The sequence below is a fragment of the Carcharodon carcharias genome, chromosome 13 (genome assembly GCF_017639515.1).
Source record: "Carcharodon carcharias isolate sCarCar2 chromosome 13, sCarCar2.pri, whole genome shotgun sequence".
Classification (NCBI taxonomy): domain Eukaryota; kingdom Metazoa; phylum Chordata; class Chondrichthyes; order Lamniformes; family Lamnidae; genus Carcharodon; species Carcharodon carcharias.
Window position 1 is genome coordinate 67,630,745 of NC_054479.1, and position 72,089 is coordinate 67,702,833.

Below are 72,089 nucleotides of genomic sequence, written 5' to 3' on the forward strand. Positions count from 1 at the left end.
ACACTGGACAACCATCCTGCGATTGGTAACAATGGAGAGCAGTCCTGTGATTGGTAACACTGGTTAACTGTCCTGTGATTGGTAACACTGGAGAAATGTCCTGTGATTGGTAATGCTGGAGAACAGTCCTGTCCTTGGAAACTCTGGAGAACAGTCCTGTCCTTGTTAACACAGGAGAACTGTTCTGAGTTTGGTAACACTGGAGAACATTCCTGTGACTGTTAACACTGGAGAACTGTCCTGTCCTTGGTAACAATGGAGAACAGTCCTGTGATTGTTAACAAAGGAGAACAGTCCTGTTCTTGGTAACAGTGGAGAACCGTCCTGTGATTGGTAACACTGGAGAACCGTCCTGTGATTGGTAACACTGGAGAACAATCCTGTGTTTGGTAACATTGGAGAATAGTCCTGTGATTGGTAACACTGGAGAACAGTCCCGTGATTGGTGACACTGGGGAACCGACCCGTGATTGGTAACAATGGAGAACCGACCTGTGATTCGTAACACTGGAGAACAGTCCTGTGATTCGAAAAAATGGAGAACCCTCCAGTCCTTGGTAACACAGGAGAACAGTCCTGTGATTGGTAATACTGAGAAACTGTCCTGTAATTGGTAACACTGGGAAACCGTTCTGTTGTTGGTAACACTGGGAAACCGTCCTGTGATTGGTAACACTGGGGAACAGTCCTGTGATTGGTAACACTGGAGAACATTCCTGTGACTGGGAACACTGGAGAACAGGCCTGTGATTGGTAACACTGGGTAAAAGTCCTGCCCTTGGTAACACTGGAGAACAGTCCTGTGACTGGTAACACTGGAGAACAGTCCTGCCCTTGGTAACACTGGAGAACAGTCCTGTGATTGGTAACACTGGACAACAGTGCTGTGATTGGTAGCACTGGAGAATAGTTCTGTGATTGGTAACACTTGAGAACCATCCTGTGATTGGTAACACTGGAGAACAATCCTGTGATTGGTAACAAAGGAGTACAGTCCTGTGATTGGTAACACCTGGGAACAGTCCTGAGATTGGTAACACTGGAGAACATTCCTGTGATTGGTAACACTGGAGAACCGTCCTATCATTGGTAACACTAGAGAACCGTTCTGTGATTGGTAACACTGGAAAACCGTCCTGTCCTTGGTAACACTGGAGAACAGTCCTGTGATTGTTAACACTGGAGAACTGTCGTGTGTTGGTAACACTGGAGAACAGACCTCTCCTTGGTAACACTGGGGAACAGTCCTGTCCTTGGTAACAGTGGGGAACAGTCCTGTCCTTGGTAATACTGGAGAACCATCCTGTGATTGGTAAAACTGGAGAACAGTCCTGTGATTGGTAACACTGGGGAACCGTCCTGTCCTTGGTAACACTGGAGAACATTCCTGTGATTGGTAACACTGGAGAACCGACCTGTGATTGGTAAAACTTGGGAACAGTCCTGTGATTGGTAACACTGGAGAACAGTCCTGTGATTGGTAACACTGGAGAACAGTCCTGTCCTTGGTGACACTGGAGAACCGTACTGTGATTGGTAACACTGGAGAACATTCCTGTGGTTGGTAACACTGGAGAATAGTCCTGTCCTTGGTAACACTGGAGACCCGTCCTGTGATTGGTAACACTGGAGAATAGTCCTGTTATTGGTAACACTGGAGAACAGTCCTGTGATTGGTAACACTGGAGAACAGTCCTGTCCTTGTTAACACTGGAGAACATTCCTGTGATTGGTAACACTGGGGAACAGTCCTGATATTGGTAACACTGGAGAACAGTCCTGTGATTGGTAACACTGGGGAAAAGTCCTGCCCTTGGTAACACTGGGAAACAGTCCTGTGACTGTTAACACTGGAGAACAGTCCTGTGATTGGTAACACTGAGGAACAGTACTGCCCTTGGTAACACTGGAGAACAGTCCTGTGATTGGTAACACTCGAGAACAGTCCTGTGATTGGTAACAAAGGGGAACAGTCCTGCCGTTGGTAAAAATGGAGTACAGTCCTGTGATTGCTAACACTGGGAAACCGTCCTGAGATTGGTAACACTGGGGTACAGTGCTGTCCTTGGTAACACTGGAGAACAGTCCTGTGCTTGGTAACACTGGTGAACATTCCAGTCCTTGGTAACAGAGGGAAACAGCCCTGTGATTGGTAACACTGGAGAACAGTCCTGTGATTGGTAATGCAGGAGAACAGTCCTGTCCTTGGTAACAATGGGGAATAGTCCAGTGATTGGTAACACAGGAGAACAGACCAGTGATTGGTAACACTGGAGAATCGTCCTGTGATTGGTAACACTGGAGAACAGTACTGTGATTGGTAACACTGGAGAACCGTGCTGTGATTGGTAACACTGGAGAACCGTTCTGTGACTGGTAACACTTGAGAACCATCCTGTGATTGGTAACACTGGAGAACAGTCCTGTGATTGGTAACACTGGAGAACCGTCCTATCATTGGTAACACTGGAGAACCGTTCTGTGATTGTTAACACTGGAAAACCGTCCTGTCCTTGGTAACACTGGAGAACAGTGTTGTGATTGGTAACACTGGAGAAGAGTCCTCTGATTTTTAACACGGGAGAACAGTCCTGTCATTGGTAACAATGGAGAAAGTCCTGTGATTGGTAACACTGGAGAACAGTCCTCTCCTTGGTAACACTGGGGAACATTCCTGTCCTTGGTAACAGTGGGGAACAGTCCTGTCCTTGGTAATACTGGAGAACCATCCAGTGATTGGTAACACTGGAGAACAGTCCTGTGATTGGTAACACTGGAGAACAGTCCTGTCCTTGGTGACACTGGAGAACCGTCCAGTGATTGTTAACACTGGAGAACAGTCCTGTGATTGGTAACACTGGAGAACAGTCCTGTGATTGGTAACACTGGAGGACAGTCCTGTCCTTGGTGACACTGGAGAACCATCCTGTGATTGGTTACACTGGAGAACAGTCCTGTCCTTGGTGACACTGGAGAACCTTCCTGTGATTGGTAACACTGGAGAACAGTCCTGTGATTGGTAACAAAGGAGAACAGTCCTGTTATTTTTAACACTGGAGAACAGTCCTGTCCTTGTTAAAGCTGGAGAAAATTCCTGTGATTGGTAACACTGGAGAACAGTCCTGTGATTGGTAACACTGGGGAAAATTCCTGCCCTTGGTAACGCTGGAGATCAGTCCTGTGACTGCTAACACTGGAGAACAGTCCTGTGATTGGTAACACTGGGGAACAGTCCTGTCCTTGGTGACACTGGAGAACCGTCCTGTGATAGGTAACACAGGAGAACAGTTCTGTGATTGGTAACAAAGGAGAACATTCCTGTTATTGGTAACACTGGAGAACAGTCCTGTCCTTGTTAAAGCTGGAGAAAATTCCTGTGATTGGTAACACTGGGGAACAGTCCTGAGATTGGTAACACTGGAGAACAGTCCTGTGATTGGTAACACAGGAGAACAGTCCTGTGATTGGTAACACTGGGGAAAATTCCTGCCCTTGGTAACACTGGAGAACAGTCATGTGACTGGTAACACTGGAGAACAGTCCTGTGCTTGGTAACACTGGGGAACAGTCCTGCCCTTGGTAACACTGGAGAACAGTCCTGTGATTGGTAACACTGGAGAACAGTCCTGTGATTGGTAACAAAGGGGAACAGTCCTGCCGTTGGTAAAAATGGAGTACAGTGCTGTGATTGCTAACACTGGGAAACCGTCCTGAGATTGGTAACACTGGGGTACAGTGCTGTCCTTGGTAAGACTGGAGAATAGTCCTGTGATTGGTAACACTGGAGAACATTCCAGTCCTTGGTAACACAGGGAAACCGCCATGTGATTGGTAACACTGGAGAACAGTCCTGTGATTGGTAATGCTGGAGAACAGTCCTGTCCTTGGTAACAATGGGAAACAGTCCTGTGTTTGGTAACACAGTAGAACAGTCCAGTGATTAGTAACATTGGAGAAACGTCCTGTGATTGGTAACACTGGAGAACAGTCCTGTGATTGGTAACGCTGGAGAACAGTCTTGTCCTTGTTAACACTGGAGAACCATCCTGTGATTGGTAACACTGGGGAACAGTCCTGAGATTGGTAACACTGGAGAACAGTCCTGCGATTGGTAACACTGGGGAAAAGTCCTGCCCTTGGTAACACTGGGAAACAGTCCTGTCCTTGGTAACACTGGAGAGCAGTCTTGTGATTGGTAACACTGGAGAAGAGTCCTCTGATTTTTAACGCGGGAGAACAGTCCTGTCATTGGTAACAATGGAGAAAATCCTGTGATTGGTAACACTGGAGAACAGTCCTCTCCTTGGTAACACTGGCTAACAGTCCTGTCCTTGGTAACAGTGGGGAACAGTCCTGTCCTTGGTAATACTGGAGAAACATCCTGTGATTGGTAACACTGGAGAACAGTCCTGTGATTGGTAACACTGGAGAACAGTCCAGTCCTGGGTAACACAGGGAAACCGTACTGTGATTGGTAACACTGGAGAACAGTCCTGTGATTGGTAATGCTGGAGAACAGTCCTGTCCTTGGTAACAATGGGGAACAGTCCTGTGTTTGGTAACACAGTAGAACAGTCCAGTGATTAGTAACACTGGAGAAACGTCCTGTGATTGGTAACACTGGAGAACAGTCCTGTGATTGGTAACACTGGGGAACAGTCCTGCCCTTGGTAACACTGGAGAACAGTCCTGTGATTGGTAACACTGGACAACATCCTGTGATTGGTAACACCGGGGTACAGTCCTGCCCTTGGTAACATTGGAGAACAGTCCTGTGATTGGTAACACTGGGATACCGTCCTGTGATTTGTAACAATGGGAAACAGTCCTATCCTTGGTAATAGGGGAGAACAGTCCTGTGATTGGTAACACTGGAGAACAGTCCAGTCCTGGGTAACACAGGGAAACCGTACTGTGATTGGTAACGCTGGAGAACAGTCCAGTCTTTGGTAACACTGTGGAACAGTCCTGTGATTGGTAACACTGGAGAACAGTCCAGTGATTGGTAACACTGGAGAAACGTCCTGTGATTGGTAGCACTGGAGAACAGTGCTGTGATTGGTAACGCTGGGGAACCGTTCCGTGATTGGTAACACTGGAGAACCGACCTGTGATTTGTAACACTGGAGAACAGTCCTGTGATTCGAAAAATGGAGAACCGTCCAGTCCTTGGTAACACAGGAGAACAGTCCTGTGATTGGTAACGCTGGGAAACCATCCTGTCCTTGGTAACACAGGAGATCAGTCCTGTGATTGGTTACACTGGGAAACTGTCCTGTGATTGGTAACACTGGGAAACCGTTCTGTGATTGGTAACACTGGGAAACCGTCCTGCGATTTGTAACACTGGAGAACAGTGCTGTGATTGGTAACACCGGAGAATAGTCCTGTGTTTGGTAACAATGGAGAACAGTCCTGTGATTGGGAACACTGGAGAACCGTCCTGTGATTGGTAACACTAGGGAACAGTGCTGTGATTGGTAACACTGGAGGACAGTCCTGTGATTGGTAATACTGGAGAACAGTCCTGTGATTGGTAACACTGGGGAAAAGTCCTGCCTTTGGTAAAACTGGAGAACAGTCCTGTGATTGGTAACACTGGGATACCGTCCTGTGATTGGTAACAATGGGAAACAGTCCTGTCCTTGGTAACAGGGGAGAACAGTCTGTGATTGGTAACACTGGAGAACAGTCCAGTCCTAGGTAACAGAGGGAAACCGTACTGTGATTGGTAACACTGGAGAACAGTCCTGTAATTGGTAACGCTGGAGAACAGTCCAGTCCTTGGTAACAGTGGGGAACAGTCCTGTGATTGGTAACACTGGAGAACAGTCCAGTGATTGTTAACACTGGTGAAAAGTCCTGTGATTGGTAACACTGGACAACAGTGCTGTGATTGGTAGCATTGGAGAATAGTTCTGTGATTGGTAACACTTGAGAACCATCCTGTGATTGGTAATACTGGAGAACAATCCTGTGATTGGTAACAAAGGAGTACAGTCCTGTGATTGGTAACACCTGGGAACAGTCCTTAGATTGGTAACACTGGAGAACATTCCTGTGATTGGTAACACTGGAGAACCGTCCTATCATTGGTAACACTGGAGAACCGTTCTGTGATTGGTAACACTGGAAAACCGTCCTGTCCTTGGTAACACTGGAGAACAGTCCTGTGATTGTTAACACTGGAGAACTGTCCTGTGTTGGTAACACTGGAGAACAGTCCTCTCCTTGGTAACACTGGGGAACAGTCCTGTCCTTGGTAACAGTTCGGAACAGTCCTGTCCTTGGTAATACTGGAGAACCATCCTGTGATTGGTAAAACTGGAGAACAGTCCTGTGATTGGTAACACTGGGAACAGTCCTGTCCTTGGTAACACTGGAGAACATTCCTGTGATTGGTAACACTGGAGAACCGACCTGTGATTGGTAAAACTTGGGAACAGTCCTGTGATTGGTAACACTGGAAAACCGTCCTGTCCTTGGTAACACTGGAAAACAGTCCTATGATTGTTAACGCTGGAGAACTGTCCTGTGTTGGTAACACTGGAGAACAGTCCTCTCCTTGGTAACACTGGGGAACAGTCCTGTCCTTGGTAACAGTGGGGAACAGTCCTGTCCTTGGTAATACTGGAGAACCATCCTGTGATTGTTAACACTGGAGAACTGTCCTGTGTTGGTAACACTGGAGAACAGTCCTCTCCTTGGTAACACTGGGGAACAGCCCTGTCCTTGGTAACAGTGGGGAACAGTCCTGTCCTTGGTAATACTGGAGAACCATCCTGTGATTGGTAGAACTGGAGAACAGTCCTGTGATTGGTAACACTGGAGAACAGTCCTGTCCTTGGTAACACTGGAGAACATTCCTGTGATTGGTAACACTGGAGAACCGACCTGTGATTGGTAAAACTTGGGAACAGTCCTGTGATTGGTAACACTGGAGAACAGTCCTGTGATTGGTAACACTGGAGAACAGTCCTGTCCTTGGTGACACTGGAGAACTGTACTGTGATTGGTAACACTGGAGAACATTCCTGTGATTGGTAACACTGGAGAATAGTCCTGTCCTTGGTAACACTGGAGACCCGTCCTGTGATTGGTAACACTGGAGAATAGTCCTGTTATTGGTAACACTGGAGAACAGTCCTGTGATTGGTAACACTGGAGAACAGTCCTGTCCTTGTTAACACTGGAGAACATTCCTGTGATTGGTAACACTGGGGAACAGTCCTGAGATTGGTAACACTGGAGAACAGTCCTGTGATTGGTAACACTGGGGAAAAGTCCTGCCCTTGGTAACACTGGGAAACAGTCCTGTGACTTGTAACACTGGAGAACAGTCCTGTCCTTGGTAACACTGGAGACCCGTCCTGTGATTGGTAACACTGGAGAATAGTCCTGTTATTGGTAACACTGGAGAACAGTCCTGTGATTGGTAACACTGGAGAACAGTCCTGTCCTTGTTAACACTGGAGAACATTCCTGTGATTGGTAACACTGGGGAACAGTCCTGAGATTGGTAACACTGGAGAATCGTCCTGTGATTGGTAACATTGGAGAATAGTACTGTGATTGGTAACACTGGAGAACAGTCCTGTCCTTGGTAACAATGGAGAAAATCCTGTGATTGGTAACACTGGGGAACAGTCCTGCCCTTGGGAACACTGGAGCACTGTCCTGTCCTTGTTAACACTGGAGAACAGTCCTGTGATTGGTAACACTGGAGAACAGTCCTGTGATTGGTGAACCTGGAGAACCGACCAGTGATTGGTAACACTGGGGAATAGTCCTGCCCTTGGAAACAACGGAGAACAGTCCTGTCCTTGGTAACATTGGAGAACAGTCCTGTGATTGGTAACACTGGAGAACATTCCAGTGATTGGTAACACTGGAGAATCGTGCTTTGATTGGTAACACTGGAGAACAGTGCTGTGATTGGTAACACTGGAGAACCGTTCTGTGACTGGTAACAATTGAGAACCATCCTGTGATTGGTAACACTGGAGAACAGTCCTGTGATTGGTAACACTGGAGAACATTCCTGTGATTGGTGAACCTGGAGAACCGACCAGTGATTGGTAACACTGGGGATAGTCCTGCCCTTGGAAACACTATAGAACAATCCTGTCCTTGGTAACACTGGAGAACAGTCCTGTGATTGGTAACACTGGAGAACAGTCCTGTGATTGGTGAACCTGGAGAACCGACCAGTGATTGGTAACACTGGGGAATAGTCCTGCCCTTGGAAACAACGGAGAACAGTCCTGTCCTTGGTAACATTGGAGAACAGTCCTGTGATTGGTAACACTGGAGAACATTCCAGTGATTGGTAACACTGGAGAATCGTCCTTTGATTGGTAACACTGGAGAACAGTGCTGTGATTGGTAACACTGGAGAACCGTTCTGTGACTGGTAACAATTGAGAACCATCCTGTGATTGGTAACACTGGAGAACAGTCTTGTGATTGGTAACTCTGTAGAACCGTCCTATCATTGGTAACACTGGAGAATCTTTCTGTGATTGGTAACACTGGAGAACAGTCCTGTGATTGGTAACAAAGGAGAACAGTCCTGTGATTGGAAACACTGGAGAACCGTCCTGTGATTGGTAACATTGGAGAACAGTCCCGTGATTGGTAACACTGGGGAACAGTCCTGTTCTTGGTAACACTGGGGAACAGTCCTGTCCTTGGTAACCCTGGGGAAGAGTCCTGTCCTTGGTAACACTGGAGAACAGTCCTGTGATTGGTAACACTGGAGAACAGTCCTGTGATTTTTAACACGGGAGAACAGTCCTGTCATTGGTAACAATGGAGAAAATCCTGTGATTGGTAACACTGGAAAACAGTCCTCTCCTTGGTAACACTGGGGAACAGTCCTGTCCTTGGTAACAGTGGGGAACAATCCTGTCCTTGGTAATACTGGAGAACCATCCTGTGATTGGTAAAACTGGGGAACAGTCCTTTGATTGGTAACACTGGAGAACAGTCCTGTCCTTGGCGAAACTGGAGAACCGTCCTGTGATTGTTAACACTGGAGAACAGTCCTGTGATTGGTAACACTGGAGAATAGTCCTGTGATTTTTAACACTGGAGAACAGTCCTGTCCTTGGCGAAACTGGAGAACCGTCCTGTGATTGTTAACACTGGAGAACAGTCCTGTGATTGGTAACACTGGAGAACAGTCCTGTGATTGGTAACACTGGAGGACAGTCCTGTCCTTGGTAACACTGGAGAACCGTCCTGTGATTGGTAACACTGGAGAACAGTCCTGTGATTGGTAACAAAGGAGAACAGTCCTGAGATTGGTAACACTGGAGAACAGTCCAGTGATTGGTAACACAGGAGAACAGTCCTGTGATTGGTAACACTGGGGAAAAGTCCTGCCCTTGGTAACACTGGAGAACAGTCCTGTGATTGGTAACACTGGAGAACAGTCCTGTGATTGGTGAAACTGGAGAACCGACCAGTGATTGGTAACACTGGGGATTAGTCCTGCCCTTGGAAACACTGGAGAACAGTCCTGTCCTTGGTAACACTGGAGAACAGTCCTGTGATTGGTAACACTGGAGAACATTCCAGTGATTGGTAACACTGGAGAATCGTCCTCTGATTGTTAACACTGGAGTACAGTGCTGTGATTGGTAACACTGGAGAACTGTGCTGTGATTGGTAACAATGGAGAACCGTCCTGTGATTGGTAACACTGGAGAACAGTCCTTTGATTGGTAACAAAGGAGAACAGTCCTGTGATTGGTGACACTGGAGAACCGTCCTGCGATTGGTAGCAATGGAGAGCAGTTCTGTGATTGGTAACACTGGAGAACTGTCCTGTGATTGGTAACACTGGTGAACCATCCTGTGATTGGTAACACTGGAGAACAGTCCTGTGATTGGTAACACTTTGGAACAGTCCTATCCTTGGTAACACTGGAGAACAGTCACGTGATTGGTAACACTGGAGCACAATCCTTGACTTGTAATGCCTGAGGACAGTCCTGTGTATGGTTATGCTGGAGAACAGTCCTGTGATTGGTAACACTGGAGAACAGTCCTGTCCTTGGTAACACTAGAGAACATTCGTGTGATTGGTAACACTGAGGTACAGTCCTGAGATTGTTAACTATGGAGTACAGTCCTGTGATTGGTAAAACTGGAGAACATTACTTTGATTGGTAACACTGGAGAACCGAGCTGTGATTGGTAACCCTGGAGAACCATCCTCTGATTGTTAACACTGGAGAACAGTCCTGTGAATGGTAAAACTGGTGAACCGTCCTATGATTGTTAACACTGGGAACCGTTCTGTGATTGGTAACACTGGAGAACCGTCCTGTCCTTGGTAACAATGGAGAAAATCCTGTGATTGGTAACACTGGGGAACAGTCCTGCCCTTGGGAACACTGGAGGACTGTCCTGTCCTTGGTAACACTGGAGAACAGTCCTGTGATTGGTAACACTGGAGAACATTCCTGTGATTGGTGAACCTGGAGAACCGACCATTGATTGGTAACACTGGGGATAGTCCTGCCCTTGGAAACACTATAGAACAATCCTGTCCTTGGTAACACTGGAGAACAGTCCTGTGATTGGTAACACTGGAGAACATTCCAGTGATTGGTAACACTGGAGAATCGTCCTGTGATTGTTAACACTGGAGAACAGTGCTGTGATTGGTAACACTGGAGAACCGTTCTGTGACTGGTAACACTTGAGAACCATCCTGTGATTGGTAACACTGGAGAACAGTCCTGTGATTGGTAACACTGGAGAACCATCCTATCATTGGTAACAATGGAGAACCGTCCTGTGATTGGTAACACTGGAGAACAGTCCTGTGATTGGTAACAAAGGAGATCAGTCCTGTGATTGGTATCACTAGAGAATTGTCCTGTCCTTGTTAACACTGGAGAACATTCCTGTGATTGGTAACACTGGGGAACAGTCCTGAGATTGGTAACACTGGAGAACAGTCCTGTGATTGGTAACACAGGAGAACAGTCCTGTGATTGGTAACACTGGGGAAAAGTCCTGCCCTTGGTAACACTGGAGAACAGTCCTGTGACTGGAAACACTGGGAGACCGTCCTGTGATTGGTTACACTGGAGAATCGTCCAGTCCTTTGTAACACTGGGAAAAGGTCCTGTGATTGGTAACACTGGAGAACAGTCCTGTGACTGGTAACACTGGAGAACAGTCCTGTGATTGATAACACTGAGGAACAGTCCTGCCCTTGGTAACACTGGAGAACAGTCCTGTGATTGGTAACACTTGAGAACAGTCCTGTGATTGGTAACAAAGGGGAACAGACCTGCCGTTGGTAAAAATGGAGTACAGTCCTGTGATTGCTAACACTGGGAAACCGTCCTGAGATTGTTAACACTGGTGTACAGTGCTGTCCTTGGTAAAACTGGAGAACAGTCCTGTGTTTGGTAAAACTGGAGAACATTCCAGCCCTTGGTAACACAGGGAAACCGCCCTGTGTTTGGTAACACTGGAGAACAGTCCTGTGATTGGTAATGCAGGAGAACAGTCCTGTCCTTGGTAACAATGGGGAACAGTCCTATGATTGGAAACACAGGAGAACAGACCAGTGATTGGTAACACTGGAGAATCGTCCTGTGATTGGTAACACTGGAGAACAGTACTGTGATTGGTAACACTGGAGATCCGTGCTGTGATTGGTAACACTGGAGAACCGTTCTGTGATTGGTAACACTGGAGAACAGTCCTGTCCTTGGTAACAATGGAGAAAATCCTGTGATTGGTAACACTGGGTACAGTCCTGCCCTTGGGAACACTGGAGCACTGTCCTGTCCTTGTTAACACTGGAGAACAGTCCTGTGATTGGTAACACTGGAGAACAGTCCTGTGATTGTTGAACCTGGAGAACCGACCAGTGATTGGTAACACTGGGGAATAGTCCTGCCCTTGGAAACAATGGAGAACAGTCCTGTGCTTGGTAACATTGGAGAACAGTCCTGTGATTGGTAACACTGGAGAACATTCCAGTGATTGGTAACACTGGAGAATCGTCCTGTGATTGGTAACACTGGAGAACAGTGCTGTGATTGGTAACACTGGAGAACCGTTCTGTGACTGGTAACAATTGACAACCATCCTGTGATTGGTAACAGTGCAGAACCGTCCTATCATTGGTAACACTGGAGAATCGTTCTGTGATTGGTAACACAGGAAAACCGTCCTGTCCTTGGTAACACTGGAGAACAGTCCTGTGATTGGTAACACTGTAGAACAGTCCTGTGATTTTTAACACGGGAGAACAGTCCTGTCATTGGTAACAATGGAGAAAATGCTGTGATTGGTAACACTGGAGAACAGTCCTCTCCTTGGTAACACTGGGGAACAGTCCTGTCCTTGGTAACAGTGGGGAAAAGTCCTGTCCTTGGTAATACTGGAGAACCATCCTGCGATTGGTAAAACTGGAGAACAGTCCTGTGATTGGTAACACTGGAGAACAGTCCTGTCCTTGGCGAAACTGGAGAACCGTCCTGTGATTGTTAACACTGGAGAACAGTCCTGTGATTGGTAACACTGGAGAACAGTCCTGTGATTGGTAACACTGGAGGACAGTCCTGTCCTTGGTAACACTGGAGAACCGTCCTGTGATTGGTAACACTGGGGTACAGTGCTGTCCTTGGTACCACTGGAGAACAGTTCTGTGATTGGTAACACTGGAGAGCATTCCAGTCCTTGGTAACACAGGGAAACCGCCCTGTGATTGGTAACACTGGAGAACAGTCCTGTGCTAGGTAATGCTGGAGAACAGTCCTGTCCTTGGTAACAATGGGGAACAGTCCTGTGTTTGGTAACACAGTAGAACAGTCCAGTGATTGGTAACACTGGAGAAACGTCCTGTGATTGGTAACACTGGAGAACAGTCCCGTGATTGGTAACACTGGAGAACCATCCTGTGATTGGTAACACTGGAGAACCATCCTGTGATTGTTAACACGGGAGAACAGTCCTGTGATTGGTAACACTGGTGAACCGTCCTATGATTGTTAACACTGGAGAACCATTCTGTGATTGGTAACACTGGAGAACCGTCCTGTCCTTGGTAACAATGGAGAAAATCCTGTGATTGGTAACACTGGGGAACAGTCCTGCCGTTAGGAACACTGGAGGACTGTCCTTTCCTTGGTAACACTGGAGAACAGTCCTGTGATTGGTATCAATGGAGAACAGTCCTGTGATTGGTGAACCTGGAGTACCGTCCTGTGATTGGTAACACTGGAGAACAGTCCTGTGATTGGTAACACTGGAGAACCGTTCTGTGAATGGTAACAATGGAGAATAGTCCTGTGATTGGTCACACTGGAGAACCGACCTGTGATTGGTAACACTGGGGAATAGTCCTGCCCTTGGTAACACTGGAGAACAGTCCTGTCTTTGGTAACACTGGAGAACAGTCCTGTGATTGGTAACACTGGAGAACAGTGCTATGATTGGAAACACTGCAGAGCAGTCCTGTGATTAGTAACACTGGAGAACATTTCTGTGATTGGTAACTCTGGGGAACAGCCCTGTGACTGGAAACACTGGGAGACCGTCCTGTGATTGGTTACACTGGAGAATCGTCCAGTCCTTTGTAACACTGGGAAAAGGTCCTGTGATTGGTAACAGTGGAGAACAGTCCTCCGATTGGTAACACTGGAGAACCGTCCTGCGATTGGTAACAAAGGGAAACCGTCCTTGTTATTGGTAACACTGGAGAACAGTTCTGTGATTGGTAAAACTGGAGAACCATCCTGCGATTGGTAACACTGGAGAGCAGTCCTGCGATTGGTAACACCTGGGAACAGTCCTGTCCTTGGTAACACTGGAGAACAGTCTTGTGATTGGTAACACTGGAGAACAGTCCTGTGATTGGTAACACTGGAGAACCATCCTGTGATTGGTGACACTGGAGAACCGTCCTGCGATTGGTAGCAATAGAGGGCAGTTCTGTGATTGGTAACACTGGAGAACCATCCTGTGACTGGTAACACTGGAGAACAGTCCTGTGATTGGTAACACTTTGGGAACAGTCCTATCCTTGGTAACACTGGAGAACAGTCCTGTGATTGGTAACACTGGAGCACAATCCTGTGACTGGCAACGCTGGAGAACAGTCCTGTGTATGGTAATGCTGGAGAACAGTCCTGTGATTGGTAACACTGGAGAACAGTCCTGTCCTTGGTAACACTGGCGAACATTCCTGTGATTGGTAACACTGGGGAACAGTCCTGAGATTGGTAACTCTGGAGAACATTCCTGTGATTGGTAACACTGGAGAACAGTACTGTGATTGATAACACTGGAGAACAGTCCTGTGATTGGTAACACTGGAGAACCATCCTGTGATTGTTAACACTGGAGAACAGTCCTGTGATTGGCAAAACTGGTGAACCGTCCTATGATTGCTAACACTGGAGAACAGTTCTGTGATTGGTAACACTGGAGAACGGTCCTGTCCTTGGTAACAATGGAGAAAATCCTGTGAGTGGTAACACTGGGGAACAGTCCTGCCCTTGGGAACACTGGAGGACTGTCCTGTCCTTGGTAACACTGGAGAACAGTCCTGTGATTGGTAACACTGGAGAACAGTCCTGTGATTGGTAACAATGGAGAACAGTGCTGTGATTGGAAACACTGCAGAGCAGTACTGTGATTAGGAACACTGGAGATCATTTCTGTGATTGGTAACTCTGGGGAACAGCCCTGTGACTGGAAACACTGGGAGACCGTCCTGTGATTGGTTACACTGGAGAATCGTCCAGTCCTTTGTAACACTGGGAAAAGGTCCTGTGATTGGTAACAGTGGAGAACAGACCTCTGATTGGTAACACTGGAGAACCGTCCTGCGATTGGTAACAAAGGGAAACCGTCCTTGTGATTGGTAACACTGGAGAACAGTCCTGTGATTGGTAAAACTGGAGAACCATCCTGCGATTGGTAACACTGGAGTGCAGACCTGCGATTGGTAACACGTGGGAACAGTCCTGTCCTTGGTAACACTGGAGAACAGTCTTGTGATTGGTAACACTGGAGAACAGTCCTGTGATTGGTAACACTGGAGAACCATCCTGTGATTTGTGACACTGGAGAACCGTCCTGCGATTGGTAGCAATGGAGAGCAGTTCTGTGATTGGTAACACTGGAGAACCATCCTGTGATTGGTAACACTGGAGAACAGTCCTGTGATTGGTAACACTTGGGAACAGTCCTATCCTTGGTAACACTGGAGAACAGTCCTGTGATTGGTAACACTGGAGCACAATCCTGTGACTGGTAACGCTGGAGAACAGTCCTGTGTATGGTAATGCTGGAGAACAGTCCTGTGATTGGTAACACTGGAGAACAGTCCTGTCCTTGGTAACACTGGAGAACATTCCTGTGATTGGTAACACTGGGGAACAGTCCTGAGATTGGTAACTCTGGAGAACATTCCTGTGATTGGTATCACTGGAGAACAGTACTGTGATTGGTAACACTGGAGAACAGTCCTTTGATTGGTAACACTGGAGAACCATCCTGTGATTGTTAACACTGGAGAACAGTCCTGTGATTGGAAAAACTGGTGAACCGTCCTATGATTGTTAACACTGGAGAACCGTTCTGTGATTGGTAACACTGGAGAACCGTCCTGTCCTTGGTAACAATGGAGAAAATCCTGTGAGTGGTAACACTGGGGAACAGTCCTGCCCTTGGGAACACTGGAGGACTGTCCAGTCCTTGGTAACACTGGAGAACAATCCTGTGATTGGTAACACTGGAGAACAGTCCTGTGATTGGTAACAATGGAGAACAGTGCTGTGATTGGAAACACTGCAGAGCAGTCCTGTGATTAGGAACACTGGAGATCATTTCTGTGATTGGTAACTCTGGGGAACAGCCCTGTGACTGGAAACACTGGGAGACCGTCCTGTGATTGGTTACACTGGAGAATCGTCCAGTCCTTTGTAACACTGGGAAAAGGTCCTGTGATTGGTAACAGTGGAGAACAGACCTCTGATTGGTAACACTGGAGAACCGTCCTGCGATTGGTAACAAAGGGAAACCGTCCTTGTGATTGGTAACACTGGAGAACAGTCCTGTGATTGGTAAAACTGGAGAACCATCCTGCGATTGGTAACACTGGAGTGCAGACCTGCGATTGGTAACACGTGGGAACAGTTCTGTCCTTGGTAACACTGGAGAACAGTCTTGTGATTGGTAACACTGGAGAACAGTCCTGTGATTGGTAACACTGGAGAACCATCCTGTGATTTGTGACACTGGAGAACCGTCCTGCGATTGGTAGCAATGGAGAGCAGTTCTGTGATTGGTAACACTGGAGAACCATCCTGTGATTGGTAACACTGGAGAACAGTCCTGTGATTGGTAACACTTGGGAACAGTCCTATCCTTGGTAACACTGGAGAACAGTCCTGTGATTGGTAACACTGGAGCACAATCCTGTGACTGGTAACGCTGGAGAACAGTCCTGTGTATGGTAATGCTGGAGAACAGTCCTGTGATTGGTAACACTGGAGAACAGTCCTGTCCTTGGTAACACTGGAGAACATTCCTGTGATTGGTAACACTGGGGAACAGTCCTGAGATTGGTAACTCTGGAGAACATTCCTGTGATTGGTATCACTGGAGAACAGTACTGTGATTGGTAACACTGGAGAACAGTCCTTTGATTGGTAACACTGGAGAACCATCCTGTGATTGTTAACACTGGAGAACAGTCCTGTGATTGGCAAAACTGGTGAACCGTCCTATGATTGTTAACACTGGAGAACCGTTCTGTGATTGGTAACACTGGAGAACCGTCCTGTCCTTGGTAACAATGGAGAAAATCCTGTGAGTGGTAACACTGGGGAACAGTCCTGCCCTTGGGAACACTGGAGGACTGTCCAGTCCTTGGTAACACTGGAGAACAATCCTGTGATTGGTAACACTGGAGAACAGTCCTGTGATTGGTAACAATGGAGAACAGTGCTGTGATTGGAAACACTGCAGAGCAGTCCTGTGATTAGGAACACTGGAGATCATTTCTGTGATTGGTAACTCTGGGGAACAGCCCTGTGACTGGAAACACTGGGAGACCGTCCTGTGATTGGTTACACTGGAGAATCGTCCAGTCCTTTGTAACACTGGGAAAAGGTCCTGTGATTGGTAACAGTGGAGAACAGACCTCTGATTGGTAACACTGGAGAACCGTCCTGCGATTGGTAACAAAGGGAAACCGTCCTTGTGATTGGTAACACTGGAGAACAGTCCTGTGATTGGTAAAACTGGAGAACCATCCTGCGATTGGTAACACTGGAGTGCAGACCTGCGATTGGTAACACGTGGGAACAGTCCTGTCCTTGGTAACACTGGAGAACAGTCGTGTGATTGGTAACACTGGAGAACAGTCCTGTGATTGGTAACACTGGAGAACCATCCTGTGATTTGTGACACTGGAGAACCGTCCTGCGATTGGTAGCAATGGAGAGCAGTTCTGTGATTGGTAACACTGGAGAACCATCCTGTGATTGGTAACACTGGAGAACAGTCCTGTGATTGGTAACACTTGGGAACAGTCCTATCCTTGGTAACACTGGAGAACAGTCCTGTGATTGGTAACACTGGAGCACAATCCTGTGACTGGTAACGCTGGAGAACAGTCCTGTGTATGGTAATGCTGGAGAACAGTCCTGTGATTGGTAACACTGGAGAACAGTCCTGTCCTTGGTAACACTGGAGAACATTCCTGTGATTGGTAACACTGGGGAACAGTCCTGAGATTGGTAACTCTGGAGAACATTCCTGTGATTGGTATCACTGGAGAACAGTACTGTGATTGGTAACACTGGAGAACAGTCCTTTGATTGGTAACACTGGAGAACCATCCTGTGATTGTTAACACTGGAGAACAGTCCTGTGATTGGCAAAACTGGTGAACCGTCCTATGATTGTTAACACTGGAGAACCGTTCTGTGATTGGTAACACTGGAGAACCGTCCTGTCCTTGGTAACAATGGAGAAAATCCTGTGAGTGGTAACACTGGGGAACAGTCCTGCCCTTGGGAACACTGGAGGACTGTCCAGTCCTTGGTAACACTGGAGAACAATCCTGTGATTGGTAACACTGGAGAACAGTCCTGTGATTGGTAACAATGGAGAACAGTGCTGTGATTGGAAACACTGCAGAGCAGTCCTGTGATTAGGAACACTGGAGATCATTTCTGTGATTGGTAACTCTGGGGAACAGCCCTGTGACTGGAAACACTGGGAGACCGTCCTGTGATTGGTTACACTGGAGAATCGTCCAGTCCTTTGTAACACTGGGAAAAGGTCCTGTGATTGGTAACAGTGGAGAACAGACCTCTGATTGGTAACACTGGAGAACCGTCCTGCGATTGGTAACAAAGGGAAACCGTCCTTGTGATTGGTAACACTGGAGAACAGTCCTGTGATTGGTAAAACTGGAGAACCATCCTGCGATTGGTAACACTGGAGTGCAGACCTGCGATTGGTAACACGTGGGAACAGTCCTGTCCTTGGTAACACTGGAGAACAGTCGTGTGATTGGTAACACTGGAGAACAGTCCTGTGATTGGTAACACTGGAGAACCATCCTGTGATTTGTGACACTGGAGAACCGTCCTGCGATTGGTAGCAATGGAGAGCAGTTCTGTGATTGGTAACACTGGAGAACCATCCTGTGATTGGTAACACTGGAGAACAGTCCTGTGATTGGTAACACTTGGGAACAGTCCTATCCTTGGTAACACTGGAGAACAGTCCTGTGATTGGTAACACTGGAGCACAATCCTGTGACTGGTAACGCTGGAGAACAGTCCTGTGTATGGTAATGCTGGAGAACAGTCCTGTGATTGGTAACACTGGAGAACAGTCCTGTCCTTGGTAACACTGGAGAACATTCCTGTGATTGGTAACACTGGGGAACAGTCCTTTAATTGGTAACTCTGGAGAACATTCCTGTGATTGGTATCACTGGAGAACAGTACTGTGATTGGTAACACTGGAGAACAGTCCTTTGATTGGTAACACTGGAGAACCATCCTGTGATTGTTAACACTGGAGAACAGTCCTGTGATTGGCAAAACTGGTGAACCGTCCTATGATTGTTAACACTGGAGAACCGTTCTGTGATTGGTAACACTGGAGAACCGTCCTGTCCTTGGTAACAATGGAGAAAATCCTGTGAGTGGTAACACTGGGGAACAGTCCTGCCCTTGGGAACACTGGAGGACTGTCCAGTCCTTGGTAACACTGGAGAACAGTCCTGTGATTGGTAACACTGGAGAACCGTCCTGTGATTGGTAACACTGGAGAACAGTGCTGTGATTGGAAACACTGCAGAGCAGTCCTGTGATTAGGAACACTGGAGATCATTTCTGTGATTGGTAACTCTGGGGAACAGCCCTGTGACTGGAAACACTGGGAGACCATCCTGTGATTGGTTACACTGGAGAATCGTCCAGTCCTTTGTAACACTGGGAAAAGGTCCTGTGATTGGTAACAGTGGAGAACAGTCCTCTGATTGGTAACACTGGAGAACCGTCCTGCGATTGGTAACAAAGGGAAACCGTCCTTGTGATTGGTAACACTGGAGAACAGTCCTGTGATTGGTAAAACTGGAGAACCATCCTGCGATTGGTAACACTGGAGTGCAGACCTGCGATTGGTAACACGTGGGAACAGTCCTGTCCTTGGTAACACTGGAGAACAGTCTTGTGATTGGTAACACTGGAGAACAGTCCTGTGATTGGTAACACTGGAGAACCATCCTGTGATTTGTGACACTGGAGAACCGTCCTGCGATTGGTAGCAATGGAGAGCAGATCTGTGATTGGTAACCCTGGAGAACCATCCTGTGATTGGTAACACTGGAGAACAGTCCTGTGATTGGTAACACTTGGGAACAGTCCTATCCTTGGTAACACTGGAGAACAGTCCTGTGATTGGTAACACTGGAGCACAATCCTGTGACTGGTAACGCTGGAGAACAGTCCTGTGTATGGTAATACTGGCGAACAGTCCTGTGATTGGTAACACTGGAGAACAGTCCTGTCCTTGGTAACACTGGAGAACATTCCTGTGATTGGTAACACTGGGGAACAGTCCTGAGATTGGTAACTCTGGAGAACATTCCTGTGATTGGTAACACTGGAGAACAGTACTGTGATTGGTAACACTGGAGAACAGTCCTTTGATTGGTAACACTGGAGAACCATCCTGTGATTGTTAACACTGGAGAACAGTCCTGTGATTGGCAAAGCTGGTGAACCGTCCTATGATTGTTAACACTGGAGAACCGTTCTGTGATTGGTAACACTGGAGAACCGTCCTGTCCTTGGTAATAATGGAGAAAATCCTGTGAGTGGTAACACTGGGGAACAGTCCTGCCCTTGGGTACACTGGAGGACTGTCCAGTCCTTGGTAACACTGGAGAACAGTCCTGTGATTGGTAACACTGGAGAACAGTCCTGTGATTGGTAACACTGGAGAACAGTGCTGTGTTTGGAAACACTGCAGAGCAGTCCTGTGATTAGGAACACTGGAGATCATTTCTGTGATTGGTAACTCTGGGGAACAGCCCTGTGACTGGAAACACTGGGAGACCGTCCTGTGATTGGTTACACTGGAGAATCGTCCAGTCCTTTGTAACACTGGGAAAAGGTCCTGTGATTGGTAACAGTGGAGAACAGTCCTCTGATTGGTAACACTGGAGAACCGTCCTGCGATTGGTAACAAAGGGAAACCGTCCTTGTGATTGGTAACACTGGAGAACAGTCCTGTGATTGGTAAAACTGGAGAACCATCCTGCGATTGGTAACACTGGAGAGCAGACCTGCGATTGGTAACACGTGGGAACAGTCCTGTCCTTGGTAACACTGGAGAACAGTCTTGTGATTGGTAACACTGGAGTACAGTCCTGTGATTGGTAACACTGGAGAACCATCCTGTGATTGGTGACACTGGAGAACCGTCCTGCGATTGGTAGCCATGGAGAGCAGTTCTGTGATTGTTAACACTGGAGAACTGTCCTGTGATTGGTAACACTGGAGAACCATCCTGTGATTGGTAACACTTGGGAACAGTCGTATCCTTGGTAACACTGGAGAACAGTCCTGTGATTGGTAACACTGGAGCACAATCCTGTGACTGGTAACGCTGGAGAACAGTCCTGTGTATGGTAATGCTGGCGAACAGTCCTGTGATTGGTAACACTGGAGAACAGTCCTGTCCTTGGTAACACTGGAGAACATTCCTGTGATTGGTAACACTGGGGAACAGTCCTGAGATTGGTAACTCTGGAGAACATTCCTGTGATTGGTAACACTGGAGAACAGTACTGTGATTGGTAACACTGGAGAACAGTCCTTTGATTGGTAACACTGGAGAACCATCCTGTGATTGTTAACACTGGAGAACAGTCCTGTGATTGGCAAAGCTGGTGAACCGTCCTATGATTGTTAACACTGGAGAACCGTTCTGTGATTGGTAACACTGGAGAACCGTCCTGTCCTTGGTAACAATGGAGAAAATCCTGTGAGTGGTAACACTGGGGAACAGTCCTGCCCTTGGGAACACTGGAGGACTGTCCAGTCCTTGGTAACACTGGAGAACAGTCCTGTGATTGGTAACACTGGAGAACAGTCCTGTGATTGGTAACACTGGAGAACAGTGCTGTGTTTGGAAACACTGCAGAGCAGTCCTGTGATTAGGAACACTGGAGATCATTTCTGTGATTGGTAACTCTGGGGAACAGCCCTGTGACTGGAAACACTGGGAGACCGTCCTGTGATTGGTTACACTGGAGAATCGTCCAGTCCTTTGTAACACTGGGAAAAGGTCCTGTGATTGGTAACAGTGGAGAACAGTCCTCTGATTGGTAACACTGGAGAACCGTCCTGCGATTGGTAACAAAGGGAAACCGTCCTTGTGATTGGTAACACTGGAGAACAGTCCTGTGATTGGTAAAACTGGAGAACCATCCTGCGATTGGTAACACTGGAGTGCAGACCTGCGATTGGTAACACGTGGGAACAGTCCTGTCCTTGGTAACACTGGAGAACAGTCTTGTGATTGGTAACACTGGAGAACAGTCCTGTGATTGGTAACACTGGAGAACCATCCTGTGATTGGTGACACTGGAGAACCGTCCTGCGATTGGTAGCCATGGAGAGCAGTTCTGTGATTGTTAACACTGGAGAACTGTCCTGTGATTGGTAACACTGGAGAACCATCCTGTGATTGGTAACACTGGAGAACAGTCTTGAGATTGGTAACACTTGGGAACAGTCCTATCCTTGGTAACACTGGAGAACATTCCAGTGATTGGTAACACTGGAGAATCGTCCTGTGATTGTTAACACTGGAGAACAGTCGTGTGATTGGTAACACTGGAGAACCGTTCTGTGACTGGTAACACGTGAGAACCATCCTGTGATTGGTAACACTGGAGAACAGTCCTGTGATTGGTAACACTTGAGAACCGTCCTATCATTGGTAACAATGGAGCACCGTCCTGTGATTGGTAACACTGGAGAACAGTCCTGTGATTGGTAACAAAGGAGAACAGTCCTGTGATTGGTAACGCTAGAGAATAGTCCTGTCCTTGTTAACACTGGAGAACATTCCTGTGATTGGTAACACTGGGGAACAGTCCTGAGATTGGTAACACTGGAGAACAGTCCTCTGATTGGTAACAAAGGGGAACAGTCGTGCCATTGGTAAAAATGGAGTACAGTCCTGTGATTGCTAACACTGGGAAACCGTCCTGAGATTGTTAACACTGGGGTACAGTGCTGTCCTTGGTAAAACTGGAGAACAGTCCTGTGATTGGTAAAACTGGAGAACATTCCAGTCCTTGGTAACACAGGGAAACCGCCCTGTGATTGGTAACACTGGAGAACAGTCCTGTGATTGGTTATGCAGGAGAACAGTCCTGTCCTTGGTAACAATGGGGAACAGTCCTGTGATTGGAAACACAGGAGAACAGACCAGTGATTGGTAACACTGGAGAATCGTCCTGTGATTGGTAACACTGGAGAACAGTACTGTGATTGGTAACACTGGAGAACCGTGCTGTGATTGGTAACACTGGAGAACCGTTCTGTGATTGGTAACACTGGGGAACAGTCCTGCCCTTGGGAACACTGGAGCACTGTCCTGTCCTTGTTAACACTGGAGAACAGTCCTGTGATTGGTAACACTGGAGAACAGTCCTGTGATTGGTGTTGATTGGTGAACCTGCAGAACCGACCAGTGATTTGTAACACTGGGGAATAGTCCTGCCCTTGGACACAATGGAGAACAGTCCTGTCCTTGGTAACACTGGAGAACAGTCCTGTGTTTGGTAACACTGGAGAACATTCCAGTGATTGGTAACACTGGAGAATCGTCCTGTGATTGGTAACACTGGAGAACAGTGCTGTGATTGGTAACACTGGAGAACCGTTCTGTGACTGGTAACAATTGACAACCATCCTGTGATTGGTAACACTGGAGAACAGTCCTGTGATTGGTAACACTGGAGAACCGTCCTATCATTGGTAACACTGGAGAATCATTCTGTAATTGGTAACACAGGAAAACCGTCCTGTCCTTGTTAACACTGGAGAACAGTCCTGTGATTGGTAACACTGTAGAACTTCCTGTGATTTTTAAGACGGGAGAACAGTCCTGTCATTGGTAACAATGGAGAAAATCCTGTGATTGGTAACACTGGAAAACAGTCCTCTCCTTGGTAACACTGGGGAACAGTCCTGTCCTTGGTAACAGTGGGGAACAGTCCTGTCCTTGGTAATACTGGAGAACCATCCTGTAATTGGTAAAACTGGAGAACAGTCCTGTGATTGGTAACACTGGAGAACAGTCCTGTCCTTGGCGAAACTGGAGAACCGTCCTGTGATTGTTAACACTGGAGAACAGTCCTGTGATTGGTAACACAGGAGAACAGTCCTGTGATTGGTAACACTGGAGGACAGTCCTGTCCTTGGTAACACTGAAGAACAGTCCTGTGATTGGTAACACTGGAGAACAGTCCTGTGATTGGTAACACTGGAGAACATTCCAGTCCTTGGTAACACAGGGAAACCGCCCTGTGATTGGTAACACTGGAGAACAGTCCTGTGATTGGTAATGCTGGAGAACAATCCTGTGATTGTTAACACTGGAGAACAGTCCTGTGATTGGTAAAACTGGTGAACCGTCCTATGATTGTTAACACTGGAGAACCATTCTGTGATTGGTAACACTGGAGAACCGTCCTGTCCTTGGTAACAATGGAGAAAATCCTGTGATTGGTAACACTGGGGAACAGTCCTGCCCTTGGGAACACTGGAGGACTGTCCTGTCCTTGGTAACACTGGAGAACAGTCCTGTGATTGGTGTCAATGGAGAACAGTCCTGTGATTGGTGAACCTGGAGAACCGTCCTGTGATTGGTAACACTGGAGAACAGTCCTGTGATTGGTAACACTGGAGAACCGTTCTGTGAATGGTAACAATGGAGAATAGTCCTGTGATTGGTCACACTGGAGAACCGACCTGTGATTGGTAACACTGGGGAATAGTCCTGCCCTTGGTAACACTGGAGAACAGTCCTGTCCTTGGTAACACTGGAGAATAGACCTGTGTTTGGTAACACTGGAGAACAGTCCTGAGATTGGTAACATTGGAGAACAGTCCTGTGTTTGGTAACACTGGAGAACATTCCAGTGATTGGTAACACTGGAGAATCGTCCTGTGATTGGTAACACTGGAGAACAGTGCTGTGATTGGTAACACTGGAGAACCGTTCTGTGACTGGTAACAATTGACAACCATCCTGTGATTGGTAACAGTGCAGAACAGTCCTGTGATTGGTAACACTGGAGAACCGTCCTATCATTGGTAACACTGGAGAATCGTTCTGTGATTGGTAACACAGGAAATCCGTCCTGTCCTTGGTAATACTGGAGAACAGTCCTGTGATTGGTAACACTGTAAAACAGTCCTGTGATTTTTAACACGGGAGAACAGTCCTGTCATTGGTAACAATGGAGAAAATCCTGTGATTGGTAACACTGGAGAACAGTCCTCTCCTTGGTAACACTGGGGAACAGTCCTGTCCTTGGTAACAGTGGGGAAAAGTCCTGTCCTTGGTAATACTGGAGAACCATCCTGCGATTGGTAAAACTGGAGAACAGTCCTGTGATTGGTAACACTGGAGAACAGTCCTGTCCTTGGCGAAACTGGAGAACCGTCCTGTGATTGTTAACACTGGAGAACAGTCCTGTGATTGGTAACACTGGAGAACAGTCCTGTGATTGGTAACACTGGAGGACAGTCTTGTCCTTGGTAACACTGGAGAACCGTCCTGTGATTGGTAACACTGGGGTACAGTGCTGTCCTTGGTACCACTGGAGAACAGTCCTGTGATTGGTAACACTGGAGAGCATTCCAGTCCTTGGTAACACAGGGAAACCGCCCTGTGATTGGTAACACTGGAGAACAGTCCTGTGATAGGTAATGCTGGAGAACAGTCCTGTCCTTGGTAACAATGGGGAACAGTCCTGTGTTTGGTAACACAGTAGAACAGTCCAGTGATTGGTAACACTGGAGAAACGTCCTGTGATTGGTAACACTGGAGAACAGTCCCGTGATTGGTAACACTGGAGAACCATCCTGTGATTGGTAACACTGGAGAACCATCCTGTGATTGTTAACACGGGAGAACAGTCCTGTGATTGGTAACACTGGTGAACCGTCCTATGATTGTTAACACTGGAGAACCATTCTGTGATTGGTAACACTGGAGACCCGTCCTGTCCTTGGTAACAATGGAGAAAATCCTGTGATTGGTAACACTGGGGAACAGTCCTGCCCTTAGGAACACTGGAGGACTGTCCTTTCCTTGGTAACACTGGAGAACAGTCCTGTGATTGGTATCAATGGAGAACAGTCCTGTGATTGGTGAACCTGGAGTACCGTCCTGTGATTGGTAACACTGGAGAACAGTCCTGTGATTGGTAATACTGGAGAACCGTTCTGTGAATGGTAACAATGGAGAATAGTCCTGTGATTGGTCACACTGGAGAACCGACCTGTGATTGGTAACACTGGGGAATAGTCCTGCCCTTGGTAACACTGGAGAACAGTCCTGTCTTTGGTAACACTGGAGAACAGTCCTGTGATTGGTAACACTGGAGAACAGTGCTATGATTGGAAACACTGCAGAGCAGTCCTGTGATTAGTAACACTGGAGAACATTTCTGTGATTGGTAACTCTGGGGAACAGCCCTGTGACTGGAAACACTGGGAGACCGTCCTGTGATTGGTTACACTGGAGAATCGTCCAGTCCTTTGTAACACTGGGAAAAGGTCCTGTGATTGGTAACAGTGGAGAACAGTCCTCCGATTGGTAACACTGGAGAACCGTCCTGCGATTGGTAACAAAGGGAAACCGTCCTTGTGATTGGTAACACTGGAGAACAGTTCTGTGATTGGTAAAACTGGAGAACCATCCTGCGATTGGTAACACTGGAGAGCAGTCCTGCGATTGGTAACACCTGGGAACATTCCTGTCCTTGGTAACACTGGAGAACAGTCTTGTGATTGGTAACACTGGAGAACAGTCCTGTGATTGGTAACACTGGAGAACCATCCTGTGATTGGTGACACTGGAGAACCGTCCTGCGATTGGTAGCAATAGAGGGCTGTTATGTGATTGGTAACACTGGAGAACCATCCTGTGACTGGTAACACTGGAGAACAGTCCTGTGATTGGTAACACTTTGGGAACAGTCCTATCCTTGGTAACACTGGAGAACAGTCCTGTGATTGGTAACACTGGAGCACAATCCTGTGACTGGCAAGGCTGGAGAACAGTCCTGTGTATGGTAATGCTGGAGAACAGTCCTGTGATTGGTAACACTGGAGAACAGTCCTGTCCTTGGTAACACTGCAGAACATTCCTGTGATTGGTAACACTGGGGAACAGTCCTGAGATTGGTAACTCTGGAGAACATTCCTGTGATTGGTAACACTGGAGAACAGTACTGTGATTGATAACACTGGAGAACAGTCCTGTGATTGGTAACACTGGAGAACCATCCTGTGATTGTTAACACTGGAGAACAGTCCTGTGATTGGCAAAACTGGTGAACCGTCCTATGATTGCTAACACTGGAGAACCGTTCTGTGATTGGTAACACTGGAGAACGGTCCTGTCCTTGGTAACAATGGAGAAAATCCTGTGAGTGGTAACACTGGGGAACAGTCCTGCCCTTGGGAACACTGGAGGACTGTCCTGTCCTTGGTAACACTGGAGAACAGTCCTGTGATTGGTAACACTGGAGAACAGTCCTGTGATTGGTAACAATGGAGAACAGTGCTGTGATTGGAAACACTGCAGAGCAGTCCTGTGATTAGGAACACTGGAGATCATTTCTGTGATTGGTAACTCTGGGGAACAGCCCTGTGACTGGAAACACTGGGAGACCGTCCTGTGATTGGTTACACTGGAGAATCGTCCAGTCCTTTGTAACACTGGGAAAAGGTCCTGTGATTGGTAACAGAGGAGAACAGACCTCTGATTGGTAACACTGGAGAACCGTCCTGCGATTGGTAACAAAGGGAAACCGTCCTTGTGATTGGTAACACTGGAGAACAGTCCTGTGATTGGTAAAACTGGAGAACCATCCTGCGATTGGTAACACTGGAGTGCAGACCTGCGATTGGTAACACGTGGGAACAGTCCTGTCCTTGGTAACACTGGAGAACAGTCTTGTGATTGGTAACACTGGAGAACAGTCCTGTGATTGGTAACACTGGAGAACCATCCTGTGATTTGTGACACTGGAGAACCGTCCTGCGATTGGTAGCAATGGAGAGCAGTTCTGTGATTGGTAACACTGGAGAACCATCCTGTGATTGGTAACACTGGAGAACAGTCCTGTGATTGGTAACACTTGGGAACAGTCCTATCCTTGGTAACACTGGAGAACAGTCCTGTGATTGGTAACACTGGAGCACAATCCTGTGACTGGTAACGCTGGAGAACAGTCCTGTGTATGGTAATGCTGGAGAACAGTCCTGTGATTGGTAACACTGGAGAACAGTCCTGTCCTTGGTAACACTGGCGAACATTCCTGTGATTGGTAACACTGGGGAACAGTCCTGAGATTGGTAACTCTGGAGAACATTCCTGTGATTGGTATCACTGGAGAACAGTACTGTGATTGGTAACACTGGAGAACAGTCCTTTGATTGGTAACACTGGAGAACCATCCTGTGATTGTTAACACTGGAGAACAGTACTGTGATTTGTAACACGGGTGAACCGTCCTATGATTGTTAACACTGGAGAACCGTTCTGTGATTGGTAACACTGGAGAACCGTCCTGTCCTTGGTAACAATGGAGAAAATCCTGTGAGTGGTAACACTGGGGAACAGTCCTGCCCTTGGGAGCACTGGAGGACTGTCCAGTCCTTGGTAACACTGGAGAACAATCCTGTGATTGGTAACACTGGAGAACAGTCCTGTGATTGGTAACAATGGAGAACAGTGCTGTGATTGGAAACACTGCAGAGCAGTCCTGTGATTAGGAACACTGGAGATCATTTCTGTGATTGGTAACTCTGGGGAACAGCCCTGTGACTGGAAACACTGGGAGACCGTCCTGTGATTGGTTACACTGGAGAATCGTCCAGTCCTTTGTAACACTGGGAAAAGGTCCTGTGATTGGTAACAGTGGAGCACAGACCTCTGATTGGTAACACTGGAGAACTGTCCTGCGATTGGTAACAAAGGGAAACCGTCCTTGTGATTGGTAACACTGGAGAACAGTCCTGTGATTGGTAAAACTGGAGAACCATCCTGCGATTGGTAACACTGGAGTGCAGACCTGCGATTTGTAACACGTGGGAACAGTCCTGTCCTTGGTAACACTGGAGAACAGTCTTGTGATTGGTAACACTGGAGAACAGTCCTGTGATTGGTAACACTGGAGAACCATCCTGTGATTTGTGACACTGGAGAACCGTCCTGCGATTGGTAGCAATGGAGAGCAGATCTGTGATTGGTAACCCTGGAGAACCATCCTGTGATTGGTAACACTGGAGAACAGTCCTGTGATTGGTAACACTTGGGAACAGTCCTATCCTTGGTAACACTGGAGAACAGTCCTGTGATTGGTAACACTGGAGCACAATCCTGTGACTGGTAACGCTGGAGAACAGTCCTGTGTATGGTAATGCTGGCGAACAGTCCTGTGATTGGTAACACTGGAGAACAGTCCTGTCCTTGGTAACACTGGAGAACATTCCTGTGATTGGTAACACTGGGGAACAGTACTGTGATTGTTAACCCTGGAGAACAGTCATGTGATTGGCAAAACTGGTGAACCGTCCTATGATTGTTAACACTGGAGAACCTTTCTGTGATTGGTAACACTGGAGAACCGTCCTGTCCTTGGTAACAATGGAGAAAATCCTGTGAGTGGTAACACTGGGGAACGGTCCTGCCCTTGGGAACACTGGAGGACTGTCCAGTCCTTGGTAACACTGGAGAACAGTCCTGTGATTGGTAACACTGGAGAACAGTCCTGTGATTGGTAACACTGGAGAACAGTGCTGTGTTTGGAAACACTGCAGAGCAGTCCTGTGATTAGGAACACTGGAGATCATTTCTGTGATTGGTAACTCTGGGGAACAGCCCTGTGACTGGAAACACTGGGAGACCGTCCTGTGATTGGTTACACTGGAGAATCGTCCAGTCCTTTGTAACACTGGGAAAAGGTCCTGTGATTGGTAACAGTGGAGAACAGTCCTCTGATTGGTAACACTGGAGAACCGTCCTGCGATTGGTAACAAAGGGAAACCGTCCTTGTGATTGGTAACACTGGAGAACAGTCCTGTGATTGGTAACACTGGAGAACCATCCTGCGATTGGTAACACTGGAGTGCAGACCTGCGATTGGTAACACGTGGGAACAGTCCTGTCCTTGGTAACACTGGAGAACAGTCCTGTGATTGGTAACACTGGAGAACCATCCTGTGATTTGTGACACTGGAGAACCGTCCTGCGATTGGTAGCCATGGAGAGCAGTTCTGTGATTGTTAACACTGGAGAACTGTCCTGTGATTGGTAACACTGGAGAACCATCCTGTGATTGGTAACACTGGAGAACAGTCTTGAGATTGGTAACACCTGGGAACAGTCCTATCCTTGGTAACACTGGAGAACATTCCAGTGATTGGTAACACTGGAGAATCGTCCTGTGATTGTTAACACTGGAGAACAGTCGTGTGATTGGTAACACTGGAGAACCGTTCTGTGACTGGTAACACTTGAGAACCATCCTGTGATTGGTAACACTGGAGAACAGTCCTGTGATTGGTAACACTTGAGAACCGTCCTATCATTGGTAACAATGGAGCACCGTCCTGTGATTGGTAACACTGGAGAACAGTCCTGTGATTGGTAACAAAGGAGAACAGTCCTGTGATTGGTAACGCTAGAGAATAGTCCTGTCCTTGTTAACACTGGAGAACATTCCTGTGATTGGTAACACTGGGGAAAAGTCCTGAGATTGGTAACACTGGAGAACAGTCTTGTGACTGGTAACACTGGAGAACAGTCCTCTGATTGGTAACAAAGGGGAACAGTCGTGCCATTGGTAAAAATGGAGTGCAGTCCTGTGATTGCTAACACTGGGAAACCGTCCTGAGATTGTTAACACTGGGGTACAGTGCTGTCCTTGGTAAAACTGGAGAACAGTCCTGTGATAGGTAAAACTGGAGAACATTCCAGTCCTTGGTAACACAGGGAAACCGCCCTGTGATTGGTAACACTGGACAACAGTCCTGTGATTGGTTATGCAGGAGAACAGTCCTGTCCTTGGTAACAATGGGGAACAGTCCTGTGATTGGAAACACTGGAGAACAGACCAGTGATTGGTAACACTGGAGAATCGTCCTGTGATTGGTAACACTGGAGAACAGTACTGTGATTGGTAACACTGGAGAACCGTGCTGTGATTGGTAACACTGGAGAACCGTTCTGTGATTTGTAACACTGGAGAACAGTCCTGCCCTTGGGAACACTGGAGCACTGTCCTGTCCTTGTTAACACTGGAGAACAGTCCTGTGATTGGTAACACTGGAGAACAGTCCTGTGATTGGTGTTGATTGGTGAACCTGCAGAACCGACCAGTGATTTGTAACACTGGGGAATAGTCCTGCCCTTGGACACAATGGAGAACAGTCCTGTCCTTGGTAACACTGGAGAACAGTCCTGTGTTTGGTAACACTGGAGAACATTCCAGTGATTGGTAACACTGGAGAATCGTCCTGTGATTGGTAACACTGGAGAACAGTGCTGTGATTGGTAACACTGGAGAACCGTTCTGTGACTGGTAACAATTGACAACCATCCTGTGATTGGTAACACTGGAGAACAGTCCTGTGATTGGTAACACTGGAGAACCGTCCTATCATTGGTAACACTGGAGAATCATTCTGTAATTGGTAACACAGGAAAACCGTCCTGTCCTTGTTAACACTGGAGAACAGTCCTGTGATTGGTAACACTGTAGAACTTCCTGTGATTTTTAAGACGGGAGAACAGTCCTGTCATTGGTAACAATGGAGAAAATCCTGTGATTGGTAACACTGGAAAACAGTCCTCTCCTTGGTAACACTGGGGAACAGTCCTGTCCTTGGTAACAGTGGGGAACAGTCCTGTCCTTGGTAATACTGGAGAACCATCCTGTAATTGGTAAAACTGGAGAACAGTCCTGTGATTGGTAACACTGGAGAACAGTCCTGTCCTTGGCGAAACTGGAGAACCGTCCTGTGATTGTTAACACTGGAGAACAGTCCTGTGATTGGTAACACAGGAGAACAGTCCTGTGATTGGTAACACTGGAGGACAGTCCTGTCCTTGGTAACACTGAAGAACAGTCCTGTGATTGGTAACACTGGAGAACAGTCCTGTGATTGGTAACACTGGAGAACATTCCAGTCCTTGGTAACACAGGGAAACCGCCCTGTGATTGGTAACACTGGAGAACAGTCCTGTGATTGGTAATGCTGGAGAACAATCCTGTGATTGTTAACACTGGAGAACAGTCCTGTGATTGGTAAAACTGGTGAACCGTCCTATGATTGTTAACACTGGAGAACCATTCTGTGATTGGTAACACTGGAGAACCGTCCTGTCCTTGGTAACAATGGAGAAAATCCTGTGATTGGTAACACTGGGGAACAGTCCTGCCCTTGGGAACACTGGAGGACTGTCCTGTCCTTGGTAACACTGGAGAACAGTCCTGTGATTGGTGTCAATGGAGAACAGTCCTGTGATTGGTGAACCTGGAGAACCGTCCTGTGATTGGTAACACTGGAGAACAGTCCTGTGATTGGTAACACTGGAGAACCGTTCTGTGAATGGTAACAATGGAGAATAGTCCTGTGATTGGTCACACTGGAGAACCGACCTGTGATTGGTAACACTGGGGAATAGTCCTGCCCTTGGTAACACTGGAGAACAGTCCTGTCCTTGGTAACACTGGAGAATAGACCTGTGTTTGGTAACACTGGAGAACAGTCCTGTGATTGGTAACACTGGAGAACAGTGCTGTGATTGGAAACACTGCAGAGCAGTCCTGTGATTAGTAACACAGGAGAACATTTCTGTGATTGGTAACTCTGGGGAACAGCCCTGTGACTGGAAACACTGGGAGACCGTCCTGTGATTGGTTACACTGGAGAATCGTCCAGTCCTTTGTAACACTGGGAAAAGGTCCTGTGATTGGTAACACTGGAGAACCGTCCTGCGATTGGTAACAAAGGGAAACCGTCCTTGTGATTGGTAACACTGGAAAACAGTTCTGTGATTGGTAAAACTGGAGAACCATCCTGCGATTGGTAACACTGGAGAGCAGTCCTGCGATTGGTAACACCTGGGAACAGTCCTGTCCTTGGTAACACTGGAGAACAGTCTTGTGATTGGTAACACTGTAGAACAGTCCTGTGATTGGTAACACTGGAGAACCATCCTGTGATTTGTGACACTGGAGAACCGTCCTGCGATTGGTAGCAATGGAGAGCAGTTCTGTGATTGGTAACACTGGAGAACCATCCTATGATTGGTAACACTGGGGAACAGTCCTGTGATTGGTAACACTTGGGAACAGTCCTGTCCTTGGACACAATGGAGAACAGTCCTGTCCTTGGTAACACTGGAGAACAGTCCTGTGTTTGGTAACACTGGAGAACATTCCAGTGATTGGTAACACTGGAGAATCGTCCTGTGATTGGTAACACTGGAGAACAGTGCTGTGATTGGTAACACTGGAGAACCGTTCTGTGACTGGTAACAATTGACAACCATCCTGTGATTGGTAACACTGGGGAACAGTCCTGTGATTGATAACACTGGAGAACCATCCTATCATTGGTAACACTGGAGAATCGTTCTGTGATTGGTAACACAGGAAAACCGTCCTGTCCTTGGTAACACTGGAGAACAGTCCTGTGATTGGTAACAAAGGAGAACAGTCCTGTTATTGGTAACACTGGAGAACAGTCCTGTCCTTGTTAACACTGGAGAAAATTCCTGTGATTGGTAACCCTGGGGAACAGTCCTGAGATTGGTAACACTGGAGAACAGTCCTGTGATTGGTAACACAGGAGAACAGTCCTGTGATTGGTAACACTGGGGAAAATTCCTTCCCTTGGTAACACTGGAGCACAGTCCTGTGACTGGTAAATCTGGAGAACAGTCCTGTGATTGGTAACACTGGGGAACAGTGCTGCTCTTGGTAACACTGGAGAACAGTCCTGTGATTGGTAACACTGGAGAACCGTCCTGTGATTGGTAACAAAGGGGAACAGTCCTGCCGTTGGTAAAAATGGAGTACAGTGCTGTGATTGCTAACACTGGGAAACCGTCCTGAGATTGGTAACACTGGGGTACTGTGCTGTCTTTGGTAACACTGTTGAACAGTCCTGTGATTGGTAACACTGGAGAACATTCCGGTCCTTGGTAACACAGGGAAACCGCCCTGTGATTGGTAACACTGGAGAACAGTCCTGTGATTGGTAATGCTGGAGAACAGTCCTGTCCTTTGGTAACAATGGGGAACAGTCTTGTGTTTGGTAACACTGGGGAAAATTCCTGCCCTTGGTAACACTGGAGAACAGTCCTGTGACTGGTAACACTGGAGAACAGTCCTGTGATTGGTAACACTGGGGAACAGTCCTGCCCTTGGTGACACTGGAGAACCGTCCTGTGATTGGTAACACTGGAGAACAGTCCTGTGATTGGTAACAAAGGAGAACAGTCCTGTTATTGTTAACACTGGAGAACAGTCCTGTCCTTGTTAAAGCTGGAGAAAATTCCTGTGATTGGTAACACTGGGGAACAGTCCTGAGATTGGTAACACTGGAGAACAGTCTTGTGATTGGTAACACAGGAGAACAGTCCTGTGATTGGTAACACTGGGGAAAATTCCTGCCCTTGGTAACACTGGAGAACAGTCCTGTGACTGGTAACACTGGAGAACAGTCCTGTGATTGGTAACACTGGGGACCAGTCCTGCCCTTGGTAACACTGGAGAACAGTCCTGTGATTGGTAAAAAAGGGGAACAGTCCTGCCATTGGTTAAAATGGTGTACACTCCTGTGATTGCTAACACTGGGAAACCGTCCTGAGATTGGTAACACTGGGGTACAGTGCTGTCCTTGGTAACACTGGAGAACTGTCCTGTGATTGGTAACACTGGAGAACATTCCAGTCCTTGGTAACACAGGGAAACCGCCCTGTGATTGGTAACACTGGAGAACAGTCCTGTGATTGGTAATGCTGGAGAACAGTCCTGTCCTTGGTAACAATGGGGAACAGTCCTTTGTTTGGTAACACAGTAGAACAGTCCAGTGATTGGTAACACTGGAGCAACGTCCTGTGATTGGTAACACTGGAGAACAGTCCCGTGATTGGTAACACTGGAGAACCGTCCTGTGATTGGTAACACTGGAGAACCATCCTGTGATTGTTAACACTGGAGAACAGTCCTGTGATTGGTAAAACTGCTGAACCGTCCTATGATTGTTAACACTGGAGAACCATTCTGTGATTGGTAACACTGGAGAACCGTCCTGTCCTTGGTAACAATATAGAAAATCCTGTGATTGGTAACACTGGGGAACAGTCCTGCCCTTGGGAACACTGGAGGACTGTCCTGTCCTTGGTAACACTGGAGAACAGTTCTGTGATTGGTATCAATGGAGAACAGTCCTGTGATTGGTGAACCTGGAGAACCGTCCTGTGATTGGTAACACTGGAGAACAGTCCTGTGATTGGTAACACTGGAGAACCGTTCTGTGAATGGTAACAATGGAGAATAGTCCTGTGATTGGTAACACTGGAGAACATTTCTGTGATTGGTAACACTGGGGAATAGTCCTGCCCTTGGTAACACTGGAGAACAGTCCTGTCCTTGGTAACACTGGAGAATAGTCCTGTGATTGGTAACACTGGAGAACAGTCCTGTGATTGGTAACTCTGGAGAACAGTGCTATGATTGGAAACACTGCAGAGCAGTCCTGTCATTAGTAACACTGGAGAACATTTCTGTGATTGGTGACTCTGGGGAACAGCCCTGTGACTGGAAACACTTGGAGACCGTCCTGTGATTGGTTACACTGGAGAATCGTCCAGTCCTTTGTAACACTGGGAAAAGGTCCTGTGATTGGTAACAGTGGAGAACAGTCCTCTGATTGGTAACACTGGAGAACCGTCCTGCTATTGGTAACAAAGGGAAACCGTCCTGTGATTGGTTACACTGGAGAATCGTCCAGTCCTTTGTAACACTGGGAAAAGGTCCTGTGATTGGTAACAGTGGAGAACAGACCTCTGATTGGTAACACTGGAGAACCACCCTGCGATTGGTAACACTGGAGAGCAGTCCTGCGATTGGTAACACCTGGGAACAGTCCTGTCCTTGGTAACACTGGAGAACAGTCTTGTGATTGGTATCACTGGAGAACAGTCCTGTGATTGGTGACACTGGAGAACCATCCTGTGATTGGTGACACTGGAGAACCGTCCTGCGATTGGTACTAATGGAAAGCAGTTCTGTGATTGGTAACACTGGAGAACCATCCTGTGATTGGTAACACTGGAGAACAGTCCTGTGATTGGTAACACTTGTGAACAGTCCTATCCTTGGTAACACTGGAGAACAGTCCTGTGATTGGTAACACTGGAGCACAATCCTGTGACTGGTAATGCTGGAGAACAGTCCTGTGTATGGTAATGCTGGAGAACAGTCCTGTGATTGGTAACACTGGAGAACAGTCCTGTCCTTGGTAACACTGGAGAACATTCCTGTGATTGGTAACACTGGGGAACAGTCCTGAGATTGGTAACTCTGGAGAACAGTCCTGTGATTGGTAAAACTGGTGAACCGTCCTATGATTGTTAACACTGGAGAAAATTCCTGTGATTGGTAACACTGGGGAACAGTCCTGAGATTGGTAACACTGGAGAACAGTCTTGTGATTGGTAACACAGGAGAACAGTCCTGTGATTGGTAACACTGGGGAAAATTCCTGCCCTTGGTAACACTGGAGAACAGTCCTGTGACTGGTAACACTGGAGAACAGTCCTGTGATTGGTAACACTGGGGACCAGTCCTGCCCTTGGTAACACTGGAGAACAGTCCTGTGATTGGTAAAAAAGGGGAACAGTCCTGCCATTGGTTAAAATGGTGTACACTCCTGTGATTGCTAACACTGGGAAACCGTCCTGAGATTGGTAACACTGGGGTACAGTGCTGTCCTTGGTAACACTGGAGAACTGTCCTGTGATTGGTAACACTGGAGAACATTCCAGTCCTTGGTAACACAGGGAAACCGCCCTGTGATTGGTAACACTGGAGAACAGTCCTGTGATTGGTAATGCTGGAGAACAGTCCTGTCCTTGGTAACAATGGGGAACAGTCCTTTGTTTGGTAACACAGTAGAACAGTCCAGTGATTGGTAACACTGGAGCAACGTCCTGTGATTGGTAACACTGGAGAACAGTCCCGTGATTGGTAACACTGGAGAACCGTCCTGTGATTGGTAACACTGGAGAACCATCCTGTGATTGTTAACACTGGAGAACAGTCCTGTGATTGGTAAAACTGCTGAACCGTCCTATGATTGTTAACACTGGAGAACCATTCTGTGATTGGTAACACTGGAGAACCGTCCTGTCCTTGGTAACAATATAGAAAATCCTGTGATTGGTAACACTGGGGAACAGTCCTGCCCTTGGGAACACTGGAGGACTGTCCTGTCCTTGGTAACACTGGAGAACAGTTCTGTGATTGGTATCAATGGAGAACAGTCCTGTGATTGGTGAACCTGGAGAACCGTCCTGTGATTGGTAACACTGGAGAACAGTCCTGTGATTGGTAACACTGGAGAACCGTTCTGTGAATGGTAACAATGGAGAATAGTCCTGTGATTGGTAACACTGGAGAACATTTCTGTGATTGGTAACACTGGGGAATAGTCCTGCCCTTGGTAACACTGGAGAACAGTCCTGTCCTTGGTAACACTGGAGAATAGTCCTGTGATTGGTAACACTGGAGAACAGTCCTGTGATTGGTAACTCTGGAGAACAGTGCTATGATTGGAAACACTGCAGAGCAGTCCTGTCATTAGTAACACTGGAGAACATTTCTGTGATTGGTGACTCTGGGGAACAGCCCTGTGACTGGAAACACTTGGAGACCGTCCTGTGATTGGTTACACTGGAGAATCGTCCAGTCCTTTGTAACACTGGGAAAAGGTCCTGTGATTGGTAACAGTGGAGAACAGTCCTCTGATTGGTAACACTGGAGAACCGTCCTGCTATTGGTAACAAAGGGAAACCGTCCTGTGATTGGTTACACTGGAGAATCGTCCAGTCCTTTGTAACACTGGGAAAAGGTCCTGTGATTGGTAACAGTGGAGAACAGACCTCTGATTGGTAACACTGGAGAACCACCCTGCGATTGGTAACACTGGAGAGCAGTCCTGCGATTGGTAACACCTGGGAACAGTCCTGTCCTTGGTAACACTGGAGAACAGTCTTGTGATTGGTATCACTGGAGAACAGTCCTGTGATTGGTGACACTGGAGAACCATCCTGTGATTGGTGACACTGGAGAACCGTCCTGCGATTGGTACTAATGGAAAGCAGTTCTGTGATTGGTAACACTGGAGAACCATCCTGTGATTGGTAACACTGGAGAACAGTCCTGTGATTGGTAACACTTGGGAACAGTCCTATCCTTGGTAACACTGGAGAACAGTCCTGTGATTGGTAACACTGGAGCACAATCCTGTGACTGGTAATGCTGGAGAACAGTCCTGTGTATGGTAATGCTGGAGAACAGTCCTGTGATTGGTAACACTGGAGAACAGTCCTGTCCTTGGTAACACTGGAGAACATTCCTGTGATTGGTAACACTGGGGAACAGTCCTGAGATTGGTAACTCTGGAGAACAGTCCTGTGATTGGTAAAACTGGTGAACCGTCCTATGATTGTTAACACTGGAGAACCGTTCTGTGATTGGTAACACTGGAGAACCGTCCTGTCCTGGGTAACAATGGAGAAAATCCTGTGATTGGTAAAACTGGGTAACAGTCCTGCCCTTGGGAACACTGGAGGACTGTCGTGTCCTTGGTAACACTGGAGAACAGTCCTGTGATTGGTAACACTGGAGAACAGTCCTGTGATTAGTAACACTGGAGAACAGTGCTGTGATTGGAAACACTGCAGAGCGGTCCTGTGATTAGTAACACTCGAGATCATTTCTGTGATTGGTAACTCTGTGGAACAGCCCTGTGACTGGAAACACTGGGAGACCGTCCTGTGATTGGTTACACTGGAGAATCGTCCAGTCCTTTGTAACACTGGGAAAAGGTCCTGTTATTGTTAACAGTGGAGAACAGTCCTCTGATTGGTAACACTGGAGAACCGTCCTGCGATTGGTAACATAGGGAAACCGTCCTTGTGATTGGTAACACTGGAGAACAGTCCTGCGATTGGTAAAACTGGAGTGCAGACCTGTGATTGGTAACACGTGGGAACAGTCCTGTCCTTGGTAACACTGGAGAACAGTCTTGTGATTGGTAACACTGGAGAACAGTCCTGTGATTGGTAACACTGGAGAACCATCCAGTGATTGGTGACACTGGAGAACCGTCCTGCGATTGGTAGCCATGGACAGCAGTTCTGTGATTGGTAACACTGGAGAACTGTCCTGTGATTGGTAACACTGGAGAAACATCCTGTGATTGGTAACACTGGAGAACAGTCCTGAGATTGGTAACACTTGGGAACAGTCCTATCCTTGGTAACACTGGAGAACAGTCCTGTGATTGGTAACACTGGAGAACATTCCAGTCCTTGGTAACACAGGGAAACCGCCCTGTGATTGGTAACACTGGAGAACAGTCCTGTGATTGGTAATGCTGGAGAACAGTCCTCTCCTTGGTAACAATGGGAAAAGTCCTGTGTTTGGTAACACTGGGGAAAATTCCTGCCCTTGGTAACACTGGAGAACAGTCCTGTGACTGGTAACACTGGAGAACAGTCCTGTGATTGGTAACACTGGAGAACAGTCCTCTCCTTGGTAACAATGGGAAAAGTCCTGTGTTTGGTAACACTGGGGAAAATTCCTGCCCTTGGTAACACTGGAGAACAGTCCTGTGACTGGTAACACTGGAGAACAGTCCTGTGATTGGTAACACTGGGGAACAGTCCTGTCCTGGGTGACACTGGAGAACCGTCCTGTGATTGGTAACACTGGAGAACAGTCCTGTGATTGGTTACAAAGGAGAACAGTCCTGTTATTGGTAACAATGGAGAACAGTCCTGTCCTTGTTAACACTGGAGAAAATTCCTGTGATTGGTAACACTGGGGAACAGTCCTGAGATTGTTAACACTGGAGAACAGTCCTGTGATTGGTAACACAGGAGAACAGTCCTGTGATTGGTAACACTGGGGAAAATTCCTGCCCTTGGTAACACTGGAGAACAGTCCTGTGACTGGTAACACTGGAGAACAGTCCTGTGATTGGTAACAGTGGGGAACAGTCCTGCCCTTGGTAACACTGGAGAACAGTCCTGTGATTGGTAACACTGGAGAACAGTCCTGTGATTGGTAACAAAGGGGAACAGTCCTGCCGTTGGTAAAAATGGAGTACAGTCCTGTGATTGCTAACACTGGGAAACCGTCCTGAGATTGGTAACACTGGGGTACAGTGCTGTCCCTGGTAACACTGGAGAACAGTCCTGTGATTGGTAACACTGGAGAACATTCCAGTCCTTGGTAACACAGGGAAACCGCCCTGTGATTGGTAACACTGGAGAACAGTCCTGTGATTGGTAATGCTGGAGAACAGTCCTGTCCTTGGTAACAATGGGGAACAGTCCTGTGTTTGGTAAAACAGTAGAACAGACCAGTGATTGGTAACACTGGAGAAACGTCCTGTGATTGTTAACACTGGAGAACAGTCCCGTGATTGGTAACACTGGAGAACCGTCCTGTGATTGGTTACACTGGAGAATCGTCCAGTCCTTTGTAACAAAGGGAAAAGGTCCTGTGATTGGTAACAGTGGAGAACAGTCCTCTGATTGGTAACACTGGAGAACCATCCTGCGATTGGTAACACTGGAGAGCAGTCCTGCGATTGGTAACACCTGGGAACAGTCCTGTCCTTGGTAACACTGGAGAACAGTCTTGTGATTGGTATCACTGGAGAACAGTCCTGTGATTGGTGACACTGGAGAACAGTCCTGTGATTGGTGACACTGGAGAACCATCCTGTGATTGGTGACACTGGAGAACCGCCCTGCTATTGGTACTAATGGAGAGCAGTTCTGTGATTGGTAACACTGGAGAACCATCCTGTGATTGGTAACACTGGAGAACAGTCCTGTGATTGGTAACACTTGGGAACAGTCCTATCCTTGGTAACACTGGAGAACAGTCCTGTGATTGGTAACACTGGAGCACAATCCTGTGACTGGTAACGCTGGAGAACAGTCCTGTGTATGGTAACGCTGGAGAACAGTCCTGTGATTGGTAACACTGGAGAACAGTCCTGTCCTTGGTAACACTGGAGAACATTCCTGTGATTGGTAACACTGGGGAACAGTCCTGAGATTGGTAAAACTGGTGAACCGTCCTATGATTGTTAACACTGGAGAACCGTTCTGTGATTGGTAACACTGGAGAACCGTCCTGTCCTGGGTAACAATGGAGAAAATCCTGTGATTGGTAACACTGGGTAACAGTCCTGCCCTTGGGAACACTGGAGGACTGTCCTGTCCTTGGTAACACTGGAGAACAGTCCTGTGATTGGTAACACTGGAGAACAGTCCTGTGATTGGAAACACTGGAGAACAGACCAGTGATTGGTAACACTGGAGAATCGTCCTGTGATTGGTAACACTGGAGAACAGTACTGTGATTGGTAACACTGGAGAACCGTGCTGTGATTGGTAACACTGGAGAACCGTTCTGTGATTTGTAACACTGGGGAACAGTCCTGCCCTTGGGAACACTGGAGCACTGTCCTGTCCTTGTTAACACTGGAGAACAGTCCTGTGATTGGTAACACTGGAGAACAGTCCTGTGATTGGTGTTGATTGGTGAACCTGCAGAACCGACCAGTGATTTGTAACACTGGGGAATAGTCCTGCCCTTGGACACAATGGAGAACAGTCCTGTCCTTGGTAACACTGGAGAACAGTCCTGTGTTTGGTAACACTGGAGAACATTCCAGTGATTGGTAACACTGGAGAATCGTCCTGTGATTGGTAACACTGGAGAACAGTGCTGTGATTGGTAACACTGGAGAACCGTTCTGTGACTGGTAACAATTGACAACCATCCTGTGATTGGTAACACTGGAGAACAGTCCTGTGATTGGTAACACTGGAGAACCGTCCTATCATTGGTAACACTGGAGAATCATTCTGTAATTGGTAACACAGGAAAACCGTCCTGTCCTTGTTAACACTGGAGAACAGTCCTGTGATTGGTAACACTGTAGAACTTCCTGTGATTTTTAAGACGGGAGAACAGTCCTGTCATTGGTAACAATGGAGAAAATCCTGTGATTGGTAACACTGGAAAACAGTCCTCTCCTTGGTAACACTGGGGAACAGTCCTGTCCTTGGTAACAGTGGGGAACAGTCCTGTCCTTGGTAATACTGGAGAACCATCCTGTAATTGGTAAAACTGGAGAACAGTCCTGTGATTGGTAACACTGGAGAACAGTCCTGTCCTTGGCGAAACTGGAGAACCGTCCTGTGATTGTTAACACTGAAGAACAGTCCTGTGATTGGTAACACTGGAGAACAGTCCTGTGATTGGTAACACTGGAGAACATTCCAGTCCTTGGTAACACAGGGAAACCGCCCTGTGATTGGTAACACTGGAGAACAGTCCTGTGATTGGTAATGCTGGAGAACAATCCTGTGATTGTTAACACTGGAGAACAGTCCTGTGATTGGTAAAACTGGTGAACCGTCCTATGATTGTTAACACTGGAGAACCATTCTGTGATTGGTAACACTGGAGAACCGTCCTGTCCTTGGTAACAATGGAGAAAATCCTGTGATTGGTAACACTGGGGAACAGTCCTGCCCTTGGGAACACTGGAGGACTGTCCTGTCCTTGGTAACACTGGAGAACAGTCCTGTGATTGGTGTCAATGGAGAACAGTCCTGTGATTGGTGAACCTGGAGAACCGTCCTGTGATTGGTAACACTGGAGAACAGTCCTGTGATTGGTAACACTGGAGAACCGTTCTGTGAATGGTAACAATGGAGAATAGTCCTGTGATTGGTCACACTGGAGAACCGACCTGTGATTGGTAACACTGGGGAATAGTCCTGCCCTTGGTAACACTGGAGAACAGTCCTGTCCTTGGTAACACTGGAGAATAGACCTGTGTTTGGTAACACTGGAGAACAGTCCTGTGATTGGTAACACTGGAGAACAGTGCTGTGATTGGAAACACTGCAGAGCAGTCCTGTGATTAGTAACACAGGAGAACATTTCTGTGATTGGTAACTCTGGGGAACAGCCCTGTGACTGGAAACACTGGGAGACCGTCCTGTGATTGGTTACACTGGAGAATCGTCCAGTCCTTTGTAACACTGGGAAAAGGTCCTGTGATTGGTAACACTGGAGAACCGTCCTGCGATTGGTAACAAAGGGAAACCGTCCTTGTGATTGGTAACACTGGAAAACAGTTCTGTGATTGGTAAAACTGGAGAACCATCCTGCGATTGGTAACACTGGAGAGCAGTCCTGCGATTGGTAACACCTGGGAACAGTCCTGTCCTTGGTAACACTGGAGAACAGTCTTGTGATTGGTAACACTGTAGAACAGTCCTGTGATTGGTAACACTGGAGAACCATCCTGTGATTTGTGACACTGGAGAACCGTCCTGCGATTGGTAGCAATGGAGAGCAGTTCTGTGATTGGTAACACTGGAGAACCATCCTATGATTGGTAACACTGGGGAACAGTCCTGTGATTGGTAACACTTGGGAACAGTCCTGTCCTTGGACACAATGGAGAACAGTCCTGTCCTTGGTAACACTGGAGAACAGTCCTGTGTTTGGTAACACTGGAGAACATTCCAGTGATTGGTAACACTGGAGAATCGTCCTGTGATTGGTAACACTGGAGAACAGTGCTGTGATTGGTAACACTGGAGAACCGTTCTGTGACTGGTAACAATTGACAACCATCCTGTGATTGGTAACACTGGGGAACAGTCCTGTGATTGATAACACTGGAGAACCGTCCTATCATTGGTAACACTGGAGAATCGTTCTGTGATTGGTAACACAGGAAAACCGTCCTGTCCTTGGTAACACTGGAGAACAGTCCTGTGATTGGTAACAAAGGAGAACAGTCCTGTTATTGGTAACACTGGAGAACAGTCCTGTCCTTGTTAACACTGGAGAAAATTCCTGTGATTGGTAACCCTGGGGAACAGTCCTGAGATTGGTAACACTGGAGAACAGTCCTGTGATTGGTAACACAGGAGAACAGTCCTGTGATTGGTAACACTGGGGAAAATTCCTTCCCTTGGTAACACTGGAGAACAGTCCTGTGACTGGTAAATCTGGAGAACAGTCCTGTGATTGGTAACACTGGGGAACAGTGCTGCTCTTGGTAACACTGGAGAACAGTCCTGTGATTGGTAACACTGGAGAACAGTGCTGTGATTGGAAACACTGCAGAGCAGTCCTGTGATTAGTAACACAGGAGAACATTTCTGTGATTGGTAACTCTGGGGAACAGCCCTGTGACTGGAAACACTGGGAGACCGTCCTGTGATTGGTTACACTGGAGAATCGTCCAGTCCTTTGTAACACTGGGAAAAGGTCCTGTGATTGGTAACACTGGAGAACCGTCCTGCGATTGGTAACAAAGGGAAACCGTCCTTGTGATTGGTAACACTGGAAAACAGTTCTGTGATTGGTAAAACTGGAGAACCATCCTGCGATTGGTAACACTGGAGAGCAGTCCTGCGATTGGTAACACCTGGGAACAGTCCTGTCCTTGGTAACACTGGAGAACAGTCTTGTGATTGGTAACACTGTAGAACAGTCCTGTGATTGGTAACACTGGAGAACCATCCTGTGATTTGTGACACTGGAGAACCGTCCTGCGATTGGTAGCAATGGAGAGCAGTTCTGTGATTGGTAACACTGGAGAACCATCCTATGATTGGTAACACTGGGGAACAGTCCTGTGATTGGTAACACTTGGGAACAGTCCTGTCCTTGGACACAATGGAGAACAGTCCTGTCCTTGGTAACACTGGAGAACAGTCCTGTGTTTGGTAACACTGGAGAACATTCCAGTGATTGGTAACACTGGAGAATCGTCCTGTGATTGGTAACACTGGAGAACAGTGCTGTGATCGGTAACACTGGAGAACCGTTCTGTGACTGGTAACAATTGACAACCATCCTGTGATTGGTAACACTGGGGAACAGTCCTGTGATTGATAACACTGGAGAACCGTCCTATCATTGGTAACACTGGAGAATCGTTCTGTGATTGGTAACACAGGAAATCCGTCCTGTCCTTGGTAACACTGGAGAACAGTCCTGTGATTGGTAACAAAGGAGAACAGTCCTGTTATTGGTAACACTGGAGAACAGTCCTGTCCTTGTTAACACTGGAGAAAATTCCTGTGATTGGTAACCCTGGGGAACAGTCCTGAGATTGGTAACACTGGAGAACAGTCCTGTGATTGGTAACACAGGAGAACAGTCCTGTGATTGGTAACACTGGGGAAAATTCCTTCCCTTGGTAACACTGGAGAACAGTCCTGTGACTGGTAAATCTGGAGAACAGTCCTGTGATTGGTAACACTGGGGAACAGTGCTGCTCTTGGTAACACTGGAGAACAGTCCTGTGATTGGTAACACTGGAGAACCGTCCTGTGATTGGTAACAAAGGGGAACAGTCCTGCCGTTGGTAAAAATGGAGTACAGTGCTGTGATTGCTAACACTGGGAAACCGTCCTGAGATTGGTAACACTGGGGTACTGTGCTGTCTTTGGTAACACTGTTGAACAGTCCTGTGATTGGTAACACTGGAGAACATTCCGGTCCTTGGTAACACAGGGAAACCGCCCTGTGATTGGTAACACTGGAGAACAGTCCTGTGATTGGTAATGCTGGAGAACAGTCCTGTCCTTTGGTAACAATGGGGAACAGTCTTGTGTTTGGTAACACTGGGGAAAATTCCTGCCCTTGGTAACACTGGAGAACAGTCCTGTGACTGGTAACACTGGAGAACAGTCCTGTGATTGGTAACACTGGGGAACAGTCCTGCCCTTGGTGACACTGGAGAACGTTCCTGTGATTGGTAACACTGGAGAACAGTCCTGTGATTGGTAACAAAGGAGAACAGTCCTGTTATTGGTAACACTGGAGAACAGTCCTGTCCTTGTTAAAGCTGGAGAAAATTCCTGTGATTGGTAACACTGGGGAACAGTCCTGAGATTGGTAACACTGGAGAACAGTCTTGTGATTGGTAACACAGGAGAACAGTCCTGTGATTGGTAACACTGGGGAAAATTCCTGCCCTTGGTAACACTGGAGAACAGTCCTGTGACTGGTAACACTGGAGAACAGTCCTGTGATTGGTAACACTGGGGACCAGTCCAGCCCTTGGTAACACTGGAGAACAGTCCTGTGATTGGTAAAAAAGGGGAACAGTCCTGCCATTGGTTAAAATGGTGTACACTCCTGTGATTGCTAACACTGGGAAACCGTCCTGAGATTGGTAACACTGGGGTACAGTGCTGTCCTTGGTAACACTGGAGAACTGTCCTGTGATTGGTAACACTGGAGAACATTCCAGTCCTTGGTAACACAGGGAAACCGCCCTGTGATTGGTAACACTGGAGAACAGTCCTGTGATTGGTAATGCTGGAGAACAGTCCTGTCCTTGGTAACAATGGGGAACAGTCCTTTGTTTGGTAACACAGTAGAACAGTCCAGTGATTGGTAACACTGGAGAAACGTCCTGTGATTGGTAACACTGGAGAACAGTCCCGTGATTGGTAACACTGGAGAACCGTCCTGTGATTGGTAACACTGGAGAACCATCCTGTGATTGTTAACACTGGAGAACAGTCCTGTGATTGGTAAAACTGCTGAACCGTCCTATGATTGTTAACACTGGAGAACCATTCTGTGATTGGTAACACTGGAGAACCGTCCTGTCCTTGGTAACAATATAGAAAATCCTGTGATTGGTAACACTGGGGAACAGTCCTGCCCTTGGGAACACTGGAGGACTGTCCTGTCCTTGGTAACACTGGAGAACAGTTCTGTGATTGGTATCAATGGAGAACAGTCCTGTGATTGGTGAACCTGGAGAACCGTCCTGTGATTGGTAACACTGGAGAACAGTCCTGTGATTGGTAACACTGGAGAACCGTTCTGTGAATGGTAACAATGGAGAATAGTCCTGTGATTGGTAACACTGGAGAACATTTCTGTGATTGGTAACACTGGGGAATAGTCCTGCCCTTGGTAACACTGGAGAACAGTCCTGTCCTTGGTAACACTGGAGAATAGTCCTGTGATTGGTAACACTGGAGAACAGTCCTGTGATTGGTAACTCTGGAGAACAGTGCTATGATTGGAAACACTGCAGAGCAGTCCTGTCATTAGTAACACTGGAGAACATTTCTGTGATTTGTGGCTCTGGGGAACAGCCCTGTGACTGGAAACACTGGGAGACCGTCCTGTGATTGGTTACACTGGAGAATCGTCCAGTCCTTTGTAACACTGGGAAAAGGTCCTGTGATTGGTAACAGTGGAGAACAGTCCTCTGATTGGTAACACTGGAGAACCGTCCTGCGATTGGTAACAAAGGGAAACCGTCCTGTGATTGGTTACACTGGAGAATCGTCCAGTCCTTTGTAACACTGGGAAAAGGTCCTGTGATTGGTAACAGTGGAGAACAGACCTCTGATTGGTAACACTGGAGAACCACCCTGCGATTGGTAACACTGGAGAGCAGTCCTGCGATTGGTAACACCTGGGAACAGTCCTGTCCTTGGTAACACTGGAGAACAGTCTTGTGATTGGTATCACTGGAGAACAGTCCTGTGATTGGTGACACTGGAGAACCATCCTGTGATTGGTGACACTGGAGAACCGTCCTGCGATTGGTACTAATGGAAAGCAGTTCTGTGATTGGTAACACTGGAGAACCATCCTGTGATTGGTAACACTGGAGAACAGTCCTGTGATTGGTAACACTTGGGAACAGTCCTATCCTTGGTAACACTGGAGAACAGTCCTGTGATTGGTAACACTGGAGCACAATCCTGTGACTGGTAATGCTGGAGAACAGTCCTGTGTATGGTAATGCTGGAGAACAGTCCTGTGATTGGTAACACTGGAGAACAGTCCTGTCCTTGGTAACACTGGAGAACATTCCTGTGATTGGTAACACTGGGGAACAGTCCTGAGATTGGTAACTCTGGAGAACAGTCCTGTGATTGGTAAAACTGGTGAACCGTCCTATGATTGTTAACACTGGAGAACCGTTCTGTGATTGGTAACACTGGAGAACCGTCCTGTCCTGGGTAACAATGGAGAAAATCCTGTGATTGGTAAAACTGGGTAACAGTCCTGCCCTTGGGAACACTGGAGGACTGTCGTGTCCTTGGTAACACTGGAGAACAGTCCTGTGATTGGTAACACTGGAGAACAGTCCTGTGATTAGTAACACTGGAGAACAGTGCTGTGATTGGAAACACTGCAGAGCGGTCCTGTGATTAGTAACACTCGAGATCATTTCTGTGATTGGTAACTCTGTGGAACAGCCCTGTGACTGGAAACACTGGGAGACCGTCCTGTGATTGGTTACACTGGAGAATCGTCCAGTCCTTTGTAACACTGGGAAAAGGTCCTGTTATTGTTAACAGTGGAGAACAGTCCTCTGATTGGTAACACTGGAGAACCGTCCTGCGATTGGTAACATAGGGAAACCGTCCTTGTGATTGGTAACACTGGAGAACAGTCCTGCGATTGGTAAAACTGGAGTGCAGACCTTTGATTGGTAACACGTGGGAACAGTCCTGTCCTTGGTAACACTGGAGAACAGTCTTGTGATTGGTAACACTGGAGAACAGTCCTGTGATTGGTAACACTGGAGAACCATCCAGTGATTGGTGACACTGGAGAACCGTCCTGCGATTGGTAGCCATGGACAGCAGTTCTGTGATTGGTAACACTGGAGAACTGTCCTGTGATTGGTAACACTGGAGAAACATCCTGTGATTGGTAACACTGGAGAACAGTCCTGAGATTGGTAACACTTGGGAACAGTCCTATCCTTGGTAACACTGGAGAACAGTCCTGTGATTGGTAACACTGGAGAACATTCCAGTCCTTGGTAACACAGGGAAACCGCCCTGTGATTGGTAACACTGGAGAACAGTCCTGTGATTGGTAATGCTGGAGAACAGTCCTCTCCTTGGTAACAATGGGAAAAGTCCTGTGTTTGGTAACACTGGGGAAAATTCCTGCCCTTGGTAACACTGGAGAACATTCCTGTGACTGGTAACACTGGAGAACAGTCCTGTGATTGGTAACACTGGGGAACAGTCCTGTCCTGGGTGACACTGGAGAACCGTCCTGTGATTGGTAACACTGGAAAACAGTCCTGTGATTGGTTACAAAGGAGAACAGTCCTGTTATTGGTAACAATGGAGAACAGTCCTGTCCTTGTTAACACTGGAGAAAATTCCTGTGATTGGTAACACTGGGGAACAGTCCTGAGATTGTTAACACTGGAGAACAGTCCTGTGATTGGTAACACAGGAGAACAGTCCTGTGATTGGTAACACTGGGGAAAATTCCTGCCCTTGGTAACACTGGAGAACAGTCCTGTGACTGGTAACACTGGAGAACAGTCCTGTGATTGGTAACAGTGGGGAACAGTCCTGCCCTTGGTAACACTGGAGAACAGTCCTGTGATTGGTAACACTGGAGAACAGTCCTGTGATTGGTAACAAAGGGGAACAGTCCTGAGATTGGTAACACTGGGGTACAGTGCTGTCCCTGGTAACACTGGAGAACAGTCCTGTGATTGGTAACACTGGAGAACATTCCAGTCCTTGGTAACACAGGGAAACTGCCCTGTGATTGGTAACACTGGAGAACAGTCCTGTGATTGGTAATGCTGGAGAACAGTCCTGTCCTTGGTAACAATGGGGAACAGTCCTGTGTTTGGTAACACAGTAGAACAGACCAGTGATTGGTAACACTGGAGAAACGTCCTGTGATTGTTAACACTGGAGAACAGTCCCGTGATTGGTAACACTGGAGAACCGTCCTGTGATTGGTTACACTGGAGAATCGTCCAGTCCTTTGTAACAAAGGGAAAAGGTCCTGTGATTGGTAACAGTGGAGAACAGTCCTCTGATTGGTAACACTGGAGAACCATCCTGCGATTGGTAACACTGGAGAGCAGTCCTGCGATTGGTAACACCTGGGAACAGTCCTGTCCTTGGTAACACTGGAGAACAGTCTTGTGATTGGTATCACTGGAGAACAGTCCTGTGATTGGTGACACTGGAGAACAGTCCTGTGATTGGTGACACTGGAGAACCATCCTGTGATTGGTGACACTGGAGAACCGCCCTGCTATTGGTACTAATGGAGAGCAGTTCTGTGATTGGTAACACTGGAGAACCATCCTGTGATTGGTAACACTGGAGAACAGTCCTGTGATTGGTAACACTTGTGAACAGTCCTATCCTTGGTAACACTGGAGAACAGTCCTGTGATTGGTAACACTGGAGCACAATCCTGTGACTGGTAACGCTGGAGAACAGTCCTGTGTATGGTAACGCTGGAGAACAGTCCTGTGATTGGTAACACTGGAGAACAGTCCTGTCCTTGGTAACACTGGAGAACATTCCTGTGATTGGTAACACTGGGGAACAGTCCTGAGATTGGTAAAACTGGTGAACCGTCCTATGATTGTTAACACTGGAGAACCGTTCTGTGATTGGTAACACTGGAGAACCGTCCTGTCCTGGGTAACAATGGAGAAAATCCTGTGATTGGTAACACTGGGTAACAGTCCTGCCCTTGGGAACACTGGAGGACTGTCCTGTCCTTGTTAACACTGGAGAACAGTCCTGTGATTGGTAACACTGGAGAACAGTGCTGTGATTGGAAACACTGCAGAGCGGTCCTGTGATTAGTAACACTCGAGATCATTTCTGTGATTGGTAACTCTGTGGAACAGCCCTGTGACTGGAAACACTGGAAGACCGTCCTGTGATTGGTTACACTGGAGAATCGTCCAGTCCTTTGTAACACTGGGAAAAGGTCCTGTTATTGTTAACAGTGGAGAACAGTCCTCTGATTGGTAACACTGGAGAACCGTCCTGCGATTGGTAACATAGGGAAACTGTCCTTGTGATTTGTAACACTGGAGAACAGTCCTGCGATTGGTAACACTGGAGTGCAGACCTTTGATTGGTAACACGTGGGAACAGTCCTGTCCTTGGTAACACTGGAGAACAGTCTTGTGATTGGTAACACTGGAGAACAGTCCTGTGTTTGGTAACACTGGAGAACCATCCTGTGATTGGTGACACTGGAGAACCGTCCTGCGATTGGTAGCCATGGAGAGCAGTTCTGTGATTGGTAACACTGGAGAACTGTCGTGTGATTGGTAACACTGGAGAACCATCCTGTGATTGGTAACACTGGAGAACAGTCCTGAGATTGGTAACACTTGGGAACAGTCCTATCCTTGGTAACACTGGAGAACAGTCCTGTGATTGGTAACACTGGAGAACATTCCAGTCCTTGGTAACACAGGGAAACCGCCCTGTGATTGGTAACACTGGAGAACAGTCCTGCGATTGGTAATGCTGGAGAACAGTCCTGTCCTTGGTAACAATGGGGAACAGTCCTGTGTTTGGTAACACAGTAGAACAGACCAGTGATTGGTAACACTGGAGAAACGTCCTGTGATTGGTAACACTGGAGAACAGTCCCGTGATTGGTAACACTGGAGAACCGTCCTGTGATTGGTAACACTGGAGAACCATCCTGTGATTGTTAACACTGGAGAACAGTCCTGTGATTGGTAAAACTGGTGAACCGTCCTATGATTGTTAACACTGGAGAACCATTCTGTGATTGGTAACACTGGAGAACCGTCCTGTCCTTGGTAACAATATAGAAAATCCTGTGATTGGTAACACTGGGGAACAGTCCTGCGCTTGGGAACACTGGAGGACTGTCCTGTCCTTGGTAACACTGGAGAACAGTCCTGTGATTGGTATCAATGGAGAACAGTCCTGTGATTGGTGAACCTGGAGAACCGTCCTGTGATTGGTAACACTGGAGTACAGTCCTGTAATTGGTAACACTGGAGAACCGTTCTGTGAATGGTAACAATGGAGAATAGTCCTGTGATTGGTAACACTGGAGAACCGACCTGTGATTGGTAACACTGGGGAATAGTCCTGCCCTTGGTAACACTGGAGAACAGTCCTGTCCTTGGTAACACTGGAGAATAGTCCTGTGATTGGTAACACTGGAGAACAGTCCTGTGATTGGTAACACTGGAGAACAGTGCTATGATTGGAAACACTGCAGAGCAGTCCTGTGATTAGTAACACTGGAGAACCTTTCTGTGATTGGTAACTCTGGCTAAAAGCCCGGTGACTGGAAACACTGGGAGACCGTCCTGTGATTGGATACACTGGAGAATCATCCAGTCCTTTGTAACACTGGGAAAAGGTCCTGTGATTGGTAACAGTGGAGAACAGTCCTCTGATTGGTAACACTGGAGAACCGTCCTGCGATTGCTAACAAATTGAAACCGTCCTTGTGATTGGTAATACTGGACATCAGTTCTGTGATTGGTAAAACTGGAGAACCATCCTGCGATTGGTAACACTGGAGAGCAGTCCTGCGATTGGTAACACGTGGGAACAGTCCTGTCCTTGGTAACACTGGAGAACAGTCTTGTGATTGGTAACACTGGAGAACAGTCCTGTGATTGGTAACACTGGAGAACCATCCTGTGATTGGTGACACTGGAGAACCGTCCTGCGATTGGTAGCAATGGAGAGCAGTTCTGTGATTGGTAACACTGGAGAACCATCCTGTGTTTGTTAACACTGGAGAACATCCTGTGATTGGTAATGCTGGAGAACAGTCCTGTCCTTGGTAACACGGGGGAACAGGCATGCCCTTGGTAAAATTCGGGAACAGTCCTGTCCTCTGTGACACAGGAGAACAGTCCTGTGGATGGTAAAACTGGAGAACAGTCCTGTGATTGGTAACACTGGAGAATAGTCCTGTGATTGGTAACAATGGGGAACAGTCCTGTGATTGGTAACACTGGAGAACCATCCTGTGATTGGTAACACTGGAGAACAGTCCTTTGATTGGTAAAACTGGGGAACGTTCCTGTCCTTGGTAACAGTGGGGAACAGAACTTTCCTTGGTAACAATGGGGAACAGTCCATTGATTGGTATCACTGGAGAACAGTCTTGTCCTTGGTAACACTGGGGAACAGGCCAGCCCTTGGTAACAGTGGGGAACAGTCCTGTCCTTGGTAACACTGGAGAACAGTCCTGTGATTGGTAACACTGGAGAACCATCCTGTGATTGGTAACACTGGATAGCCGTCCTGTGATTGGTAACACTGGGGAACTGCCCTTTGATTGGTAAAACTGGAGAACAGTCCTGTTCTTGGTAGCACTGGAGAACAGTCCTGTGATTGGTAACAGTGGAGAACAGTCCTGTCCTTGGTAACACTGGAGAACAGTCCAGTGATTGGTAACACTGGAGAACCATCCTGTGATTTTTAACACTGGAGAACAGTCCTGTGATTGGTAAAACTGGGGAACAGTCCTGTCCTTGGTAACACTGGGGAACAGTCCAGTCGTTGATAACACTGGGGAAGTGTCCTGTCCATGGTAACATTGGGGAACAGTCCTGTGATTGGTAACACTGGAGAACAGTCCTGTCCTTGGTAACAGTGGGGAACAGTCCTGTCCTTGGTCACACTGGGGAACAGTCCTGAGATAAGTAACATTGGAGAACAGTCCTGTCCTTGGTAACACGGGGTAACAGGCCAGCCCTTGGTAACACTGGAGAACCGTCCTGTGATTGGTAACACTGGAGAACAGTCCTGTCCTTGGTAACACTGGAGAACAGTCCTGTGATTGGTAAAACTGGGGAGCAGTCCTGTCCTTGGTAACACTGGGGAACGGTCCAGTCGTTGGTAACAATGGGGAAGTGTCCTGTCCATGGTAACATTGGGGAACAGTCCTGTGATTGGTAACGCTGGAGAACAGTCCTGTCCTTGGTAACACGGCGTAACAGGCCAGCCCTTGGTAACACTGGGCAACAGTCCTGTGATTGGTAACACTGGAGAACAGTCCTGTCAATGGTAACACTGGAGAATAGTCCTGTGATTGGTAGCACTGGAGAACAGTGCTGTCCTTGCTAACACTGGGGAACAGTCCTGTGATTGGTAACACTGGGGGACAGTCCTGTGATTGGTAACACTGGAGAACAGTCCTGTTCTTGGTAGCACTGGAGAACTTTCCTGTGATTTGTTACACTGTAGAACAGTCCTGTGATTGGTAACAGTGGAGAACAGTCCTGTCCTTGGTAACACTGGAGAACAGTCCTGTGATTGGTAACACTGGAGAACCATACGGAGATGGGTAACACTGGAGAACAGTCCTGTGCTTGGTAACACTGGAGAAGAGTCCTGTCCTTGGTAACACTGTAGTACCGTCCAGTGATTGGTAACACTGGTGAACCGTCCTGTGATTGGTAACACTGGAGAACCGTCCTGTCATTGGTAACACTGGGGAACAGTCCTGTGATTGATAACACTGGAGAATAGTCCTGTGAATGGTAACACTGGAGAACAGTCATGTGGTTGGTAACACTGGAGAACAGTCCTGTCCTTGGTAACACGGGGGAACAGGCATGCCCTTGGTAAAATTCGGGAACAGTCCTGTCCTCTGTGACACAGGAGAACAGTCCTGTGGATGGTAAAACTGGAGAACAGTCCTGTGATTGGTAACACTGGAGAATAGTCCTGTGATTGGTAACAATGGGGAACAGTCCTGTGATTGGTAAAACTGGAGAACCATCCTGTGATTGGTAACACTGGAGAACAGTCCTTTGATTGGTAAAACTGGGGAACGTTCCTGTCCTTGGTAACAGTGGGGAACAGAACTTTCTTTGGTAACAATGGGGAACAGTCCATTGATTGGTAACACTGGAGAACAGTCCTGTCCTTGGTAACACTGGGGAACAGGGCAGCCCTTGGTAACATTGGGGAACAGTCCTGTCCTTGGTAACAGTGGAGAACAGTCCTGTGATTGGTAACACTGGAGAACCATCCTGTGATTGGTAACACTGGGGAACTGTCCTGTGATTGGTAAAACTCAAACAGTCCTGTTCTTGGTAGCACTGGAGAACAGTCCTGTGATTGGTAACAGTGGAGAACAGTCCTGTCCTTTGTAACAGTGGAGAACAGTCCTGTGATTGGTAACACTGGAGAACCATCCTGTGATTGTTAACACTGGAGAACAGTCCTGTGATTGGTAAAAATGGGGAACAGTCCTGTCCTTGGTAACACTGGGGAACAGTCCAGTCGTTGGTAACACTGGGGAAGTGTCCTGTCCATGGTAACATTGGGGAACAGTCCTGTGATTCGTAACACTGGAGAACAGTCCTGTCCTTGGTAACACGGGGTAACAGGCCAGCCCTTGGTAACACTGGGGAACAGTCCTGTGATTGGTAACACTGGAGAATAGTCCTGTGATTGGTAGCTCTGGAGAACAGTGCTGTCCTTGCTAGCACTGGGGAACAGTCCTGTGATTGGTAACACTGGGGAACAGTCCTGTGATTGGTAACACTGGAGAACAGTCCTGTTCTTGGTAGCACTGGAGAACAGGCCTGTGATTTGTTACACTGTAGAACAGTCCTGTGATTGGTAACACTGGAGCACAGTCCTGTCAATGGTAACACTGGAGAATAGTCTTGTGATTGGTAGCACTGGAGAACAGTCCTGTCCTTGCTAAAACTGGGGAACATTCCTGTCCTTGGTAACAGTGGGGTACAGACCTGTACTTGGTAACACTGGAGAACAGTCCTGTGATTGGTAACACTGGAGAACCATCCTGTGTTTTTGGTAACACTGGAGACCCGTCCTGTGATTGGTAACACTGGAGAACAGTCCTGTCCTTGGTAACACTGGGGAACAGTCCAGTCGTTGGTAACACTGGGGAAGTGTCCTGTCCATGGTAACATTGGGGAACAGTCCTGTGATTCGTAACACTGGAGAACAGTCCTGTCCTTGGTAACACGGGGTAACAGGCCAGCCCTTGGTAACACTGGGGAACAGTCCTGTGATTGGTAACACTGGAGAACAGTCCTGTCAATGGTAACACTGGAGAATAGTCCTGTGATTGGTAGCACTGGAGAACAGTGCTGTCCTTGCTAGCACTGGGGAACAGTCCTGTGATTGGTAACACTGGGGAACAGTCCTGTGATTGGTAACACTGGAGAACAGTCCTGTTCTTGGTAGCACTGGAGAACAGGCCTGTGATTTGTTACACTGTAGAACAGTCCTGTGATTGGTAACACTGGAGCACAGTCCTGTCAATGGTAACACTGGAGAATAGTCCTGTGATTGGTAGCACTGGAGAACAGTCCTGTCCTTGCTAAAACTGGGGAACATTCCTGTCCTTGGTAACAGTGGGGAACAGACCTGCACTTGGTAACACTGGAGAACAGTCCTGTGATTGGTAACACTGGAGAACCATCCTGTGTTTTTGGTAACACTGGAGACCCGTCCTGTGATTGGTAACACTGGAGAACAGTCCTGTCCTTGGTAACATTGGGGAACAGGCCAGCCCTTGGTCACAGTGGGGAACAGTCCTGTCCTTGGTAACACTGGAGAACAGTCCTGTTCTTGGTAGCACTGGAGAACAGTCCTGTGATTTGTTACACTGTAGAACAGTCCTGTGATTGGTAACACTGGAGAACAGTCCTGTCAATGGTAACACTGGAGAATAGTCCTGTGATTGGTAACACCTGGGAACAGCCCTGTGATTGGTAACACTGGAGAACCGTCCTGTGATGGTTAACACTGGAGAACAGTCCTGTGATTGGTAACACTGGAGAACAGTCCTGTGATTGGTAACACTGGAGAACCGTCCTGTGATTGGTAACACTGGAGAACTGTCCTGTGATTGGTAACACTGGGGAACAGTCCTGTCCTTGGTAACACTGGGGAACAGTCCTGTCCTTGGTAACACTGGGGAAGAGTCCTGTCCTTGGTAACACTGGGCAACAGTCCTGTGATAGGTAACACTGGAGAAAAGTCCAGTCAATGGTAACACTGGAGAACAGTCATGTGATTGGTAACACTGGTGAACAGTCCTTTCCTAGGTAACACTTGGGAGCAGTCCTGTCATTGCTAACACTGGGGAACAGTCCTGTGATTGGTAACACTGGAGAACAGTCGTGTGATTGGTAACACTGGAGAACAGTCCTGTGACTGGTAACACTGGAGAACAGTACTGTGATTGTTAACACGGGAGAATAGTCATGTGATTGGTAACACTGGGGAACCATACTGAGATGGGTAACACTGGAGAACAGTCCTGTGATTGGTAACACTGGAGAACAGTCCTGTCCTTGGTAACACTGTAGTACCGTCCAGTGATTGGTAACACTGGTGAACCGTCCTGTGATTGGTAGCACTGGAGAACAGTCCTGTCATTGGTAACACTGGGGAACAGTCCTGTGATTGATAACTCTGTAGAACAGTCCTGTGAATGGTAACACTGGAGAACAGTCCTGTGGTTGGTAACACTGGAGAACAGTCCTGTCCTTGGTAACACGGGGGAACAGGCATGCCCTTGGTAAAATTCGGGAACAGTCCTGTCCTCTGTGACACACGAGAACAGTCCTGTGGATGGTAAAACTTGAGAACAGTCCTGTGATTGGTAACACTGGAGAATAGTCCTGTGATTGGTAGCAATGGGGAGCAGTCCTGTGATTTGTAACACTGGAGAACCATCCTGTGATTGGTAACACTGGAGAATAGTCCTTTGATTGGTAAAACTGGGGAACGTTCCTGTCCTTGGTAACAGTGGGGAATAGACCTTTCCTTGGTAACAATGGGGAACAGTCCATTGATTGGTAACACTGGAGAACAGTCCTGTCCTTGGTAACACTGGGGAACAGGCCAGCCCTTGGTAACATTGGGGAACAGTCCTGTCCTTGGTAACACTGGAGAACAGTCCTGTGATTGGTAACACTGGAGAACCATCCTGTGAGTGGTAACACTGGAGAGCCGTCCTCTGATTGGTAACACTGGGGAACTGTCCTGTGAATGGTAAAACTGGAGAATAGTCCTGTTCTTGGTAGCACTGGAGAACAGTCCTGTGATTGTTAACAGTGGAGAACAGTCCTGTCCTTGGTAACACTGGAGAACAGTCCTGTGATTGGTAGCACTGGAGAACCATCCTGTGATTGTTAACACTGGAGAACAGTCCTGTGATTGGTAAAACTGGGGAACAGTCCTGTCCTTGGTAACACTGGGGAACAGTCCAGTCGTTGGTAACACTGGGGAAGTGTCCTGTCCATGGTAACATTGGGGAACAGTCCTGTGATTGGTAAAAGTGGTGAACAGTCCAGTCCGTGGTAACACGGCGTAACAGCCCAGCCCTTGGTAACACTGGGGAACAGTCCTGTGATTGGTAACACTGGAGAACAGTCCTGTCAATGGTAACACTGGAGAATAGTCCTGTGATTGGTAGCACTGGAGAACAGTCCTGTCAATGGTAACACTGGAGAATAGTCCTGTGATTGGTAGCACTGGAGAACAGTCCTGTGATTGGTAACACTGGAGAACAGTCCTGTGATTGGTAACAGTGGAGAACAGTCCTTTCCTTTGTAACACTGCGGAACAGTCCTGTCCTTGGTAACAGAGGGGTATAGTCCTGTCCTTGGTAAAACTGGAGAACAGTCCTGTGATTGGTAAAACTGGAAAACAGTCCAGTGATTGGTAACACTGGAGAACAGTCCTGCGATTGGTAACACTGGAGAACCATCCTGTGATTGGTAACACTGGAGAACCGTCCTGTGATTGGTAACACTGGGGTACAGTCTTGTGATTGGTAAAACTGGAGGACAGTCCAGTTCTTGGTCACACTGGAGAACAGTCCTGTGATTTGTTACACTGTAGAACAGTCCTGTGATTGGTAACACTGGAGAACAGTTCTGTCCTTGGTAACACTGGAGAACAGTCCTGTGATTGGTAACACTGGAGAACCATCCTGTGATTGGTAACACTGGGGAAAAGACCTGTGATTGGTAAAACTGGGGAACAGTCCTGTCCTTGGTAACACTGGGGAACAGTCCAGTCCTTGGTAACACTGGGGAACAGTCCTGTGATTGGTAACACTGGAGCACAGTCCTGTCAATGGTAACACTGGAGAATAGTCCTGTGATTGGTAGCACTGGAGAACAGTCCTGTCCTTGTTAACACTGGGGAACATTCCTGTCCTTGGTAACAGTGGGGAACAGACCTGTACTTGGTAACACTGGAGAACAGTCCTGTGATTGGTAACACTGGAGAACCATCCTGTGATTGGTAACACTGGAGAACCGTCCTGTGATTGGTAACACTGGAGAACAGTCCTGTCCTTGGTAACACTGGTGAACAGGCCAGCCCTTGGTCACAGTGGGGAACAGTCCTGTCCTTGGTAACACTGGAGAACAGTCCTGTTCTTGGTAGCACTGGAGAACAGTCCTGTGATTTGTTACACTGTAGAACAGTCCTGTGATTGGTAACACTGGAGAACAGTCCTGTCAATGGTAACACTGGAGAAGAGTTCTGTGATTGGTGGCACTGGAGAACAGTGCTGTCCTTGCTAACACTGGGGAACAGTCCTGTGATTGGTAACACTGGAGAACTGTCCTGTGATTGGTAACACTGGAGAACAGTCCTGTGATTGGTAACAGTGGAGAACAGTCCTTTCCTTTGTAACACAGCGGAACAGTCCTGTCCTTGGTAAAAGTGGGGAACAGTCCTGTCCTTGGTAACACTGGAGAACAGTCCTGTGATTGGTAAAACTGGAAAACAGTCCAGTGATTGGTAACACTGGAGAACAGTCCTGTGATTGGTAACACTGGAGAACCATCCTGTGATTGGTAACACTGGGGTACAGTCTTGTGATTGGTAAAACTGGAGAACAGTCCAGTTCTTGGTAACACTGGAGAACAGTCCTGTGATTTGTTACACTGTAGAACAGTCCTGTGATTGGTAACACTGGAGCACAGTCATGTCAATGGTAACACTGGAGAATAGTCCTGTGAGTGGTAGCACTGGAGAACAGTCCTGTCCTTGCTAACACTGGGGAACATTCCTGTCCTTGGTAACACTGGGGAACAGACCTGTACTTGGTAACACTGGAGAACGGTCCTGTGATTGGTAACACTGGAGAACCATCCTGTGATTGGTAACACTGGAGAACCGTCCTGTGATTGGTAACACTGGAGAACAGTCCTGTCCTTGGTAACACTGGAGAACAGTCCTGTGATTGGTAAAAATTGAAAACAGCCAATGATTGGTAACACTGGAGAACAGTCCTGTGATTGGTAACACTGGAGAACCTTCCTGTGATTGGTAACACTGGAGAACCGTCCTGTGATTGGTAACTCTGGGGTACAGTCTTCTGATTGGTAAAACTGGAGAACAGTCCAGTTCTTGGTAACACTGGAGAACAGTCCTGTGATTTGTTACAATGTAGAACAGTCCTGTGATTGGTAACACTGGAGAACAGTTCTGTCCTTGGTAACAGTGGAGAACAGTCCTGTGATTGGTAACACTGGAGAACCATCCTGTGATTGTTAACACTGGAGGAAAGTCCTGTGATTGGTAAAACTGGGGAACAGTCCTGTCCTTGGTAACACTGGGGAACAGTCCAGTCCTTGGTAACACTGGGGAACAGTCCTGTGATTGGTAACACTGGAGCACAGTCCTGTCAATGGTAACACTGGAGAATAGTCCTGTGATTGGTAGCACTGGAGAACAGTCCTGTCCTTGCTAACACTGGGGAACATTCCTGTCCTTGGTAACATTGGGGAGCAGTCATGTGATTGGTAACACTGGAGAACAATCCTGTAAATGGTAACACTGGAGAAGAGTTCTCTGATTGGTAGCACTGGAGAACAGTGCTGTCCTTGCTAACACTGGGGAACAGTCCTGTGATTGGTAACACTGGAGAACTGTCCTGTGATTGGTAACACTGGAGAACAGTCCTGTGATTGGTAACAGTGGAGAACAGTCCTTTCCTTTGTAACACAGCGGAACAGTCCTGTCCTTGGTAACAGTGGGGAACAGTCCTGTCCTTGGTAACACTGGAGAACAGTCCTGTGATTGGTAAAACTGGAAAACAGTCCAGTGATTGGTAACACTGGAGAACAGTCCTGTGATTGGTAACACTGGAGAACCATCCTGTGATTGGTAACACTGGGGTACAGTCTTGTGATTGGTAAAACTGGAGAACAGTCCAGTTCTTGGTAACACTGGAGAACAGTCCTGTGATTTGTTACACTGTAGAACAGTCCTGTGATTGGTAACACTGGAGCACAGTCATGTCAATGGTAACACTGGAGAATAGTCCTGTGAGTGGTAGCACTGGAGAACAGTCCTGTCCTTGCTAACACTGGGGAACATTCATGTCCTTGGTAACACTGGGGAACAGACCTGTACTTGGTAACACTGGAGAACGGTCCTGTGATTGGTAACACTGGAGAAGCATCCTGTGATTGGTAACACTGGAGAACCGTCCTGTGATTGGTAACACTGGAGAACAGTCCTGTCCTTGGTAACACTGGGGAACAGGCCAGCCCTTGGTCACAATGGGGAACAGTCCAGTGATTGGTAACACTGGAGAACAGTCCTGTTCTTGGTAGCACTGGAGAACAGTCCTGTGATTTGTTACACTGTAGAACAGTCCTGTGATTGGTAACACTGGAGAACAGTCCTGTCAATGGTAACACTGGAGAATAGTCCTGTGATTGGTAACACTGGAGAGCAGTGCTGTCCTTGCTAACACTGGGTAACAGTCCTGTGATTGGTAACACTGGAGAACTGTCCTGTGATTGGTAACACTGGAGAACAGTCCTGTGATTGGTAAAACTGGAAAACAATCCAGTGATTGGTAACACTCGAGAACAGTCCTGTGATTGGTAACACTGGAGAACCTTCCTGTGATTGGTAACACTGGAGAACCGTCCTGTGATTGGTAACACTGGGGAACAGTCTTCTGATTGGTAAAACTGGAGAACAGTCCAGTTCTTGGTAACACTGGAGAACAGTCCTGTGATTTGTTACACTGTAGAACAGTCCTGTGATTGGTAACACTGGAGAACAGTTCTGTCCTTGGTAACAGTGGAGAACAGTCCTGTGATTGGTAACACTGGAGAACCATCCTGTGATTGTTAACACTGGAGGAAAGTCCTGTGATTGGTAAAACTGGGGAACAGTCCTGTCCTTGGTAACACTGGGGAACAGTCCAGTCCTTGGTAACACTGGGGAACAGTCCTGTGATTGGTAACACTGGAGCACAGTCCTGTCAATGGTAACACTGGAGAATAGTCCTGTGATTGGTAGCACTGGAGAACAGTCCTGTCCTTGCTAACACTGGGGAACATTCCTGTCCTTGGTAACAGTGGGGAACAGACCTGTACTTGGTAACACTGCAGAACAGTCCTGTGATTGGTAACACTGGAGAAGCATCCTGTGATTGGTAACACTGGAGAACCGTCCTGTGATTGGTAACACTGGAGAACAGTCCTGTCCTTGGTAACACTGGAGAACATTCCTGTCCTTGGTAACACTGGGGAACAGGCCAGCCCTTGGTAACAGTGGGGAACATTCCTGTCCTTGGTAACACTGGACAACAGTCCTGTGATTGGTAACACTGTAGAACCATCCTGTGATTGGGAACACTGGAGATCCGTCCTGTGATTGGTAACACTGGGGAACTGTCCTGTGATTGGTAAAACTGGAGAACAGTCCTGTTCTTGGTAGCACTGGAGAACAGTCCTGTGATTGGTAACAGTGGAGAACAGTCCTGTCCTTGGTAACACCTGAGAACAGTCCTGTGATTGGTAACACTGGAGAACCATCCTGTGATTGTTAACAGTGGAGAACAGTCCTGTGATTGGTAAAACTGGGGAACGTTCCTGTCCTTGGTAACACTGGGGAACAGTCCAGTCGTTGGTAACACTGGGGAAGTGTCCTGTCCATGGTAACATTGGGGAACAGTCCTGTGATTGGTAACACTGGAGAACAGTCCTGTCCTTGGTAACAGTGGGGAACAGTCCTGTCCTTGGTCACACTGGGGAACAGGCCAGCCCTTGGTAACACTGGGGAACAGTCCTGTGATTGGTAACACTGGGGAACAGTCCTGTGATTGGTAACACTGTGGAACAGTCCTGTGATTGGTATTTCTGGAGAACAGTCCTGTTCTTGGTAGCACTGGAGAACAGTCCTGTGATTTGTTACATTGTAGAACAGACCTGTGATTGGTAACAGTGGAGAACAGTCCAGTCCTTGGTAACACTGGAGAGCAGTCCTGTGATTGGTAACACTGGAGAACCATCCTGTGATTGTTAACACTGTAGAACAGTCCTGTGATTGGTAAAACTGGGGAACAGTCCTGTCCTTGGTAACACTGGGGAACAGTCCAGTCGTTGGTAACACTGGGGAAGTGTCCTGTCCATGGTAACATTGGGGAACAGTCCTGTGATTGGTAACACTGGGGAACAGTCCTGTCCTTGGTAACACGGGGGAACAGGCCAGCCCTTGGTAACTCTGGGGAACAGTCCTGTGATTGGTAACACTGGAGAACAGTCCTGTCAATGGTAACACTGGATAATAGTCCTGTGATTGGTAGCGCTGGAGAACAGTGCTGTCCTTGCTAACACTGGGGAACAGTCCTGTGATTGGTAACACTGGAGAACTGTCCTGTGATTGGTAACACTGGAGAACAGTCCTGTGATTGGTAACAGTGGAGAACAGTCCTTTCCTTTGTAACACTGTGGAACAGTCCTGTTCTTGGTAACAGTGGGGAACAGTCCTGTCCTTGGTAGCACTGGAGAACAGTCCTGTGATTGGTAAAACTGGAAAACAGTCCAGTGATTGGTAACACTGGAGAACATTCCTGTGATTGGTAACACTGGAGAACCATCCTGTGATTGGTAACACTGGAATACCGTCCTGTGATTGGTAACACTGGGGTACAGTCTTGTGATTGGTAAAACTGGAGAACAGTCCAGTTCTTGGTAACACTGGAGAACAGTCCTGTGATTTGTTACACTGTAGAACAGTCCTGTGATTGGTAACACTGGAGAACAGTTCTGTCCTTGGTAACACTGGAGAACAGTCCTTTGATTTGTTACACTGTAGAACAGTCCTGTGATTGGTAACACTGGAGAACAGTTCTGTCCTTGGTAACACTGGAGAACATGTCCTGTGATTGGTAACACTGGAGAACCATCCTGTGATTGGTAACACTGGAGAAAAGTCCTGTGATTGGTAAAACTGGGGAACAGTCCTGTCCTTAGTAACACTGGGGAACAGTCCTGTCCTTGGGAACACTGGCGAACAGTCCTGTGATTGGTAACACTGGAGCACAGTCCTGTCAATGGTAACACTGGAGAATAGTCCTGTGATTGGTAGCACTGGAGAACAGTCCTGTCCTTGCTAACACTGGGGAACATTCCTGTCCTTGGTAACAGTGGGGAACAGACCTGTACTTGGTAACACTGGAGAACAGTCCTGTGATTGGTAACACTGGAGAACCATCCTGTGATTGGTAACAATGGAGAACCGTCCTGTGATTGGTAACACTGGAGAACAGTCCTGTCCGTGGTAACACTGGGATACAGGCCAGCCCTTGGTCACAGTGGGGAACAGTCCTGTCCTTGGTAACACTGGAGAACAGTCCTGTTCTTGGTAGCACTGGAGAACAGTCCTGTGATTTGTTACACTGTAGAACAGTCCTCTGATTGGTAACACTGGAGAACAGTCCTGTCAATGGTAACACAAGAGAATAGTCCTGTGATTGGTAGCAGTGGAGAACAGTGCTGTCCTTGCTAACACTGGGGAACAGTCCTGTGATTGGTAACACTGGAGAACTGTCCTGTGATTGGTAACACTGGAGAACAGTCCTGTGATTGGTAACGGTGGAGAACAGTCCTTTCCTTTGTAACACTGCAGAACAGTCCTGTCCTTGGTAACAGTGGGGAACAGTCCTGTCCTTGGTAACACTGGAGAACAGTCCTGTGATTGGTAAAACTGGAAAACAGTCCAGTGATTGGTAACACTGGAGAACAGTCCTGTGATTGGTAACACTGGAGAACCATCCTGTGATTGGTAACACTGGAGAACCGTCCTGTGATTGGTAACACTGGGGTACAGTCTTGTGATTGGTAAAACTGGAGAACAGTCCAGTTCTTGGTAACACTGGAGAACAGTCCTGTGATTTGTTACACTGTAGAACAGTCCTGTGATTGGTAACACTGGAGCACAGTCCTGTCAATGGTAACACTGGAGAATAGTCCTGTGATTGGTAGCACTGGAGAACAGTCCTGTCCTTGCTAACACTGGGGAACATTGCTGTCCTTGGTAACACTGGGGAACAGACCTGTACTTGGTAACACTGGAGAACAGTCCTGTGATTGGTAACACTGGAGAACCATCCTGTGATTGGTAACAATGGAGAACCGTCCTGTGATTGGTAACACTGGAGAACAGTCCTGTCCTTGGTAACACTGGGGAACAGGCCAGCCCTTGGTCACAGTGGGGAACGGTCCTGTCCTTGGTAACACTGGAGAACAGTCCTGTTCTTGGTAGCACTGGAGAACAGTCCTGTGATTTGTTACACTGTAGAACAGTCCTGTGATTGGTAACACTGGAGAACAGTCCTGTCAATGGTAACACTGGAGAATAGTCCTGTGATTGGTAGCACTGGAGAACAGTGCTGTCCTTGCTAACACTGGGGAACAGTCCTGTGATTGGTAACACTGGAGAACTGTCCTGTGATTGGCAACACTGGAGAACAGTCCTGTGATTGGTAACAGTGGAGAACAGTCCTTTCCTTGTAAAACTGCGGAACAGTCCTGTCCTTGGTAACAGTGGGGAAGAGTCCTGTCCTTGGTAGCACTGGAGAACAGTCCTGTGATTGGTAAAACTGGAAAGCAGTCCAGTGATTGGTAACACTGGAGAACAGTCCTGTGATTGGTAACACTGGAGAACCATCCTGTGATTGGTAACACTGGAGAACCGACTTGTGATTGGTAACACTGGGGTACAGTCTTGTGATTGGTAAAACTGGAGAACAGTCCAGTTCTTGGTAACACTGGAGAACAGTCCTGTCATTTGTTACACTGTAGAACAGTCCTGTGATTGGTAACACTGGAGAACAGTTCTGTCCTTGGTAACACTGGAGAACAGTCCTGTGATTGGTAACACTGGAGAACCATCCTGTGATTGGTAACACTGGAGAAAAGTCCTGTGATTGGTAAAACTGGGGAACATTACTGTCCTTGGTAACACTGGGGAACAGTCCAGTCCTTGGTAACACTGGAGCACAGTCCTGTCAATGGTAACACTGGAGAATAGTCCTGTGATTGGTAGCACTGGAGAACAGTCCTGTCCTTGCTAACACTGGGGAACATTCCTGTACTTGGTAACAGTGGGGAACAGACCTTTACTTGGTAACACTGGAGAACAGTCCTGTGATTGGTAACACTGGAGAACCATCCTGTGATTGGTAACACTGGAGAACCGTCCTGTGATTGGTAACACTGGAGAACAGTCCTGTCCTTGGTAACACTGGAGAACAGTCCTGTCCTTAGTAACACTGGGGAACAGGCCAGCCCTTGGTAACAGAGGGGAACAGTCCTCTCCTTGGTAACACTGGAGAACAGTCCTGTGATTGGTAACACTGGAGAACCATCCTGTGATTGGTAACACTGGAGAACCATCCTGTGATTGGTAACACTGGGGAACTGTCCTGTGATTGGTAAAACAGGAGAACAGTCCTGTTCTTGGTAGCACTGGAGAACAGTCCTGTGATTGGTAACAGTGGAGAACAGTCCTGTCCTTGGTAACACTGGAGAACAGTCCTGTGATTGGAAACACTGGAGAACCATCCTGTGATTGTTAACACTGGAGAACAGTCCTGTGATTGGTAAAACTGGGGAACAGTCCTGTCCTTGGTAACACTGGGGAACAGTCCAGTCGTTGGTAACACTGGGGAAGTGTCCTGTCCATGGTAACATTGGGGAACAGTCCTGTGATTGGTAACACTGGGGAACAGTCCTGAGATTAGTAACAGTGGAGAACAGTCCTGTCCTTGGTAACACGGGGTAACAGGCCAGCCCTTGGTAACACTGGGGAACAGTCCTGTGATTGGTAACACTGGAGAACAGTCCTGTCAATGGTAACACTGGAGAATAGTCCTGTGATTGGTAGCAGTGTAGAACAGTGCTGTCCTTGCTAACACTGGGGAAGAGTCCTGTGATTGGTAACACTGGGGAAGAGTCCTGTTCTTGGTAGCACTGGAGAACAGTCCTGTGATTTGTTACACTGTAGAACAGTCCTGTGATTGGTAACAGTGGAGAACAGTCCAGTCCTTGGTAACACTGGAGAACTGACTTGTGATTGGTAATACTGGAGAACCATCCTGTGATTGTTAACACTGGAGAACAGTCCTGTGATTGGTAAAACTGTGGAACAGTCCTGTCCTTGGTAACACTGGGGAACAGTCCAGTCGTTGGTAACACTGGGGAAGTGTCCTGTCCATGGCAACAGTGGAGAACAGTCCTGTGATTGGTAACACTGGACAACCATCCTGTGATTGTTAACACTGGAGGAAAGTCCTGTGATTGGTAAAACTGGGGAACAGTCCTGTCCTTGGTAACACTGGGGAACAGTCCAGTCCTTGGTAACACTGGGGAACAGTCCTGTGATTGGTAACACTGTAGAACTGTCCTGTGATTGGTAACACTGGAGAACAATCCTGTGATTGGTGACACTGGAGAACCGTCCTGCGATTGGTAACAATGGAGAGCCGTCCTGTGATTGGTTACACTGGAGAATCGTCCAGTCCTTTGTAACACTGGAAAAAGGTCCTGTGATTGGTAACAGTGGAGAACAGTCCTCTGATTGGTAACACTGGAGAACCGTCCTGCGATTGGTAACAAAGGGAAACCGTCCTGTGATTGGTTACACTGGAGAATCGTCCAGTCCTTTGTAACAAAGGGAAAAGGTCCTGTGATTGGTAACAGTGGAGAACAGTCCTCTGATTGGTAACACTGGAGAACCATCCTGCGATTGGTAACACTGGAGAGCAGTCCTGCGATTGGTAACACCTGGGAACAGTCCTGTCCTTGGTAACACTGGAGAACAGTCTTGTGATTGGTATCACTGGAGAACAGTCCTGTGATTGGTGACACTGGAGAACAGTCCTGTGATTGGTGACACTGGAGAACCATCCTGTGATTGGTGACACTGGAGAACCGTCCTGCTATTGGTACTAATGGAGAGCAGTTCTGTGATTGGTAACACTGGAGAACCATCCTGTGATTGGTAACACTGGAGAACAGTCCTGTGATTGGTAACAATTGGGAACAGTCCTTTCCTTGGTAACACTGGAGAACAGTCCTGTGATTGGTAACACTGGAGCACAATCCTGTGACTGGTAACGCTGGAGAACAGTCCTGTGTATGGTAACGCTGGAGAACAGTCCTGTGATTGGTAACACTGGAGAACAGTCCTGTCCTTGGTAACACTGGAGAACATTCCTGTGATTGGTAACACTGGGGAACAGTCCTGAGATTGGTAAAACTGGTGAACCGTCCTATGATTGTTAACACTGGAGAACCGTTCTGTGATTGGTAACACTGGAGAACCGTCCTGTCCTGGGTAACAATGGAGAAAATCCTGTGATTGGTAACACTGGGTAACAGTCCTGCCCTTGGGAACACTGGAGGACTGTCCTGTCCTTGGTAACACTGGAGAACAGTCCTGTGATTGGTAACACTGGAGAACAGTGCTGTGATTGGAAACACTGCAGAGCGGTCCTGTGATTAGTAACACTCGAGATCATTTCTGTGATTGGTAACTCTGTGGAACAGCCCTGTGACTGGAAACACTGGGAGACCGTCCTGTGATTGGTTACACTGGAGAATCGTCCAGTCCTTTGTAACACTGGGAAAAGGTCCTGTTATTGTTAACAGTGGAGAACAGTCCTCTGATTGGTAACACTGGAGAACCGTCCTGCGATTGGTAACATAGGGAAACCGTCCTTGTGATTTGTAACACTGGAGAACAGTCCTGCGATTGGTAACACTGGAGTGCAGACCTTTGATTGGTAACACGTGGGAACAGTCCTGTCCTTGGTAACACTGGAGAACAGTCTTGTGATTGGTAACACTGGAGAACAGTCCTGTGATTGGTAACACTGGAGAACCATCCTGTGATTGGTGACACTGGAGAACCGTCCTGCGATTGGTAGCCATGGAGAGCAGTTCTGTGATTGGTAACACTGGAGAACTGTCGTGTGATTGGTAACACTGGAGAACCATCCTGTGATTGGTAACACTGGAGAACAGTCCTGAGATTGGTAACACTTGGGAACAGTCCTATCCTTGGTAACACTGGAGAACAGTCCTGTGATTGGTAACACTGGAGAACATTCCAGTCCTTGGTAACACAGGGAAACCGCCCTGTGATTGGTAACACTGGAGAACAGTCCTGCGATTGGTAATGCTGGAGAACAGTCCTGTCCTTGGTAACAATGGGGAACAGTCCTGTGTTTGGTAACACTGAAGAACAGACCTGTGATTGGTAACACTGGAGAAACGTCCTGTGATAGGTAACACTGGAGAACAGTCCCGTGATTGGTAACACTGGAGAACCGTCCTGTGATTGGTAACACTGGAGAACCATCCTGTGATTGTTAACACTGGAGAACAGTCCTGTGATTGGTAAAACTGGTGAACCGTCCTATGATTGTTAACACTGGAGAACCATTCTGTGATTGGTAACACTGGAGAACCGTCCTGTCCTTGGTAACAATATAGAAAATCCTGTGATTGGTAACACTGGGGAACAGTCCTGCCCTTGGGAACACTGGAGGACTGTCCTGTCCTTGGTAACACTGGAGAACAGTCCTGTGATTGGTATCAATGGAGAACAGTCCTGTGATTGGTGAACCTGGAGAACCGTCCTGTGATTGGTAACACTGGAGTACAGTCCTGTAATTGGTAACACTGGAGAACCGTTCTGTGAATGGTAACAATGGAGAATAGTCCTGTGATTGGTAACACTGGAGAACCGACCTGTGATTGGTAACACTGGGGAATAGTCCTGCCCTTGGTAACACTGGAGAACAGTCCTGTCCTTGGTAACACTGGAGAATAGTCCTGTGATTGGTAACACTGGAGAACAGTCCTGTGATTGGTAACACTGGAGAACAGTGCTATGATTGGAAACACTGCCGAGCAGTCCTGTGATTAGTAACACTGGAGAACCTTTCTGTGATTGGTAACTCTGGGGAAAAGCCCGGTGACTGGAAACACTGGGAGACCGTCCTGTGATTGGTTACACTGGAGAATCATCCAGTCCTTTGTAACACTGGGAAAAGGTCCTGTGATTGGTAACAGTGGAGAACAGTCCTCTGTTTGGTAACACTGGAGAACCGTCCTGCGATTGCTAACAAATTGAAACCGTCCTTGTGATTGGTAATACTGGACATCAGTTCTGTGATTGGTAAAACTGGAGAACCATCCTGCGATTGGTAACACTGGAGAGCAGTCCTGCGATTGGTAACACGTGGGAACAGTCCTGTCCTTGGTAACACTGGAGAACAGTCTTGTGATTGGTAACACTGGAGAACAGTCCTGTGATTGGTAACACTGGAGAACCATCCTGTGATTGGTGACACTGGAGAACCGTCCTGCGATTGGTAGCAATGGAGAGCAGTTCTGTGATTGGTAACACTGGAGAACCATCCTGTGTTTGTTAACACTGGAGAACATCCTGTGATTGGTAATGCTGGAGAACAGTCCTGTCCTTGGTAACACGGGGGAACAGGCATGCCCTTGGTAAAATTCGGGAACAGTCCTGTCCTCTGTGACACAGGAGAACAGTCCTTTGGATGGTAAAACTGGAGAACAGTCCTGTGATTGGTAACACTGGAGAATAGTCCTGTGATTGGTAACAATGGGGAACAGTCCTGTGATTGGTAACACTGGAGAACCATCCTGTGATTGGTAACACTGGAGAACAGTCCTTTGATTGGTAAAACTGGGGAACGTTCCTGTCCTTGGTAACAGTGGGGAACAGAACTTTCCTTGGTAACAATGGGGAACAGTCCATTGATTGGTATCACTGGAGAACAGTCTTGTCCTTGGTAACACTGGGAAACAGGCCATCCCTTGGTAACAGTGGGGAACAGTCCTGTCCTTGGTAACACTGGAGAACAGTCCTGTGATTGGTAACACTGGAGAACCATCCTGTGATTGGTAACACTGGATAGCCGTCCTGTGATTGGTAACACTGGGGAACTGTCCTTTGATTGGTAAAACTGGAGAACAGTCCTGTTCTTGGTAGCACTGGAGAACAGTCCTGTGATTGGTAACAGTGGAGAACAGTCCTGTCCTTGGTAACACTGGAGAACAGTCCAGTGATTGGTAACACTGGAGAACCATCCTGTGATTGTTAACACTGGAGAACAGTCCTGTGATTGGTAAAACTGGGGAACAGTCCTGTCCTTGGTAACACTGGGGAACAGTCCAGTCGTTGATAACACTGGGGAAGTGTCCTGTCCATGGTAACATTGGGGAACAGTCCTGTGATTGGTAACACTGGAGAACAGTCCTGTCCTTGGTAACAGTGGGGAATAGTCCTGTCCTTGGTCACACTGGGGAACAGTCCTGAGATTAGTAACATTGGAGAACAGTCCTGTCCTTGGTAACACGGGGTAACAGGCCAGCCCTTGGTAACACTGGAGAACCGTCCTGTGATTGGTAACACTGGAGAACAGTCCTGTCCTTGGTAACACTGGAGAACAGTCCTGTGATTGGTAACACTGGAAAACCATCCTGTGATTGTTAACACTGGAGAACAGTCCTGTGATTGGTAAAACTGGGGAGCAGTCCTGTCCTTGGTAACACTGGGGAACGGTCCAGTCGTTGGTAACAATGGGGAAGTGTCCTGTCCATGGTAACATTGGGGAACAGTCCTGTGATTGGTAACACTGGAGAACAGTCCTGTCCTTGGTAACACGGCGTAACAGGCCAGCCCTTGGTAACACTGGGCAACAGTCCTGTGATTGGTAACACTGGAGAACAGTCCTGTCAATGGTAACACTGGAGAATAGTCCT